Consider the following 56,236-nt stretch of genomic DNA (forward strand, 5'->3'; position numbering starts at 1 on the left):
TGACTTAAGATGGCTATTGTTTCAGGTAATGAAGTTGAAAGACCCTAGTTTAATCCCTGGTCACAATAGACTGAAGTTTGTTGCTGATAAAGAAAGTACAAGAGAGCGCCTATATCAATAAAAATTTTATGCCACCTAGTGGGTTCGTTTCATTCGCCCGTGGTCGTAAAAGTGAGACATGTGCACATAATTAAATGAACTCTTGCATGTGGACATGTTCCTGGTGACCGTGGGATGGATATTGCTTCTGATAATGGAAACGTTTCGGATCTACTAAACCACTTGGTTTACTACTAAGCATTTGGGACAAGATCCTCAAATCGCTAGCCCGCAGCACTTTAAAAAAGGACTAAGAGACGTTGTTAACTACTTACAAACCAATCGCTCCGGTTGGCAATATACTAGGGTGGAGCGAAAAAAATTTTTTTTTGCTTAACCTGAGGATAAAATTTGTAGATTATAGAAAAGAAAATTTTTGGATAAAAAAAAATTATTTTTGGTTGAAACTCTTTACATTTATATAAAAATTACCGACGGTTTTTGACTCAAAATTGATTTAACGCTTAAGGAAAGCATGTTGTCTTTTAAGACTTTTTTTTTAAAACTCCAAATTTTTTTTAAGTTGATAACTTTTAATCGGCAGAAAGAGGACTCTCCACAGCTTGTAGAACACTTATCAAAATTTTTTTACGAAATAAAAATTTTAACTCGAAAATTTACTTTAAAACTGAGCCTCTAGATGTTAAAAAATGCATTGCTTTTTGTCAAAAAATTCTCAGGCTAAGCAAAAAAAAAATGTTTTTTTCCCTCCATCCTAGTATATACAACACTGCCCCAATATGTTCGTTGTCGAAGCAATGCAATCTGCACAATTCCAGGATGCCATTGATGTCTCCGGCTGAACACAGAGCCTTGCATACTCCCAGTAAAGTGCTGTTTGTGCGTAAGCCGGCTTCCAGCAATATCAACACGACTTAACACAGATCAGACTTCGGAAGCGACTCATTTCCGACAGGCCCTAAAAGGAATTTACAAATCAGCCCCTAATGCGGTGAATAGCGTCATTGTAGTCAAACTGCCTCCAATATTGTTCTGAGTATTGTAGAAGACTAAATAACTACTTATCTAATTTAGACCCTGACACACCCAACATATGTCCTTCATGTAATTCGTTCCGCATGACCCTAATCATCTCTTTGCATGCACCACTTTTATAACACCCCTTTCAATATGACTCGATCTCGTCAAAACAGTTCGTTTCCTGCATCTACTTTTAAATTAACTCAAAGATAACTAGCTTATCTTTCCCCTAAAGATGGCTTAGATAACCGCTAAAGCAAAATCAAAATCTTTCCTCCCAAACAATATTTAAGGAATGCTGTCGAGTTGCCAGTTCTTGTTCAGATAAAAATTAGTGTCCGCCCTGGTTTACCCTTCATCTACGTACGTGCCTAATTATACTTTGAACAGAGTATTTTTAGTTTGTGACGAAGTTTGTAACAGGTAACCAGGAAGTGTAGTGAACTTTTGCACACGTCCTGTTCTCCCCAACAAGCTGCTCATTTGTCGGAATCGCCGTTATCGGACCATTACAGCATATAGCTGCCATGCAAACTGAACGATCAAAATCAAGTCTTTGTATGTAAACCTTTTTTATTTGACAAGATATTTGTACGAAATTTAGGATGAATTATACTACTATAGCATATAGTTACCATATCAACTGAATGATCAAAATCAAGTCTTTGTATGTAAACCTAAAGTAAAGGTCTAACCTTTAGTGCTAAAATCCTGTAGATCAAATTTTGAACTAAACGAGCCATTCCGCCGTATATGTCATGATTTTAATTCTCATTCCAGCACATTTGACTTATCTGACTCACTTTTTAAAATTAAAAAGACTTTATTGTTTTCTCTTAATAAATGAAAATGTAACAATTTATTATATTGTAACTTTAGATCTTAGCTGTTGAAATTTTTGTTTCTGTAGCTGAGCAGTTTTAGATCTCAACACTTAAAAAACTCTCTTGCCTTTTCTGACTCGGCTAATTCAGCACGTATGCGGATTGCGCCCCTCGCGTCGGTTGGGCGGGAGGAGGGTAATCGTTGGGTTATTATTAATTGAAACGATATTTTCTCGAAATTTAGCATGAATTATTATCCAAAGCAGTTGTTCAGAACGCACCACTATATCATATTGCTGTCATAAAACCTGACCGATCAAAATCAACACAAAGATCTTTTAATACTCTTTGATGCTATAAGAAATGTACGTATGAAGGCTGTTATAGCTTCGGCGCAGTCGAAGTTTACGTTTTTTTATTACTCTTTGTTTGTGTTTTCTTTTTTCTTGAAGCCTTCAGTCTTATATTATTATTATTATTTTTTTAACAGGGTTGGATCGCCGAAATAATAGGCCTTGGCCGCATAAAAAAAAGCCTGGTCAATGCCGGTAACGTAGAGCCGGCTGTTGTGGGAATTGCTATATTATTTGTCGCACCATGCGCTTATCCTTAGCTTGATAAAAACTGATGTCTGTTGCTTTACAACTTAATTCAGACCATTTCTTTTATATTTTTCTTAATAGCATATAAATAAAAGAGCTTCTTTTAAAAATAGTTACAATTTATTTACAAATTTTTCGATTTCATTTCTTAAAATGTTTATCAAATGTCTAATTTTAAAATAATTAAAACAATAAAATAATAAAAGGCTGCTGACATATTACATATTACAGATTGAAAGTAACACAAATGCGGCTGCTTTTATATTTAAACAATACAATACATATGTACATTTATTAATATATATATATGTATAAAGTACATGCAGTTGATGGTGTGCGTACATATTTCGCACGCACACAATTATACAAATATAAGATCAGATCAGTATTGATAAAATAGAATCGGAAAATATAAAATATATAGAACCAAAGATGTCAAAATTTTCGCACTTTCTGTAATTAGTGTGTGTGTTTATCCCAATATAACCGTTAACCATGGATATTTTTCGCATATAAGATGGATCAGCTGTAATGTTTGCTGTTTTTGTTGTTGTTGTTGTTATTGTTGTGCAGAAAAGAAACGATAATGTCATTGACATTTTTTGGCGTTTAGCTGCTTCCGGTTGCACAGACGGAGTGACGGGCATATGTACATACATATAGAGACTTCAAAGCGAGTGTGGGATTGGCACTTCTAACCTTATTACTTTATCAACGACCGAAAGCAGCAGCAATCACAGGCTGAATGTTTAAACGGAACGCGGCTGAACAACTGCGTCATGCGAAGGAGAGAAAAAACACATATTAATAAATATATAAATTTTTATGTAATGCTTAGTATAAGAATAAACTTACAATGCGGCCTCTCCGACTCGACGGAAGAGCCGATCTCGCCCTCGTTATGTGGCTGTAGAATTGGTACCGGTATGCGGACGGGCTGTGCCAGACTGCGGCCGAAGTTGGCGCGTCCGTATTGCATCATTTGTGGCTGATCGGGCATGGGTGGGGTCATGGTGTCGCGTGGCTGTTCAGGCAAGGGTTGCAGGATCAGACGCTGTGGTGGCGCTTGTTGCATGCGCATCGCTTCCTCGGGCGCAATGGCGGGCTGTTGGGGATGCGCCAATTGTGGAAGCTGTTGTTGTTGTTGTTGTCGCTGCTGTTGCTGTTGTTGTTGTTGTTGTTGCTGGCGAATAATGTGCTCCTGCTCGCTGGACATTTGCACGTCGGACGATGAGTCATCAGCTTCCTCACTATCCCTGTTGTTGCTGCTGTTGTTGTTGTTGCTCTCAGCTGACTCAGCGGCTTCTTCGGCAGCAAGGCGACGCAACTCATCGGTGATGCGATCCTCGGCCATGCGTTGAATGTTGCGCAAATCCTCAGCAGTTATGCCGGCACGTTGCAGAGCAACACCAAGTGGCAAACGTTGGATTTGCAAATGTGGCAATTCCTGTTGTTGTGATGGTATCTGCACTGGCATATCATCGGCCATGTGAATTTCGCGTATGGGTATTTGTTGCACATGAATGCGTACGGTTTGTGGCACATACATATTCTGTTGTGATTGCTGTGAATCGGGATGTGGTGCTTGCATCACTTGTGGTGGCATTGGTGGACGCATTGGCAAGTGCTGGAATGGTGGAGGCATTTGACGGATGTAAGCCTGTTGTGGTGGTGCTTGAGATTCCTGCGACATGGCGGACATTGGTGGCATTGGTGGCATCATGCGTTGTGGCATGTGTGTGAGGGGGAAACGTTGTGGGATCTGACCGAATGGTATGGGTATGCGTTGGTATGGAATGAACATGGGACGATTCGATTCGATCTCATCATCGTTATCATCATCCTCCTCGCGATTGTTGTTGCGCGATGATTCGGCATTTTCGTGCTCCTTATTCTCATTGCCACCCTCGCAGTAAATTGAGATGCGTTCGCCGGTGATGCGCGCCTTCTTGGGATCGGTGGTGAGATTGACGCCGAAAGGTAGTGCGACAGTCTTGGAAGGTGAGTCCACAATCTCTTCGGCATGCTTACGTTCAACGACACAGTTCATGCGCGATCTATGTGATGTGAGTTCCAATATGTAGGGTAGTACATAATATATTTTTATTTACTTGTATGTATGTTTCTACTTACTTTTTGTTGTTTTGCAATAAGGCGGCAGCCAAATCGCTCAGATCCAATTCCAGTGGTACTTTACTGGGATATTTGATTTCCTCGGCATCATCGACATCCGAGTAGGAGTTGTCACTATCGCTAGAGTCACTGTCATCTGAGCCAGTGGCGGCGACTTGGTTGGGCGTGGCATGTTGTTTCTTAATTTCCACCTTCTTCACGGTAACATCCTTGTCCAGATTTTGCAGATCAGCTTCCTCGTTGTTTTCCCTGCCTAAAAGTGCCTCGGCGCGTGGAAGTTCCTGAAAATATTAAAAAAATGTATTTCTTTAAAAATGCTAACTGTGTTTATTTCAATATAACGGTATTAATTTAAGTATACATTTTTATTTAAGGTAATTTTTTATGGAAAGAAAAGCATTCTAAGTGCAGAAGTTAAGCCCATGAAAAAAACATTATCTAGTTCGATCATTGAGTCGATTTAGTCATGTCCGTCTGTCTCTCGCTGTCTCTCGCGAACTAGTCCCTCAGTTTGTGAGATATGGATGTGAATGATTGCACACGTTACTTTCTCCCTGAGAAGCTGCTTAATTGTCGGTATTTTTTCTTCTTTTTGTGAAAAAAAGAGTTATTATTTCCAACAACAGTAGTTTCTACGCACCGGAATCACCCTATTTTAAGTCGGATAAACGTAGCCTGGATAAAATTTAATATGAAAGAACATTATTTTCTATAGACATGTTCAAATGTCAAAGTTTCTACTGTAAACATCAAAAAGTTTCCAAAAGTGGTTTAAAACTAGTTTTGTCGAAAAGCATCAAAAACATAAATCCGAAGCTAGAGAAGCTCGACCAAACAACTAGTTAAGGGAAAGGCCATAATTATATACAAAATTATTGGTTTTATTCTCTTCTTCTAATTTACTTTGCTTCAATAATTTAATTTAGTTTCTTTTACTTTTTTATTCTTAAATTTTATTTTTTCGCTGAAAGCCACTTCTTAAATGAATATGTAAAGCCAAGAAGGAAAGCTCCTATTTATGGAAAATCACAACCGGCAACATCTTCAACGATTTGCCCTATTGTTAGAGATATTACGTCACAACACCGTTACCGTTACTTTTACAAAATTTCATTGAAGATCCACCCACAAACATCTGAAGCATTGCATAAGCATGTTGCCATAACATTATCAAACATACATATGTACATATGGAAGAGTATATGTATATGTGTATGTCTTCCAAGTGTGCTTGCACAAATCTGCTTTGGCGCTGTTATTTAACAACATTTCTTTTTCTTCATTCAAGCTTCAATGATTTTCATCGTTATTTTCTTGCTTGCTTTTCTCCCTGCATTTTTCCGCTATGTATTGCCCATATGATAAGCCACGAGTTTATTGACTTCTGTCGTGAACCGTCCACCTAAGCATGCCACCATTTTTGGCCCCGCTATTCGCGTTCGTATCCGTGTTTACTCATTACGTGTATCCGTAGTCATAACAGCGCTGTAAAAGGCTTTCGCTGCCATTTCAAATTTTATTTTTATTTGCATTACTACTGTAAATTAACTCCCAATGTAATTCCCTTCCTTGTGTTGCGTGCCCAAATATTGAATTAGCAGCTAATATTTGTGTTTACTTCTTTCATTTTTGGTACTTGCTGTTATGTAATTGCATTGTAACTTTCTTATAAGTGTGAGGTAATAACCAATGTGTTATTTTAAAAAATATTTAAGTACTGCAGGAAAAAAAGTTATTTAAAATATTACATTGACTTCATAACATGAAGTATCAAAAAAAAACAAAAGAAAGACGAAAGCAGGTAATTTAAATTTTGGCCTTAAAACACAGATACTTTCCATATATGGTGTAGGTGTTTCTTATTAGTTTTATTGGTAAAATATTTTTGCTGCTATTTTGAGTAACGCATAAAAGGTAATCACAAGGAAGTAAAAGAAATCTTTAATTCAAGTAATTACCCAATTAAGCATCTAATACATATTCATGCCCTGAAAAGCGAAAACAACTGTCAAAGCAGCGCATATATGTATGTATTATTTAGTGTAAATTTAGTTTTAATTAAATTGTCAGTTTTGACGTACTTTAAGAGATGTATTGCTATGACCAGGACATGGTAATGTTGAAAATACGAACATTTGTTATATTGGATCCGAAACTTTATTTTAATTTTATATACAAGAATCACGGATGAAAACTGAAGATTTTCTTTCTTCTGTGAAGCTAATTGTAAAACAAATTACATAGAGATTCATATTTCACTAAAGTACTTTTGATGTTTTTTTTAAACCGATATTGGAATACGGTACTGTAGCACAAATCACTACTTATCGAGTTCATAACGACATAACAATTTCCACTTTTCGCTTTGAGGGTCACACCTAGTGTGTATTTAAAAAAAAAAAAATCGATTTTTTCCAAAAAAGACCAAACTTTTGGTTAAAATTCACCTATTTGTTAAAAAAAACGCCGTAATTTTGTAAATATTGTGAATTTTTGATTTTTATTTTCGACCGTAGCTCATTGTCCGGACTCTATCTTTTATTAGAGAATTTTTTTTTTAGGTTTCATCCACGGAGAAGGTCTAAATCACTGCAGCAGTGGTGAATCTTGTTTTTTTTGGCGTCGTGGTAGATTTCTCAGCACTTTACTCGAATAATATTCAATTTTTTCTTCAAAAAACTTATTGTATAAATACATATAACCTTAAAATCTCAAAACAGTTAATAAAGTAGTGTTTTTTTAATTCGCAAAAATCTCTTCTTTTTTTTTGGCTGCCGCAATAGGTCTGCCGCTTAAGATCTTATGTGATTCTAAGTTAAATTTTTCTCCGCACACCAGTCATTTAGAACTCTCATTCTACCCATACTCACTAGAGATATATTGTACTAGACCTAATATTTTTAGTAAACCTACTAAAATAATCAATTTGGAGCTCATTTTTCTTGGCTAAGTTAAAATTTAATATTCTATCTCGTTTATAAAGGCTTTTGAAACCTCTAATTTGTAATTTTATAAAATCAAATTTTAATCTACTTGTATGTAAGTGCAACATTTTGTCTGGTACGTTGTGATTTCAAATCTATTGTAGCATATCTGGTTTTGCAAATTCACTTTTTTAGCCTGAGAAACACTATACTAACAACTAATGATCAACTCTTCCAAGCAACAAATACGTATATATAATATTTTTTCTTAAAAATATACAAATGAGTTAAAAATTAGAATTTTTCTGCAGCTGAGCTGTTTTAGCTCACAACTCCATAGAAATGCCAAAATTATACACTAGAATTACGTTCAGAGATCTTTGCAATGCCAAAACAATTTGTTTCTTATATAACTAATGATTAGAATAAAGAACACTAACAATATGCCATCAAGAAAAACCTTTAAATTAGTAGAAAAAACATTCGAATATAAAATTTTTTTTTTCTAATTATTTCTAATTATATACAATACTTCCATTTGTATTAATATGTACATATATGTTTAACATACAGATGTATGTTGAACACCCACGACATTGCTAAAAAGTTAAAACTACGCTTCGCTGACTGTTACGTGTGGTTAAATTTTCTTTGTGTCATGGACATGTGGACATCAAAATCGCTGACCTAATTAAGTGGTGGAAAAAAATTGTTTCCTCAAGCAGAAAACTTGCAACGCGAATTACAAAGCGTGGCTACATGCACCAACTCATATATACACTGCAGTGAAATATTAAAAAAAAGTAAAAATATTAGTTTAAATCAAACTGAAATGGCGCTATTTAAAAAACGACAAATTTGCAACTAAACTTAATGGAATAAAAATAAACTAGCATGAAATGGCCATATTTTTGATCGAGTTCTGACTACAGGATAATAATTGTCAGCTAGTATAATATTGCTAAAAATACTCTTTAATTTTTGCTGAAAAGATAATCGATTACTCGTTTCAGCTTTGTTCGCTTGTCAAAAGATTTACATACGAAAGCAGCAACAAATTCAAAGGGTTGAATTGAGTTTATCAAGGCTATTTCTTCGATTCACAAGTGTCCAAGTAGTCACGAAACGATAGCAGCTAGTGTCAGGCATTAGCAAGCGAATGGAATATTCTAGTAGAACAAATAAGAGCCGCTGCGCAATTCACGATTTATGGCCGCACAAACACATAAAAAACAAAAACAAGATAAATTTATTTAATACCGAGAAAATTGTTCTCATTCATTGACAAAGTGCATTATCGAACATTTATTTATAGCCTATAAATATGTATGGAGTAAGTATTTAATTTATTCATCTTACCCGCAAATTAAAGACTTAATTAAATCAATGTATACGAATGAATAGAATAGAAATATTTAGCATTGTGTAAATACATACATACGAATTTTGCCAAAGCAAAACTAATCATAAACTTTTTGCGTTGTAAGCAGCAACAAAAATGATTTTAGTTAGACAAAATGAAGAGGCAATAAGAAAGCTATAAACACAAAGTTGTTTATGGAGTTAAGTAATAAAATAGAAGAAGGAATTTATGTAATTCATTGAGCGTATAAAAAAAAAAGCAATCAGGAAATGTCATAATAATATGCAATGCCAGACATACTTATATTCATATAAATATTTTTATTATGAAAAGAGAAAGGTCGCTACGCAATATACATATTACACAATATTTGGACTTTATTGACTTTGAATAACTCACTCAAAAGAGGTTAGTAAAACAACCGCATTGAGAAGGAGGGAATCGAATTTTAACATATATATTTTTACATACATACATATATATGTATAGCTGAAAATGAAACAGTTTTATTTTTCAATCCGGAGTTTGGGATTAAAAAAATAGTTTTAATTTTATTTTAATTCGGTATTTGGTATGATAAATTCAAGTGTTATTTTAAAGTAAGATTTTCCGAAAAACAAAATAAAAAAAATTTAATTTAGGTACATGTTAATACAATTATTTTTTTAATACACTATTTGCAACCCTGGTGGCAACGCAAGAATAACTGCCATTGCAAAATTTTTTGGTGATATATCTTTCATTTATAAAGAGAAAATTATATTTAAATATTAATTTTTGAAATTAGATAACTTATGTGAAACACATATTTAGCCACACACATACAGCCACAATATTTACTTACTGGAGATTTTTAATATATGCTGAAAAATATCAAAATTACTCATGTGATCACACGCATGTCTTATATAAAACAATTATATATTATATATTGTATATATATATATGTAAATAGAGTAAGCTCGAATGAAAATAGTAGAAAATCAACAAGGCAAAATTGCTCAGTTGTCATAGTCGGACTGTCTACTCTATCGAAACAAAAGACTAAAGCAAAGAACTTCATCCGCTAATGGCAACGAAACCAGTTAATCAGCTGTGAGTAAAAAAAAAGGAACAAGAAAAAATAACAAAACTAGTTTAAAAATATATTTAACCCTTGAACGAACAACAAAAAAGATGACGAAGAAGACAATCAAGCTATTAAAACTAAACTAAAGTGCTACATTTTGCCTTCGGGCACAAATGACTGTAGAAAAAAAAAATAAAATAAAAAATTAAAAGAAAAAAACTTTAACGGAACTCGCACGTAGAAATAAACGCGAGAACTCGATGGCAGATTAACCCTAACCCACTTAACTACTCATTGCAGTTAAAGAAGCACAACAACAACAAGAAATTAAAAAAAAAAACGTGATTGTAATCAACGATAACAAAAGGAAACAAAGAGCAGGTTAATGTGCAAGTCAATTATAAAACTGACCAAAACAAAAATAAAAGCAATAAAAATAAGGCAAGAAAGTAAACTTAAAAATAAAAAAAACAACAGCAAGCAACTGTCAGCTGATATCTAGATAAGTACTCAAAAGACCACTTACATTTTTCTAGAATCATGTTAGAGTTTTTTGCCGCTTTCGAGTCACTTTACTATCGAGAAAAAAAATCGAAATCGATTTGCGCTTAAAAATAAACGACAACGGTTATTAAGAACAGACGTTTTGTAGACGTGTGCTCTTCACCGTTTAAACACATATATTTATATAAACGCACACACAAAGCGTATATAAGTATTTCCGAAAATTTTTTACGTGTGCTTTTATAAAAGTGCAATTATTCTTAATTACAAAATTACTGACGGCCATTAAAAGTTGTCGGTAATTACGGCAGCAACGACACGCAGGCCATTATAAGCAAATTTGACAAATAAATTATATAGTTTTTTTTATATTATTTTTTGTAAATGGTTTTGTAAAACAATAGTTTTTTTTTTAATTGTTAACTAAATTTTTTTTTTCGGAAATATTATAAAAATAGAATTTTTAGAAATAAAATTTAATAAAGCACACTTTTTGGTTCTATTTATTTTGGGTTAATCATGTTTTTTGTTAGCAAAAAAAAATATTTATGTTTTTTTGGAAAAATTATATTTAAAAACAAAATTGTGCACAAAAATAAAATTTATGTAATTTTCGCAAAAAAAATTCAATTGTACACACTTTATGTTTAGATTTATTTTAGGTTAAACATGTATTTGGTGCATTACAAGCTAGGACTCGTACGCATTATGGCGAACATTGGCCAAGCCGCTGCGCTAATGATATCAGCTCAAAGATCGTGTTGCAGCTAATAGTTGTTGCAGTAGTTTTTAATTTTTATTTGCGAAGCACCACTGCGATTAGCTCATAGATTTACAGTTTAGTAATGCGTGTTTTGCAAGTTGTTTAAACATATGAATGCATGTATGTATGTACGTATATGTATGCCTTTCGTTTACATATGTTGTAAGCGCGCTCAATTGAGCTTGCTGAAATGGAGTTAAGTGCTGACCTGCTTGTTACTGGAGAGTTCAAGATCACTGCAAATTGATGTGTAGTGATTAAAACTAAGCAGTAAGGAGGAAAGAAATAATAGTAGTAATTAAAAAAGTAATGCTAGCCAAATGGAGAGAGATAGTTAGGCGGTTTACTGTTAGACTGAACTACGCGCTTTAAAATATTAACCACAATAAGCTTCGACTGTAACACATTATACCTTGAAAATGAGAAAGATTAGCGGTATAATACTGAAAATAAAAGATATACACTCGTATTGAATACTTTCTAGAAAAAAGTTAGATTTTGCAATACATTTAGCCGATCTAACTCCAGTCTCCCAAGTTTTTACTTTGAGGCTTTTGAGCCCCGAACGCCTAAACCTCTTTACCAATTCTATCTAGCCATAAAAACTTCTCTAAGATTGCATTTATAGTAGGCTTCTACGGATTTTTTGGTGCAGTTTAGTCTTTTGCACTTAAAAAGCTTTTAAAAATGAAAGCTATATAAAGCGGTAAAAGCTTAATGGTGTAAAAAAACATGGTATAGCGATCAAATATAAGTAATTTGATGACGCGTTGTTGTATAGATATGTATTTTAAAAAAAGATATATTAAATTTTTACGTTAACTGTAAATTGAAAAACGTCAGAAAGCTTGTCGTTTTCATTTACGTAAAACTCAGCTTCACATTTAGCCTTAGTCATTATACCAGAGTCGCTTTTGCATAATGCTCACCTCAGATAAAAAATAACAATAATAGTATGTCACCTCATTTACCAACTTTTGCACTCATTTTTTGCGACATTTTCTCTTCCTCAAAAGCAGCTTTATTGAAAATATTTTGTTTTCAGCATACAAAGTATGCAAATACAGATTTTGTTATTAACTATGTGGTTCATTTCACAATTCCGGGAAGGCAAACACAAAAGCAAAAAAAAAAAAGAAATTGAGGGGAAAAATAAGCCACAAGAGTTAAACAAGTATGTAAATAAGTCAAAGCCACAAAGCAACAGACATTTTCGCTCCTTCGACTTTAAAATGCCAGCATCTTCCGAGTTCACTTGGCCGCATAAATTATATTCGAGTGATATGTACACACATTTCTACATGTGTAACCGCTTTCAGCTGAGTGCAATTTTTTCGCCGAACTGTTTAATTAGTGTATGACTGTTAATGTATTCGAACTGATACATTTTATTTGTGTTTTTTAAGCTTCATGATTGAAATTGCAAATATTATAATATTGCTGAACTGATATTTTGTTGTATAAAAAAAAATTAAAATTTAAGGATATTGCTCTAAGTAACGCTAAGCTTATGTGGGTGGATAAGAACACTCCGTTTGTAATTGGGGTTTGTTATGGTTGAAAATTTCGAATTTATTAATCCACTTCTGTGTAAAAAAGGATTTCCGAACCGAAAACCTGAATTTAGAAAAATATTCTTTTGGTAGAGGGCGCTAAGAAATAAGGCTCCGAATGTTTTTCCTATAATAAAAATCTGTTCATAACACTTTTAAATTTTTATGGAAGTGTCTTAAAACTAAAAACTAAAGAAAAAATGTTTTTCTTATACTCAAGTGAGATTTGAAGGTTACATATAAAGAGGCATACAAGTTTTAAGACACTTCGAAAAAAATTTAAAAGTTTTATGAAGAGTTTTTCATATCAGAAGTATATTTGGAGCCTTATTTACTTGTATTATCCCAAAATATTTTATAATTGATATGACATTATTTCTTTTTTTGTTATTAATTATATTATACATATACATTTATTATTTACATTTGTTTTTTCTTTTACTTTTCTAAGTTTCGTTACTTTTCAGTTAATTTTTTTTTTAAATTTATTTTTATGATTTTTAACAAAAAAAATTCATAAATGGGACAGAAAATAATTTTCTAGCGTTTCATATTTCGCTTAAAATAAACAAAACATTAAAAATCATATTTAACCAAAAGATCTATACTCGTCGTACATATGTGATTTTAGCGAGAATTACGTCCAGTAAATACGGAAATATTTTTTTTACACGAAATAATAAATAATGTTTTTCATTGTTATTTGTTTGCAGACACTGATTATTGTTCGTACACAATGCTCAAAGATAGACAAATATTTGGCTATATATGTATGGTAATATATTATATATAGGAACAAGAACGTGAGTACATATGTAGATAGCTTGAGTAGAGAGCTAATAAAGTGGTATTCAGTGAAGCATTCAACCTTGAATAATTTTGTTTCAAGGACAAATAATTGATGGATAATCATATACAAATTATTATAGTTATTTTTTGTTTTTGAAAGTAGAATTAGAAAACTATGCGAGTATGATGGAAAAGTTAAGTCAATTTTTTCACGTTATTTTTGTTCGAAATTTTTAATTTGAATATATAGTTTTTAATATAATATAATGAAATATGTATAGATATCAACACAAAATACATATAAATCGCATTAATATTTCAGTTGTGTTAAAAAGTTTAAAAAAGGTAACAAAAGTTAATTAAAAATAGTTATAATTTAAAATGTTTTGCGATATTGAAGAAAATAACCAGAATATAACCGATATATAATATATATACATATTTATATTGTATCTTATGTATGCATAATTATTATCATCAATATATAATCTGTTATATAAGTTCAGAGCTAGCCAGCGCGGCGCGCTTCCCACATACCTATAACAGATTTATATAAAGGCATTTGCGTCATATGCACATATAAGTACAAGCAAATATACATATGCGCATGCGCAGCTGGTTTATGGACACACGTAGGCCCATATGTGCTAAAATCTGTATGCTAGACACAAGAGACATGCGAAATTTTGCGAAATTACTTTATCATTGTTGTGCATCAAAAATGTATAATTATTATGGCAAATGTAGTCTAATAAAAAACGGCTGCATAAACAAGTACTCATTAGTGGCAGGCAGTTAAAAAACGATCAACATTTGAATAACGTTCATATACACGTGATCATTAAAAATTCTAGTGATGCGTGAAATTTGCAAGCGGAATTTGAAAATTCGTATAATCAAAAATCAGCATTAATAATATACAAATATTTACATAAATGTGTTTTTGCGTGCTTATGTGTATGAAGCTACTGGGTTTTTTTTTCTTTGTTTTTTTGTTTTTAAGCACGAGCTTAATTTTCCTTTCTACAGATGGATGTTGGCAACCATACGAAACTTGCATAACATCAACAGAGTAGCAAAAGAGCACAAGCGGTAAAATTATAAAAGTGTATATATACACACAAGTATATATAACACTTATTATATACGGTAATATTAAATATGTACACAAACCACATTTTGCGCTACGTTTTGTTGCGATTTTTGCCTCATACAAGCATAACAGTAGCATACGAGTATATATGTATTTCTATGCATACACAATCAAAAGACTTAAGCTAGCAACTCGCAACACTTTGGCAAGCAAACAGCTGTTTGAGCAACAATTTCAATACAAAAATTGCTACATATGTATACTTTTGTCGTTATACACATTTCTACACATATTTTTATGTAAAATAACACATGCTTTTTTATCTTGCATCAGTTATTATTAGCTTGGAGTAGTTTGGTAGCCATACATACAAATGCATTTTGCATCGCAAATATAAGCATGTATTTGTGTATGTATGTATGTGTGAATTCATATATATATATATATATATATATATATATATATATATATATGTATGTATGTATGTATTTATGTATATATGATATGTATGTATGTATTATTGCACATATCCACAAGCTGTGGTTCAGCGTAGCGGACAGACTGCCTCGCAAGCTTCCATTACGCTGATCTCTGGCATTTGCGGTTGTTGCTTTGGCATTTACGCACGGATTGGCAACCATATGCATACACTCATGTACATTAGGGTATCTTTTATTTGCCAAGTTACTAAATGCATACAATACCATATCGTATGAGCAACACAGAATTCGTAAGGCACCTGTATGGAGGCTGAGTATACTTAAGGTATAACTTCAACTGCGTATAACTTTTAAAGAAGTGGTTTTATTGACAAAATTATTAAAACATTTTTTGTAGAGCAGACAATATTGTATTAGAATATCATTTCGTCAAACTTGTAAGTTTACGTTTTTAATACAAAATATCAAAAAATCCCATATTATATACATGTGAAAAGAAAATTGATTTGAAAAACAAAGAGCTTGTTTACACTGGCTAATTTTTTTACGGCAAAAACTGAGACTTCAGGAAGCGTCTGCAAAGAAACAATTCGGGAAATCACGGAAATGTTCTCATGTGAATATAATACATATATGTGTACACTATGTATATTGCAAATATGTTCGAATGAGTGAAGTGCATTTCTGCATTTACAAAAGCTCTGTGCCGTCGTTTCGCCATCATAAACACATAAGCACACATATGTCACATAGCATAACACAGCACCACACAGCATAGCATCGTACAGCACAGCATAGCATAGCTGTACCATTTTGTACACAGCACCTAACATATCTTATTTCCAATTGCAATTGCGTAGTTGCCTGCACGGTTGCTTTGATTTTTGCTCTCTACCATTTTTGGTGGCGTTTGCATTATTGCAACATTTCACTTTAAATTGCTTTCACTGCAACATGCCACGAACTCCGTTGACAGCATTGCATTTGTGTTTATTTTAAGCCAAACATTTAAGACTCGCCATGTCTGTCTAATTTTACTCAATTCGAAATGTATTCATAGTACGTGTGGACATGTGGAAATTGCTGTCACAAAGGTGCATCAATGCCGTTAGTTACAATTTACCCACACATACACGTACGCTATTATCGTCATCATCAACTTAATAGGCTGTCATATCTGCTCGCTACAACAAAAAATAACAACAACAACGTACTGTGTGGCTTGCGTGTGCGAGTATTTACCTGTTGGGAGCTTTGGTGGCCGGTGCCTGGTGCCGGGTGCCACTTGCACTGTTATTTAAACGAAATTATGGGAATTTTTCCACTGATTGCAATTATTTCGCTTTCGTTTTCATCTTTTCTATTATTTTTCATTTTCCACTTAAAACGCGTTGCATTGCATTACATAGCTTAGCAGCTTGAAAAGTTGGAAGTTTGCAAATTATATAAATAAATGCATACAAATAGCTATATATGTATTTACATACAGAGTTATGTATAAATATATATATTTTCATACACACGTATACGTATTCTAGTTTAACTAGCTGTTAGCTGCTATATACTAGTTTTGTGGTTTAGTTCACTTTGTTGTTGTTTTTTGGTATTATTGCGCAGCAGATTTCAGCAGATTTGAGTGGGCACATTTCAGAAAGCTGTATGACTTATTAAATAGATTGTTTTTGGTTTCTAATTTAGTGGATTTGATTTAATGAAATTATATAGCGCCTTTCGAAATCTAACATTTAAAATGTATTTTTACAAAATCTTTCTTCTGAGAAAAATCTGATGAAGTTGTACTGACCTTTTGTTGCAACTAAGGATTTCTAATTTTCACAATTGGGTCATTCAACTGTTACATTAGTGTTTACGCTAAAGATCACTATCAACGACTATTTCTTCTTGGCACTTACTTGCAAAAAAAAACTTTATTGGATCGGTATATAGTGGTCCAATCGGAACAATTTGTTCGGAGATCAAAGCAATGCCTTGGATAATAAACTATGCTAAATTTCATGAAGATATCTTCTCAAAAAAAAAAAAATTAAAAAAAAAAGAATAAAAAGGTTTAGACAGCCAATAATCTTTAACATAATTCCAACGTCAATGTTCAAAATAACTTGAATGGAACTTCACTTCAAGGTTTATGATTATGTCTATAGACTATATACAAATCCTAAAAAATTCAACTAAAGTTTCACTGATATTTTCACAAGTATTTTTTATGTTATACTTTTTATAACTCAAGAATGCATAGGTGTTTTTGCTTTAAAATATTAGAACTATTAAATTGTTGACTGCAAATTATTTCACTATATCCAATACAATAGCTTTAAGTCCCATTGGTAATTTATTTTTAAATAAAAGCGCAAAACAGTTATTTCACCAAAACAATTTTAAATATTCATTGAATTTTCATAAGTAAATTGTCTTTGTATTTTTTTGTGGAAAATGAATTTTTATTTTTTTTTACTAAATTCATTTTACTTTCCATTATTTAAAAATATTTCATTCGTGTCAAATAGTTTTCTGTTCAATAGTTATTTAGTTAATTTAAATTTTTATGCATAACTGTAACTTATGAATATTGAAGGTGGTGGAAAAGAATAATAAGTGAAACTTTTCTCATTCCAGCAGCGCAGAATAATTGATTTTAATAGCTGTGGAAATTAAATTAAGCTGTATAAGCCTAATTGCGAAGCCAGAGAAAGGTAGTAGTAAATTTCTAATTCGTGGAACTATTATATTTGCATAAATAATGAGCGATAATTGAACTAAATTGCCCTACTGCACATAATACTAAACGAGTTATTAAGTTTAAGTAAAACTCTCTATTCATTTATACTAATATTTAGTTTGGATCACGAACTAATATTATAAATATAGCATATTGCTATTATATTATTATAACTCTTTATAATCCAATAGAAAGATTAACTTAAAAGTTGCAATTTATTACTGGTTTAATATTCAGTGTTGCCATATATGATTTTAGACTAATGTTTTAATCGATAATGAAGAAAAAAAAAACAAAAATTAATCTATATGTGATTCAGGAGAAATCTGCATTTGCAAAAAATGGCTAAATATTTTTCGATATTTACAGCACGTGTAATCGTTTTTTTTTATCAAATAAATTATCGATAACCCGCATGTACTTCAAGAGTTTACTTTACAAAAAAATGGCTAAAATATATATCGCTATTTAAAGGACGATTTATTGTTATCGATAAAATTATTCATTATCAAATATTAAAATTCTAAACTAAATTAAAACAATATACTCACTTTGTTCACTTGTTGCAACGTCTCCAACATCAATTCCTTCTCCAGCACAGAGTCAAGAGCCTGGACTTGATCGCACGAGGCCTTGGCTTGCAGATATGAAGAGGCCAAAATGAAGGTGCCCAAAATGAATGAGGACACAATAATTGTGAATGCAGTGATTTTGGCGATTTTCACCGAATTCGATTGGCGCTTGTAAGCCTGCAAAAAGAAAAATAAAAAAAGTTGCCTTTTTAGAACTACAAAGTGACAGAGTAGCATGGTAGCTTTATATTGTATTATAATAGCATATGAGGTGGGTGCTGACATATAGAATAATGAAGTTTTGAATAGATGAAATATAATTAAAATATGAATATATATAATAATAATATAATGAAGAGCGAAAAAGCAAAAGGAATCATGTATTGACAAAATCGCAGAAGAATAAGAGAAAGCCATTAAAAATGAGCTACAAAGATGAAGAAAGTAATTTAAAAAAATTTGTTTCAATTAATGTATTAACTTTAAAATTGAAAAAAAAAATTTAATAAGCATTTAACCCTCACTGGAGTGCCACATACTCGTGGGCTAAGTGTGTGAATATGTAACATATGTTTGTAGTGCAATGTTAACATTTATTTCAAGATCAACTTTTCACAACTTTTTAAAGTGCAAATTTTTTGTGTGAGTCTGTGCTTTCTCAATTTATTTGCCACTTACGACGTCACGCTGGCGTCTGTATGCAACTTGAAACTGTAATATTGCGACCGGCGAATAAAAAACAATAAAACAAAAGCAGAGAAAACCGTGTCAAAAGCCAAACAAAGCAGAAGACGTGAAACAAAAGCGATGACAAGCGCAAAATAAGTGCAAAAATATGAGTTAACATAATTAAGTGTAATTATAAAAGACAAAAAAAAATAATAATAAATAAATAAATATCAAAACAATGAAAACTAAATAAATAAACAAAAAGCGTTTCAAATGCAGTCAGTAGGTGCTGCATGTTGAGGGTTTCAAGTTCAAAAGTGAAATTTTTAGAAAGCTCATGTCGCATTTCTTTTTCCAATGACATTGAAGGTGTGACTGAGCTCAGCATGTTTTTTAATGGTTTTGTTTTTGTTGTTGTTTCATTGCAACAGCAATAAATAAAGACAATAAATGTAGTGCAGTTGCCATTGCTTTAGTTGGAGAAATAATTATACTGTTTCATGCGTTATTGTTTGGATTTCGTTCGCAAATCGGCACACTAAGCTTGAAGTGGGGTTAGGTTGAACTATTTGAAATGCGAGATTTTCAAGGTGATAGCTGGCTTAAATTTTTTTTTGCAATTAAAGCAAAAAGATTAAGCACAGCAAAATGAACTTTTTTTTGCATGTTGTAGCGCAATTTTTATTAAAGCTGGGCGTGTCTTCCTACACAGGACATAAAAATTCTTCGCATGATCGATTTAAGTATACAAGTTTTAATGGCTTTTTACAGAGAAGTTGTAATTATATATTTAATAAAAATATGCATTTGGAAGAAAGTAAAATAAAAATTTGTCTTATTTATATATTTTTTTTACCTGAGAAGTCGAAAATTTGCATTTTGAAAAGAATTATCAAACAAATGTTTATTTCTGTATAGTTTTATTTTTATCAAATAAGCCGAAAATTTGTTTTTTAAAAAAATCATAAATTTAAAGTTTTTTATTTATATAATTTCTTATATCTGAGGAAAACATTTGCTAAGGGTTGAAAGTTTTTGGTGAATTTATGTAGAAATACCATCCTTTTTCTTTAAATAAATAAAATAATGACATAGTGATTATTCTTCACTATTAAGATATTCAAATATAAACTCTTTATTTTTATTTATTTTTTTCATTTAAAATTGAATTGTAGTACCTGAGAGTAGAGAAAGTTCTAGAACTTTTAATCAACATTATAAAAGTGTACTACTAACACAAGTTTTGTCGTGAATTTCCTCAGGTAACGCTTTAAGGGATTATATCCCCGTGCAAGTAAGATTTTCGTTATTTTTTTTCGGAGAGGCATTTTCTCCAATAAATATATAAAAATAATGTATATTTACAGACTTTAATGTATTTTAATAAATTTATTTTTCATTTTGAAAAAGTTTGAATGCTCTTGATCCCCCCGCAGTCAATCTCTAGGCGAACCTCCAAAGAAAGGTGTCTTGCGGTGAACAAGATATTTCTGTTAAAACTGTTAACTTAAATCCAAAAACCTAAAAATTTTATCAATATAACATATAAATACAGGTAATGATAGAAAGACTAGTAAAAATTTTAATTTTAGACGATGGCGGCGGTAAAAACGCTAACAGTTCAGAGTGGTTTAAAAGATCGAAATTATTATAAAAATCGTATACTTTCAATCACTGATATACGAGTATACCTATATCTAAGAAAGTGGAGTGAAAATTACAAGAAATCGGTTAAGCCGTTTCGGAGAAATTTTTTCTCATCGACACTGAAAATAGTTTTAAAATAAGCGGGTTTAAAGTTTGGCGAGCCGATTGTACTAAGTAAAAATTCTTACATATACGCTTATAACTCTGAAACTATATTTTCGGAGAATATTTTCTAATATATAATATGTATGTACGAGTACATTCAATATATGTTTAGACAAAACAAAAAATCGATTTTTTGAAATTCACAAGTGGATAGAATCGCTTAAGAGGCGACTATTAAATGAGTCTAAAGTCAGCAGTGGAGTATCCACGCTAAACTTATTAATAGCAGAGAATATTGTATGGTTTTAAAATGCTAAGTAGAAGTGGAGGCAAAGTCCAGTATATTACTACAAGTACATGCAACTTTTCCTTCTAATTTTAGAAAATAAATACTCTCATACTACCTAATAATATACGCAAATGTTTAATTACGAAATCGTGCTGTGGATTTATGAATTATTGCACATAGCGAATGTGAACCTGCTGAGAATTTTTGGCAAAAATTTTTATTTCTCACACGAAAACACCGCAAATATTGCGTCACTAAATATTTATGATTGCGCGCCCAAAAACATATTCAAATAAGTACGTGAATTTTTTTTGTGACCATTTAACCAAAAACAATACTTTTTGCAAGCCTCGCCAGACGGAAGATTGTTCAACAACTTACCAAATCTGCAAACAACAACTTCAATACATTATTGTTATTGTTACTATCATTTCGAAAGCATTTATTAGCCATTGCCTGCCTCTTCGGCATGTTCCTCAATACGAATGTGGCAATCGCTTTTTAAGCACCACTGCGCAATTACCCAACTGAAAATGTAAACAACCTAGTACATTCACACACGTAATCGGTTGCGTTCGCCATTAGCGGCGCCTTTTTCTACGCGCCTGCCACCACAGCCATGCGTTCGATGAGTCGGCTAATGATTATTTCATAACACCTTCTAGGCAGCGCGCCTGCCAATATGCTGGTTTTGGCTAAAAGCATTTTTGTACAAATACATAGTACATGCTTACCTATACAAATGTATGCATATGTGCATGTGTATGTTTATAGAAATTTGTTAAGTTGTTTTTCGCAACTCATTTAAACGCACCTAGAGCACAGCAGCAACAACAACAAGCTTTAAAACTATGTTACTGGTGTTCTACCATTTGCGTCTATCAGCCTAAGCATCAATTTGGCTTTCAAACATACATACATACAAATCTACAAATATGTGTTTACGCAACGCATTTGTCATAGCATCGCATAACAGCTAGTTTGTAGTCTATAGCGGCGCATAAAAGCATGTGTCTGTAATTTTATATCCAATATAAAGTGAATGGCATGCAGCTGTCGGTTGTCGGCTGTCTGGCGCTCGTGCTGGCTGCGCATCCTCTTAACTGCGCGTTTGTGACACCTCAGATGTCACAGCAGCAGGCGCTAAAGCCAAGCAATTACACAACACTCATTGTTGTTGTTGCATTTTTTTCATGTCAGACACTCCTCCGCTGCACTTCTGTGTACCGCACTCGGCAAACAAGCGATAAATTAACATGCCGCACATTAAATAGGCATTTCGTAAAATCACTTATCGCAGCGACTGTGCTTAAATGGGGTGCGGAATGCTAATAATTATCGGAAAATAACTGCAATAATATTTCAACACTATTTTTGTACATATACATTTACAATATAGATACATACAAATTGGTAGTTATTTGTTTCTATTTTTATGAATTGTAATGCAGCAGTTGCATGAAATTACGATAATCAGCGATAAAAATGGTAAGTGCATTAAAATTGTGAATTAGATATAATAAAAATTATGGATTAAGAGGGGAAAAACAGTATAAGCTGTGTACAATGAGGCGAAAGTGAAAAAAATTGATTTGAAAAATGTTCAATCGACATTTTACTATTAATAGCAAGAAATAAAAAAAAAGTAGAAATGTGTTTATATGAGCGATAAATGTTTTTCAATTAAATATTCAAGAAATATAATTTAATCACTTTAATAATAAACTTCATTTAAAATATATTTGAAGCGTAAATTTTATAAATTTATTTACGAAATTATTAACCGTGAAAAGAGTATAACCCAAGTCCAAGTATAATGATGTAATAACTTTTTACAAAAGTATGCAAATTTTGGTGAAAACTTCTTGACGTTTTTTATTTTTTATATAGTTGTAATGGAACAAAAACCAAATCCTTCGTTCAAGACCTTGTAAATTATAGCTCAAAGACCTGTGTAAAATTTCATTAAGATCGCTTGAGTAGTTTGCGAAAGAACTTGACAACCGTTTTTGAAAAAACAGTTACGAGAAAAACACGTTTAAAGTTTTTAGTGATTATATAGCTGACCTCGAGCGCGCAACTTTTCAAAGCTGTATCCCCCAAACTATTGTTTTACTGGAATCAACTTGAGAATTTAGGGCAACGTTCTAGAGATGTTAAAGAATTAAATAAGACAATAAAGCGGAGGCTTATAAAAAGTGTAGGGAAAATTAGATTAATGCTTGGCATGCTTTTATTTGCTTATGAGCCTATTTTGTAGGCAATAATAAAGATTTGTACGTGAAAGTGTAGCTTTTTTTAGGCACTCCGGTTCAAATTTGATCATATGGTAGACGCTGCATTCGGATAAATTGCTAAGGCCTTTCTTTATTTCGCTTACTTGCACATTTACCACACATACTCACAGTATTTAAAAATTACTATTTCATAAGTGGGCTCAGGTTGAATATTTCGAGCAGAAAAATAAAACGGTACAAAACTAACAAATACACAATAAACAACTTAAAAATACAGCTCTGGGCGTTAAACAAATACTCAACATGAATTATTGCATAAATTTCTTTTCTTACGTATTTATAAAAAAAAATAAAAATTTAAAGGTGCCGCCGCAATAATAAATATATATTTACATATGCGAAAATGTTCGCGGTGAAAAAGTGCGAATGTTTGGCATGGATGTGTGAGAATAAACATTGGACTACACTCGGCAAACAATACAAATGGCGAAACAGTGTGTCAACTGCACCTCAATTTCGGTGAAAAGCTTCGCCGCAAAGGAGAGTTATGAGTGCTGGGGCAAAAAGTACAGCGAAACATGTGGCAGAGAAATTAAAGAAATTAAAGAAAGAAAACGGCACGTATTTAGTGCGGCCTGGTAAACATAATATATACAGTGCAAAGCAAAATAAGTGAAGTGTGAGTAAATATGGGTGAGTGAGTGTAAATAATTAGTTGTGCTGTTATGATTTTCTTTTTGCTTTGCTGTTATTGTAGCGAAAGCGAATGGGAAAGGCGGTGTGTCAGTGTGAACAGCTGCTTGTCTGTCCGTTTGTTTGTTTGTTTGTTCATCGAACGGTGCTGAGTGATTTATAGGTGTGGTCGGTGCGTAGCGGTGCAAGATACGTAATGATACGAAAGATTTAAGCAACAAACCTGTGGATTAAAGCTAAACAATCCGAGCTGTTGAATGGCCTCGCGATACAATCGAAATGCGCAACCGCCATGCAGTTTTCAATACAATACAATCAAGGGATTAATTTTCAAGTGATTGCAGTTGTTGTTGTTGTGGTCGGTAATAAACAGCCATAAACAGTACACACACATATATATACACATGTGCATATTTAATATGTATGTATGTATTTTGATTGGGATTTTTCAATTACAATGAAGCGTTGTAGACAATTGACGTTGGTGATTGTGGTGGTGGTGGTGGTTGAGGTGGTTGTAATGGTATTGGTTGGTGGTTTTCATAGTTATTTATGGTTTGTTGGTTTATAAAGTAGTAAAACACACGCACACACACCAGAACACAGGGAAGAGAAAAAACATAATAAACAAAAATTAATTAACAAAATGTAAAAGAAGACATTTACAGTGGAATTTTTTTTTTGTTTTTTTTTTGTACAAAAAGCATTTAATTAGGAAAGCAAGAGATTAGCTTACAAATTATTGTTCATAATTTGATAGTTTTAGATGTTGAGCACAGTTAATATGCATATATGTGTGTGTATAAGTGTGAAAGATAGCTATAAGAAAGTAGTAGTAGTTACAGTTAGGTGCAGCGAAAAATGTGCGGCAAAAGTAAAAGTTCATCGAAATGTTGTATTTGCATGTCATGGTGAAATCAACTAATTTGCGGTGTATACAAAGGTCAAGTAAGTGGTTAATTAGTGGCATGATTAATCTAAAATGACTTAATTACTTGTTTACCAAGCGTAATAATTAGCAGTCACTGTAATTAAGGGTTGCGCGAAAGTTTTTTGCAAATTTAGTAAAAACTGGTTTTTTAAAAAAATAATGTTGTATTAAAAAATCTATACTTTTGCAGCGTTGGATGTTAAATTGAAGGTAATTATTATATAGTTGTTGATGAATTCGGTTATTTTTGTAAAACATTGAGTATTAAACACTTAGTATTTTCTATATGGAAAAATGTATTTTAAGTATTGGAAAAAAAAAAATTAGTTTAAAGCTGAGTAAAACTTGTATATATTTACAAAAAATACTTTTAAATTAACTGCAGCAAAAATTTATCATTTAAGAAATTATATTCACTTGCATGACAGAAAAAAGGTTATTTTGTACATTTTTTTAGTTGGATTTTAGTTAATTAATAATTGAAGCTAATGTAAATTTACATAATTTAATGTACTTAAATAATCGGTGATTCATTTTGAAAAATTTTGGGTTTCCTTGATCTTGAAGCCGATCTCCAGAAGGACCCACAAGAAAAGTTGTCTGGTGACGAGGAAGATTATTTGCTTGAAACTATAACAAATCCAAAAACTAAAAAATGTAATACTAAATAAATACAGGTAATGAATGAAGGACTAGTAAAGTGAGTGAGTGAGGACAAGTTAAAATTTTGATTTTTGCCAAATTGCGGACTCTCAACAAACACTTGTTATTACATTACACCAAATTAAAAGTTCTGACAAAGCATTTACTGGATCAATTTCCAATCTTCGGAGAATATTTTCAAATATATGTACAGTAGATATTTATGCAAAACTAAAATTCCATTTTGAATTTCAAAGTGGATATAACCTCTTATCAAAGCAACTTTCTGCTTAAGTTAGGCTGAAAATAGAGTAATCATAGCTTAACGTTGTCAGAAAGCAACGAGAACAGCACATAAATGTAATTTAATTTATGTCTATAGACGCCAAATTTTATATTTATACATATATATTTGAGTATGATTTTTTTATATTTTCGTTTTGTATGACAACTTTTTCTCACACTTCAGTATGTTTGCAGCCATATATTTTATTCTATGATACATATATAAATTTGCAATTTCTTTCTCCTTGACTATTTATTATATTTTACCCTTCTCAGGTAGCAAAAACGAGTATTAAAAGATCTTTAGATCTTGATTTTGATCGGTCAGTTTGTGTGGCAGTTATATGCTATACAGATCCGATCCGAAACAATATATTCGGAAAATCTCTTGTATAATAATCCATGTTAAATTTCGTGAAGATATCTCGTCAAATAAAAAAGTTTTTCGTGCGAAGACTTGATTTGGATCGGTCATTTTGTAAGGCAGCTATGTGCTATAGTGGTCCGATATCGGGGATTTCGGGGGTGTGCAAAATTTCAGATCGATAACTCAAAAATTAAAGATTAATTTCTGTATACATATACTTTATGGAACTCCTACGGTTACTGCTGGGTGCTATAAACTTTGTAGCAAACTTAATTTAACCTGTTTAGGGTATACAAATTAAAAAATCATACCATCCAGTTGTTAAACACTCATGCATATGCCTTTATTTACATTCCTTCATACACACATATGCATATGTATATATGTAGATATTTAGCACACCTTTTGCGTGGGAGCTTTAAATGTGAAATGATTTTATTTTTCCATTTCAATGAACAACGACATTAAAGTTATCGCTTCCGTCTGAAAAAACGATTTTTGCCGCAAAGTGATTTCTAGCGTTTAACACGCTAGTGGGTTGATATTGCGGATATATGTATACATATGTAAACCTAAATATTATACATAAATGTACATATATTTACTAAATTATTTCATATTTTCCTCGTTATTGGCACACGTTTAATGAGTGAGAAAAAAAAGAAAAGGAATTGCAAACAGAAATTTAGTAAACTAGTGGTATTGTAAATAACGGTGCAAGTCGTGCGAGCGCTTTGCTCTGCTATTTGTAATTATTTATATTTACATATTTATTGCTTGGTACATTCACATCAGCAGCGGCACCAAACGCGTTGCATTCACCAAATTGCAATGGCAAAAAGTTATGCTTTGATTAACAATGGAGTCAGCAAACTGTGTGATTCCAGCAGCCGCCAATGGTGACGGTTAAAGCAAAAAAAAAACAAATATGCTCGCATTTTGCCCACATCACAGCACTAATGCACGAAACATTATTTATATAGAGTGGAAGTCGCGTTTAGAATGGTTTTAGTTAAAGCAAAAAATGCGCCAAACTAGAAATTATTATTTTTTTTTTGTTTTACCATTCTTAAACTAAACAATTAAATATGGAACAGTTTTTTCAACAAATAACAAATTTAGCTTTTACATGACGAAAAAGTGGAGTAAACGTGAAAATGAAATATTGGCATTAAGGCAAACAGCGTGACTCGGGTATTAGCATGCAAACATAAACACCGGCACACATACATAGCATACATAAATACACATATAAGTATATTAGTATGCATATCTAGTTAGCGGTAAATAACACGTTTCGTAAATAGAAGTGTCAAATAAAATAATGTCATAGAAAAACAGACAGAAATATATGTATAATATATATATGTGTACCCATATACATACAAGTATGTATACGCGTATGAATGCACTCATGCTTGTGTGCATGTATTAAAGTGATAAAAAATGCGCCCTGGGCTTAACAAAGGTCCGAAATGTATAGAAACTCTTCTTTATTATATTTACATACGTATCTTTTTACAATATTTGCATGTGTGTGTGTCTGTAGTATAATTTACACTGAGTCGAAAATTGCCGTCTGCTTTTAGAAATCACGTATCAATTAACACGACCGTAATTGGTGACGTATAAATTAAAAAAGATGCATGATTTTTAAATTGACTGTATAAACATTTAATAGTTAATTATTTGATTGCAATGAAATTGTATTAATATTAATTGTAATATGCCAGATGGAAGTGTTAGAATCAATAGAAATGTTGTAGTGTTTTGAATTTTGTAGGTAATTTTTTTTATACACGAACCTTACTTGATTTAATTTCTCCACCTGTTTATAATATGCTTCTTGATGTTGTTATATAAATGGAGAGTTGTAAAATTTTATACGATTTACAATTGGTTGATATTTATACACTGAACAGTATAAATTAAGTATGCTTCAAATCTTGTAACACCCAAAACGAAACGTCGAAGACCCTATCTATAATATGTACATATATTATTTTAAATGAACAGCGTGACGAGCTGACTCGCTTTAACAACGTCCGTCTATTTTTCTGTCTGCTCATTTACGCGTACGCGAACTTTCTCTCAGTGAGATATCTGAAATTTTGCGATTTTGCTCCTTTGTCGAAACCGCCGACATCGGACCACTATAGCATATAGCTGCCATACAAACTGATCGATCAAAATCAAGTCTTCGTACGGAAAACTTTTTTATTTGGCAAGATATCTTCACGAGATACTGAATTCACTACTACTGAATTTACATATAAGTAAAGAGAAAAATGATAATACAAATGTAGGAGATCTTTTTTCAAACTTCGATGCAGAAGCGCAACTTCAGGTGAGTCGAGCTTAAGCAAGTTTTATTTGCGTTAAGTGCAAAAATATGTAAGCTCGCTTCTTAAAAATTAAGTCAGTTTAGTATTTTGATATTATTCGTAATCCTTTTGTTTAAAAAATTGTTTCATCAAAAAATAATAGTGCACAATTCCCACGGCCCCTTTATGCTAAGATTTCCAACACGAATTCAACATTCAACAATTTATTTATATTTGTTATTTTTTCTAAGCGATCTGACAATCTTGGCGCTTAATTAAATAGGTACACACAAACATATTTCATAAATTCAAATAAATGAATGAATGCGCGCCAACGCATGGTTACTCAATGTTTATTTGCGCGCACGCCCTCATCCAACAAACTCCGTACATACGCATTGAGATTGTGCATATTTACAAACAATTAATGTACATATGTACATACATATACTATATGTATGCCATATATGTACATATAACTACATAACAGGCACATATTACGTTTGATTCTAATTTGTATAATTTATGCACATTTGACAGCCATTCTGTCTGTATTCGGGCGTCGGGTGATTTGCATAGCACTTGTGTCGGCACTTGAGGCTCCCAGTAATAAATTACACACTCACAACCTTACATACATACCGATTCTATTTTTACGTACTTACGTATTTACGTACGTATGTCCCCAGTACGGGTGTAGGGGCAAAAATTGCTTGTATGTGTGTCCGAATGTGTTGAGCGCTTCGTTGATCAATCGTATGCAATAGAATGTTATTGTTGTATTTGCGTTATTGCAATTCTGTGCCTTTAAAGTGGTACATTAATTTGCATGTCATGTCAGCGGTCATAAACTAAATTGCGCTGAGTGACAGGTTGCCTGCTCGTCTATTAAATTCGGTTGCCCCGTCTACCTATACGGTAGCCAGTCAGTTACATTGAGGCTTTAATTCGCAAATCACGCGTTTCCAAAGCTACGGGTGCCCGCCTATTCTTCGGCATTACATTTTTTCATTAACGCCTTTTTTGTCGTTTACTCCGCTTTTGTTTTGTCTGCAATTTCTTTTTGTGTTTAACTTAAAATATTTTCTCATTCGGTGCGCTACTGTGTGTCGAATGCGCATTAGTTCCGGCTTGGAATGGAAAATAAACACAAAAGACACTGGATATATATTCAGCAAGTTTAGCTTACTGTTTTTACTGTTATTATTTGAAGCGTCACTGTTTTTGCCATTGTAAATATAATTGAGTTTTTGAAGAAATTATTGCGACGAAAGTATACTTACATATAATCTGAAGAAATTCATATGTAATATATTTTCGTAAAATCATAATAGGTCTCCTTCAAAGTAGCATTGACGAAATCATCTAATATAGCTAAATTAATATCTTTGCTAAATTAATATCGTCTAAGAATCGATACGATAATTATCAATCAAGTAAATTGAAGTTTCTGAACCTTCTTCTTCTTGAAGTGTCAACTTTTTGTTTTTTAAATAAAAAATTCAACTTCGGCTGCACTGAAACCACAATATCCCTCACAGACCCATTTCTTAACCCTATAAAAAGGTATAAAATGATCTTTATCTTGAGCTCGGTCAGTATTTATTGCATAGATGCAAAAGTGATTCAATTAGAAAAATTTTTACGAAGATTGCAACGTTGTATTGGACAATAATCCATGTGAAATTTAAGATATTTCGACAAATAAAAAATTTTTCTATACAAGAACTTGATTTTGAGCATTCTGTCGAATGTTATCGATAACGACTACCATGGTACCAATTTTGATAAATTAACGTACATTGCACATATAGCAATTTAAAGCTATTATAATTTGTTTTTAATAAGTAATTAAGTAACATAACTGACAAAAAATTATATTTTTTGATAATACAGTTTTTGAAAGGAATGCCTTTTTAGAAAAATAAGTTATTTGCCAAGTATGTTATAGACCTTTAACAGAGGCAAGAAAATTTTGCAAGCACATATTTATAATATAATATAATCTCTCTACAATAAATTTTCGACTATTTCATGTCATTTCAACCAAATAATCGTATGTGATTCATTCAAAAAATGAGCAACAATGCTGCTCCAGATTATTACTTTTCGGTTATTTAACACGCGACGAGTACAAAACAATGCGGTAACAAAACAAATAAAGTAATTTATTAATTCGAATTCTTGACTTCCAGCCAACTGCATTCCATCTGTCAGCTGTTTTCTATTTATGACACTTACAGATGTGCAAATCAACGCATTTACATATCTATTGTAGAAAATTTATAAACATATGCTCATAAATTAAATTTCTTTTTGTACACTTGTTGATTGATCGTACGATGAATCGTAAATTAATGCCACTAGTTGGGCATCCGCTTCTGATGACGCACACTTTTTACATTCACAAGTAAGCTTGCATGTAGAACTGTCAATATCAAAAAGATCTAAGCAATTGCTAGTGCAACGCACGTTCGACAAAAAGTCGCTTCACCATTCACTTAAGTACGAGTATATGCCAATATAATTTTTTATCGCTAATACAACACAATATGCATTTTAATTCTAGCTTTTGTATGCAATGCGGCCAATTTCTGCAGGCATACACGGTTTAGAGTTACTGCAATTACTATTTGCATGCAATGCATTTTTAGTCTGTTGGCAGAAATGCTTTAGAGCGGGCTTAAGTGCTGTTGCGCATGCTTAAATGTTGGCCCAAATGGCAGTTTACGTGCGTTTTTACTGTTTGAGGTCTGACAATCGGCGGTTTTTTAGGCACTGCTGTTGCAAAGCGCACCGTTTTTGAGAGTACTTGTATATATAGATGTATATTGGTATATGTATACTGATGTAACAGTACAAATATATGCTCAAGCAGATAATTAAGATATTAGTTAAATGTACATATTCCTCGGACAGCTTTTTAGTATAAATACAGAATTTTATGCTTCGGTTAGCCTCCATTATCAGAAGCAATGACCATCTTGGTGTCACCATGTATGTACGAGCATATGTATGTCTTAGTATGCCAGACCTCGAATGTGAATAAATATAGAACAAATTAGACTGTGAAGATTGATAATTTAACTCGCTCCATTGCGTGAAAATAAATCACTTCGCAAGCAATTCGATGTCAAAAAGCATACTTCGGCGCTGATGATAAACAATAATGTATTTATAATAAAACGATAACTTATTGGAGTTGATTTGGACCAAATTGACATACAAGTATATGTACAATTAATAAATCACAAATACTCGACGAGTAGAATTTAACGAGTACATGTCCATGTTTTTATACTACGTAACTGTATTTTTAAATAATAACAATTCACAACACTTATTTTGTGTCTGACACGAACTAGACAACCATGAATCATTTTTCAAATAACACCTTTTCTGATAAAAAAAAAAAATAAATATTTAATTAAGACCAAGCATTATTTCTTAATTTTCATTATCTTCAAGTTTCAATAAAAATTGGTGAAAAACTCAATTTGAAGTATTTTTTAAGTATTAAACACTAGCAAATAAAATAGGATCAGCCAAAGAAGCTCTCAGTATCGTCTTCAAAATCACAAGTAGGTATTTTTATTTCAAAAACATAATTACTGTGTTGTTGTACAAATTTCAGTACCGAAGCGCTTCAATAGCAATAGCCTTGTGCCGCTAAACAACATTCAGATGTGCTATCTGCTTGACTGAATAGCCTATAACTAACCATCGTTACCTTGAGCATTCGTTTTCCAAATGAATGACATATCTTCAAATATGGACAAAACCGAGACGAGCATTCGCTCTCTAGTATTTGAGCGAAACAAAAGCTTTTTGCCATTCGAATGCAGTGTCAACTCGATTATATTTTAATAAATATTGATTACTAGTATAAGTAGTTGACACACATACATATACATATGCAAATGCAAGCGCATAAAAGTCCACTTCCAGTGAATAGGCGAGTTGTCTTCGATTCGCAACAAGTTTGTTCGTAGCGCATAACAAAAGATGTGATATGCAACACCACATTTCCGACGCTGTTGCAATATGGAAATGAATTAAGACATGACATGACCATGGCATTTTCGAAATAGTCTTTGAAGTTTTTTTTTTATTTTAAGAAAATATATTTTCAGCGTGAGTATAAAAAGCTTTGGGTAGTGGCATGCAAATATTGTTACAAACTTCTTTGATTATTTACTTGTAACTAACGACTCTTTGAACACTCCGTTCGGCCGTCGACAAGAAGTTTTACGCGCAGTTTATTCTCAATTGCATGGAGATGACTGCAGAAGGCCTTCAACACTGCAAACACGCACACTTACACAATCATATATACATAAGTATGTATGAAGGCAGCGACGATTATTGGGCAAAAAGCAACAATTTGTCGGTTTAAATCAAGTCATGTACTACCTTGAGTATATATTTATTTGTATTTACAAGTGTATGTGTGTGCGGCGTGCAACCAAAAGCCGCCAAGAAGCACAGTAACCCAGATTTATGGGCTCTGGTAGCCATTTAAAAGTTGTTGGTGCGCCAGCGCAGCCCAAGAAATAAAATGAAGCAGTGGCTGCAAGCCAACTTGGCTTGGTAGAATTACGAAAACAATGAGAAATAAGTAAGAAACAAGATTTAATTGCAAAATGTGCGCTTGCACAAACACGCACACATGCAAAGCAATATATGTATATACATATACATATACTTAATTGTTGTATATGCTCGTGTGTGATTGTAAGTAAATGAAGAAACAAACAGATGAGGCTGCATTTGCAATCAGCAGGCCAGGCGGCGATGTCAAACAAATTAATATGCACTTATATATAACTTATATACATACATGTATATAAGTATGTATGTATGGTATTTGATTGTATACAAGTAGAATGATGCTGTTAGCAATAAAAGTAAGCTGATTACTTAGCTGTTGGACTTTATTGCGCAGCTGCAGAGAATTTAATGTGAATATAAATTTGTATGTATGTGTAGCAGAAATTATAAAAAGAAGTTTAGTATAAATGCACATAAGCACCCTGTAGGAAATGTTTAGCGCCACAACAAAAAGCTTGCGACCTTTGCTCAGAGGTTTAATAAAAAAATAAACAAAATTGCTTAGAAAGAAAATAAATTTCAATGTTCAATTTTAGTTGTATGCAGCCTTGCGATAAGAGATAACGTTGATTTTAAATTTTTTAATTTTTTATAAATGTAGGTGCTAAAAAGATATTATTTATTGTATACAAGTAGTTATTTCTATAGGTCGGATTTTTGACCGAAGAGCCTCCGGGTGCATTTTCGGGATTAACAAGTTTCTCATACAAATCGATATAAAATACGCAGAGAACAATAGATGGAGCCCTCGTTAGCTATGAGGAATTATTTTCCTAATTTCTTGCAGCGCTACTGGACTAACTGCATACATATACATATGTATATACACAGACTACAGTATTAATGTGAAAATGGTAACCTGGAGGCTGTGACTGTTGCACGTTGGACAACTGTCAATGATTGACTGCTTTGGAATCGGTGCCACTAGACTAATAACTGACCGTCTAGCTGACTGCTTGATCTTTAAGACTTTATGACAGTCGACAAGTGCAGGGGTGAGTGGGGCGCGCAGTTAAAATCAAAGTGAGCAACGATTTAATTACGTATATGTCTAAATGTAAACACTTAAATCCATATAAGCTCATAAAAAGTGTAAGCTAAGGACCGAAGCCTGCACTGGCAAAAGACGACATAAATAAATACACCAACAAACACACACACCTGCATAGGTGGTAAAGTCAGGCTTTGAGACAATTCAGAAAAACTAGTTGACCGACTTGTTTCCATTAAACACGCGCAGGTGCAGCTGAATTGCCTCTGTTTTTGTCCGTTTGTCTGGCACAGAAAGTGTTAAACTACTGTTAAGAGTTCAAAAAAAAGTGAACGTTTCTATATGTCTGATAGATAGATAGAGAAAATGTGTGACTAAAGAAGTGTTAATAGGAAAAGCTGCATTTAAATTGTTCGCTTTCATGGGGTTAGTAAGATTTGCTAAATAGTTGTGTAAGTGTGAGTGTGTGAGTATTTATGAGTGGTTATAACTGAAAGTCATATTTACCGGTGGCGCCTCGCTAGCCGTGCTGTAGACTTCGCTGGCCGCATAGTCGGGCTTGATTTGCACAGTCGCCATTGAGTCCGTATCCTTGCCGGTCATCTACGCTAAGCAAAAATTAATCCACAAGGTAAATGAGAGAGTTGATTGTGCTAATTAACTGTGGAAGAGAGAAAGAGAAGAGGAGGATTTTGATTTAAAATTTGTGGTTTTTTATTTCAAATTTAATAATTATTACTAGTAGAAATGTTAAATTAATTAATTAATTTCATCACAGACATATATATAAATATTTGTACAATCATTAAACTGTACAACAAACAGTTTTAAACTTAAAGTTGTTTAAATAAAGAAGAATAACAAAAATTTCTGAGAAAAAATTTTCAATCCAGTAAAAAAAAATTATAATTAATTTATTTTAAAAATAGTTATAATAGTTATTAATTAAATAAATGTATTAAAAGCAATAAAATAAATAAAATAAATTTATTTCGTTTGAGCAAAAAAATGTTTAGATAATATAAGTGATTACAAAAAAAAAATTTCTCTTTCATTCTTACGAATTTTTTCTCATTATGTTTTTTTTAATACGCCTTTCCATAGTGTAATAATACTATATTTATTATTATCTCACATAAATATTTAATTTATTCATGCATTTTTATCGAAATCTAGCAAATTTTTTTAATTTTTTTCGTAAGTTTTTTACAATTTATAAGTATCTAACAGTACATGCTCGATACATTTTTGAATAATTGTAAATTTTTAAATAATTTTAAAAATTGTAAAATGCTAAATTTATTTCACTACAGAAAAATGTACAATTTTTGTTATATAAATATATTTCAAGATATGCATTTCTAAAAGGTCTCCATTTTCGAGCTTAAAAACAGAAAGAAAAGTATCAGCTTTGAAAAATCGTTTACAGGTCAATGGATAACTGATGTTTCAGTTTACGAAACAGTTTTATATTAATATATTTTGAATTAGCTTTTTAAAAAATTACATTTCTCATTCAGAAATAACTGCACAAGGCACTAGGTGGCTGCTTAACTAGCATTGTTAAAGAATTAGCTTCATGAAAGTGAGGTTTTCAGTCGTCACGAAAATTTTTACTGATATTATATGGAAATATAGCAAAAGCATAAAGCAAATTTTCAAACTTGAAATAATTTTCAGATAAAATTGTGTTTTTTTTATGATATTTAAGTGAATATTAATATCTATGGTTTTAAAACAAAACAAAAAATTTTAATATTAAAATGCATGAAAAGCTGTCAGATATTTTAGTATCAGTCCGGGTCGAATTTAATGAGATAGTGAATATTTTTTTTATAAAATATTGCAAAAAAAAAAAAATTAAATTTATTTCGTTTGATCACAAAATATAAATAACTCTTTATTACTTTCAAAAATAAACACTTTATAACAGAATTTTCATACTAGATTACATAAATTATATGAAAATATTTCTTTTTAAGCAACAAGTCCTTAATGTTGACTCTGATATTTTATTTAATTAATACAATGAACTCCATTAGTCATAGTTAATACAAAGCTAAACACTTTTTAAAAGCCAAAAATGTTTTGCAGGCATTAATATACTAATTGTTTATTGAATATTTAAATAAAAAATCACTTTTCTCTTGCACAACTAAATTTTCATTCTTTCTTTCCAAAATATAAATTTTAATTGTTACACTTTTAAGCAAATTATTTCAAGAATATAAAATAAAATATATTCCCAGGATTTATTGATAAATTCTTTTTTCATAGAAATTCCTTGCTTTTAATATCCTTTGATACAAATGTACATGTTTTCTATAAGCAAAAACTTTACAACAACTTTTCTTTATTAAAATAATAACTATTATTAGTTTTATTTAATTTATGGAACACTTGTTTGTGCCTTGTCGAGAACACACTTACAGCAATTACTTGCTCGAGCGCTGTTGCAGCCGTTATTTGAGAAAAAGGAGTAAAATCACTTTTCACTTATCCGTACGCACACGCACATACACAGACACAATTTGTAGTTGAAATGTGAAAATCTAGTTGTTAAACAGTTTTGTAGAAGTAACGTCAGAAATTTGTAAAGCTTTATACGGTTTGAGCCAAAAGCACGTCTTAACAGATCGACTGCCACTCGAGGTCTGAAGTTCGGTTAGCGTTGGCTTTGAGATTTTTCTACCAGATTTGAAATGAGTTTTTTTCCAATTCGCTTTTTTATTTTTCCATTCTATTTATTTTCTTTTCTGGTTTCGCAGTGTGTTAATTTTTTCAGTTACACCAACACAAGCGCAAGCTTAAAAGCACACTTTAAAGCGCGTTTCAAGCGAGTGTGTGTATGTGCGAGCGTATACGAGTATTTAAGCGTCGTAAAAAAGTGAAAAAGCACACATAAAAAGGTAAATACAAAATAAGTAAAAAACAAAAAAATACAAAAACAACTAAAAGGAAATAGGCAAAAATTCATACAAAACTAAAAACAAACACTGTTGTAAAACCACTTTTACGAAAATTGTGCACAAAACATAGCGTATAAATGGAGAAAAATGCACAAAAAGGTGTAATAATTGTTTGTTTGTAAGCTGATATTTATGTAAGTACTATGTATGAGCGGCGTATATTTCTGCGAATGTGTGGAACAAAACATATCGACGATCGCAACAATACACGCAAAGAGACAAATATTATAAATGTATATATGTATGTATATGTGCACATATTGTAAATGTAGCAGTGTGCATCGGTTTATTTGTACTTAGGTACGAGCGCCCGATAGACATGAAGCCGCATGGAACCGCTTTGAGCGGCGACTTTGGCATTTTGCCGATCTCATCGAATCGCGGCGGCGTCAGTGTTGCGTTTTCATATTGCAATGCTTGGCTAGCTGGCTGGATTTTGTACACTCACAATCACAAACACACACATTTATACATATAATATATTCATTATTATTATTATTATCATTATTGTTGTGCTGAATGGTTGGATGGCTGGTTTGTTAGTTCGCTTGGATATCTGCTTGATTGGGCGGCTTAGTAGTTTCGCATACAAACGCATATACATATTAGTAATACACACACATATATACATATATACATGTTTGGTAAGTGTATTTGTGGCGACTGGTGGCGACGATTTTTGTTGCCCCCAGCTCATCCGCTTTTGCCATTAATACCTCATATTTGTGCGAGTATACCATATTAAATTTGCTTTTCTTGTTTTATTTATATATATATTTTTTTTTTTAATTTTTTCTAATTTGCAGGTATTGTATTGTATTTACGTTTTGTTTTGTCTCACGTTGTGTTTGTAGGCGGCTGTAAAATCAGCCAAATTTATATTTATTCGTTTACAGCAACAAATATCTGATTTAAGTGCTATTAGTGAACTTGTTGTTATTGTATTGCTGTTATTTAATAAAGAAACTTTTACATAAGCTTATATTATTGTATTTAAAATATTATTATTATTAAAATAAATAAGTTTATTTTAGTTTTGTTTGAAGTTTTAGAATTATTATTATTGAAATGTTCACGTAGAAATTCTCCGGTTAGGTCTATTAATTGCAATTATTTAATTAAAAAATATTTTTTCTGCTTTTTACCTCAAATATTGGAAACAATAATAACAGATAAACTAATTTTTATAAATAATCAATACTATTATATTTTAATTTCATTTATCGACTACATCTGATTCTGAAATAATATCAAAATCAAAATATCAAAAATAAATCAAGTGATGTCAGGTGTGTATAACGTAAGTACCGTCTGCGTGACACTTATTGGCTAAAAATCTACTTAACCCATCTAACGATGGGTCTAGACACAATAATTATCTTTCGATAGAGAGATTTTCAAGGTTATACCTCATTTGTTTCCTACATCTAAATATTTTCATTGAAGCTAAGTAATAATAACTTATTGACCAACAACAAGGCGAGGAAAAAATAATACTACGGAAAATATTTGATATTCATCTGACTTTAGAAGCCTGTAACTCAAAAGTTTTGGATATATGAATTTAAAATTTAAGTATGTTATTTTTAAAGTTATGGACTATCGAAATATGCAAACAAACAATATGCAAAAAAATTGATTTTTCAGAAATTTCACACAGGGTATGCCCCCAAATATATTAAAATTTATTTGCCATGGAGTAAAGTTAAAAAAAGTATATCATAGAATGCGAGTTAAGCTTAAAAAAGAATTTAAGAATAGATAATTCGAAAATTTCTTGAGTTGTTTCCAAAAGTTACAACAGATAATTATATTTATTTATACGACAAATTGCTCTAGCTAATATAAATGAAAAATCTCATTAATTACTTTAAGTGTGTGGCATCGTATGGTCAAATTGAGGTAGGACAAGGCAATACTATTCATAACAGAGTATTCAAAACCATCGCGGGTGGAAACCTAATGGGCAATAAAGTCGAAATAAAAAGTTGTTGTTGGCAAAGAAAATACAATATTTAGAGAAATTTTCAATTCAATTTGTATTCTTGTATGTTTTCTCTGAAAACTTATGGTATAACACTTAAATTACTAAAAAAAAAATTTTAATTTTTAAAAAAAATAATTATTAATAATTTACATATTTTATGAGCTGAAAATTTTAATTACTTTTTCCCCTAAACAAGCATATTTATGTAATGTCCAAACAGTGGAAATGCAATTTTTTTCTTTTCCTTTTGCACGCCCATTATGTTATCATATATCCAATGTTTGCCTGCTTTTACTGGTATTTCCATAATCAATTTGCTGCAAGTGATGAAGCGCGATTTTCCGTATATCTTTTTATAGTCTGCAGCGTCTCATTAAATCCTCAGCTTTTTAAAGAGATTCACCGTTTATTTGGTGTGAAAAAATATATTTTTACGTATGCATAGACAGGCAAATATGCATTTTGGTAAGTTCATGTTTATTAAAATAAAAAAAAAACCTTAAAAAAATTAAATTTAATTTGCATCTCTGTTATGCTCGTAAACATGAAAGTTGAATGGCTTTCAGAAATCGATTATGCATTCAAGTGTAAACGCCAGAAGCTACCCATTTTTTGATGGTAGTCATCAGTACCATTGTATTTATGTCTAATGATCGGCTTTTAGTGGCAATGGCCGGTAATAAAATAGGAAAAAAATTTTTTTAATAAACTGTTGCTTATATTCGAATGAAATGCTATTCACTTCCAGGATTACCAACATGCTGCGACCGCACTTTTTTTTTTATTTTAGCCCGATAGAAACGAAACCACATTTTTAACATAATGTTGTTTTTTTTTGATGATCTGGTTTTGACTTTTTATAGCAGCCGTCGTATCAGCTTGACCTAAAAATGTTATACACAACTGAAATAAGTGGAAAACGTGAATGGTATATATATTTTTACTTTTTTGGAAACTAACACACAGTAATATTTTCAATAAATTCAATTTCCAACTTCAAAAGAAACTATTTTGGTTTTGGAGGCTAACTTTGAAAAACGGAGAAAATATTTTTTTTTTTTACGTAGAACCCAATTTCTCGAAAATAATTGGTTTGGTTCTGAACTTAGAAAAAGTTCATAGTTACCCTAGATAGGAAAGTTCATTACAGTAAAGTATGATTATTGTCCGTAGTAACAGGATATTCACTAATAAATAACATTATTTTTATATATAGACCCAGCGTTATCATAATGGAAAATTATTCCCTCGTGTCTAATCGCAATTTCCGGGCGTTTTTCGCCAAATGCTCGCTTCAATTTGATGAATTGTAGTCGGTAGCGTTCCCCATTTAAGGTATTAACCGGTTTAAGCAGCTCATAATACAGCTGGAATCAGTGACGGCCCGGCCATATAGTCAAGTTAGGCAATTACCCAAGGCACATGAATTTTAAGGCGCCATTTTGGTTAATTTTTATACTCTCGCAACCTGTTGCTACAGAGTATAATAGTTTTGTTCACCTAACGGTTGTTTGTATCACCTAAAATTAATCGAGTTAGATATAGGGTTATATATATATAAATGATCAGGATGAAGAGACGAGTTGAAATCCGGGTGACTGTCTGTCCGTCCGTCCGTCTGTCCGTCCGTCCGTGCAAGCTCTAACTTGAGTAAAAATTAAGATATCTTTATGAAACTTGGTAGACATGTTTCTTGGTATCGTGAGACGGTTGGTATTGCAGATGGGCGTAATCGGACCGCTGCCACGCCCACAAAACGCCATTAATCAAAAACAAATAAATTTCCATAACTAAGCTCCACAATAAGATACAAGACTGTTATTTGGTACAAAAGATCACATTAGGGAGGCATCTGCAGTTAATTTTTTTTTAAGTGGGCGTGGTCCCGCCTCTAATAGGTTTAATGTGCATATCTCCTAAACCGCTAATGCTATAATAACAAAATTCACTGGAAGCAAATGTTTTTAGCACTTCTATTGACGGTGTGAAAATAGTTGAAATCGGGTGGCAACTCCGCCCACTCCCCATATAACGGTACTGTTAATAACTACTAAAATCGCGATAAATCAAGCACTAAACACGCCAGAGACATTAAATTTTATCTCTGGGATGGTATGAGATGACTTTATAGGAACCGCGTTTAAAATTAGACAGTAGGCGTGGCACAGCCCACTTTTAGGTGAAAACCCATATCTTGAGATCTGCTTAACCAATTTCAACCAAATTCGGTTCTTTTCATGTTTCTATGTTATAGTGCGAAAATGGGCGAAATCGGACTACAACCACGCCTACTTTCCATATAGCACCATTTTAAATTTCATCTGATTCTTTCACTTTCCACTATGCAAATCAGGCAACAATGACTGTATCGGGATAAACTTTGCGTGAATAATGCGATTAAAGTATGCCACCTTGTGGCCAAAAATTGTCTAAATCGAACCAAAACTGTTTAAGCCCCTAAGTACTAAATATGTGGACCCCAGTGCCTATAGTTGACCTTCTACCGAAAATATCAGCCAATCCACAAAGAAATCTCAAACGAGTATACCATTTGACTTTGCGAGGGTATAAAATGTTCGGTTACATCCGAACTTAGCCCTTCCTTACTTGTTTTTACAAATTTTGTTTATTTGTTTACTTATTTATCTTATTTTATTTAAATCCCAAAATTGATAGTTATAAAAATGTACTTGTGCTCTCAATATGTCAAGGAAGACTGGCAGGCTTGGCAACATTATCGATCGAAAATGAAGTGGCACAAATTCTTGACATTAAAACTGTTATATCTAATTTTTAATTAAAAGCACGAAATTTTTTTTTTAATTAACTTTTTTTATTATACTACAAATTATTATATTTTTTAATGATATTAATTATATTAAACCTTTGGAATATAATTTTTTTTGTATAAAATAAACTGAATAATTTTAAAAAATAAAAAATTGTGTTATTGAGTCAATATAAGCTTAGAAAAGGCGGAGAATTTGACATATGCCAGCAAATACAGAACATTGCCTTGTCGTCATGGAAATTGGGCATCCGGCTGCTTTTGATTATTTTCATTCAGATTCTGTGAGCTCTTCTTGTTTATGGTCACAATCTTCATCGAGTAATGCTTACGGTTCTTCATTTTCAAATTTTTTTGGCTGCCCAGGACGTGCTTGGTCTTCCAAGCCAAAATCACCACTTTTAAACCGGTCGTAATTTAAATAATTTCTTTGTTAAAAAAACTCAAAAGATATTAGATAAATAACATACTATAATTAAGACGCTTTTTTAAAAAACCCTTTTTTGTTTCATTTGGTTAATTAAAATCTTAACTATCTTTTTTAATACACATTTTTTTACTTTATGTTATCTCCCTACTTTTTCTAGCACCCATGCAAAATAGCGTTAAAATTAATTCACCTGGAAATTACCAAAATTCACTTAAAAATATTAATATTAAAGATGCGCCTGCGCACACAAATTGCCGTTTCGATAAGGTACCTGTTTAAACGTGGCACCGGCAGACAACTACAAGCAACTACATGCTTAAAATAAATTCAGGAAAAAAGACACAACTCTTACGTGTTGACTATACATATGTATAAATGAATGTAGACAGATAATCGGGACGGTTATCGCATGTGAACTCTAACGACATGAACGACATGATGTGCGTCGATGATGGAAGTGGCGAGTGTTGCGGGAAATATTGTGGAAACAAATGCATGTGAGTAAGTTAATACATATGTATGTTTGTATGTATGTATTTAAGTATGTTTTTATTGAAATCTGTATGTATTAAGAAACTTGTTAGCGTGTCGCGTATTCAGCGCATGGATGGCACGAATAATGATTTCAGACTCGTTCAGAAAATTAACGCAAATACTGATCTTAAATAGTACAAATGTAAAGAAGAAATAACAACAAAAACTAAAAGGCAAAACTAATAGAAATCAAGGCAGTGGTAGACACACACTCACCCACACTCACAATGCAAATCGACGGAAGAGTAGAGGTAAATAGCAAAAATAGCTTATGTGTTATATTTCGCACTTAAACACAATTATATACATACACACATACATGCATGCACCCACACATGCGTACGGTAAGTGCGACGAAAACAACGGATGCCATAGAAACTGGCAAGATCGCAGCACTTGTAAGCCGAGGTGAGCGCTATGTACAGTTGTGTATACATACATATATAGCTGTGCACTCAAGTAGCGCCCCACTGTTATGGCTAAGGCCGCTGAAGTAGTTTGTTTCCCCCATTTCGTGCGGCAATTATGTAATTATTAACATAATTACTTACCACACACCAAAACTCTAAGTGAACGCAACAAATAGCGCACAAATTATTATTTATATACAAATAAATATATATATTATACATATATAAGTATGTATATAGTGTCAGTAAATGTTCCCAGTCAGATAAAAGCCGCATTGTTTTCATGTTTTTTTTATGCTTTGCAATTTGTCGCAACAAAGTTGCCAATGTTGCCATACGTCACGCAATAGTCTTGAAACTGCTCTTTTGTCTGGCCAAACCGCCTTTTGCAATGTGCTTGCAATTTCAATTTTCACGAAAAGCAGAAAATCCGCTTGCAATTGCCAATTGCTGGCACATCATCCACATCGGCTAGAAACCGTGCGCGCCGCTATCAGCCCGTACACATCTCCGCAGCGCACAGTTAGCAACAGCTGCTTGCCAGCGGCCGGCGCATTTGCTGCCACATAGCTTATAATTGCAGCTTTTTGTAGTTGCAGACAAAAATAGCAAAACGTAGCAAAATTTTGCACAACTTGCTTATCATTTGCAAATAACAATAGCATCTCGGCGCTGGTTGCTTGTAGCAAAATCGAAGAGACTGCATTGTTTTAGTTGCGCTACAATTTGAATACGTATACGCCCCGGTGTCCGCCACCTACAAATCGCTTGCACTGGCGTTCGTTTGTTGCTTTCATAAATTAATTGCCATTGCTGTTTTCGATGTCGAGTAATAATTCACATGTACACACACATGTCTATATATGTACATACAGATATACATGCATATATATATATATATATATACATAAATATACATATACCTATATACAAAAGCATCTGGTTACACAAGTGTGTTTGTTGTTATTTCTTTTATATTTTTCTCCATTTTTACTGTTTTGCTTGTAGCTTTGCTTGAATGCTTTGATTGTCTACATTTTATTACCAACTGTTTAATGCATTTATTTACTAGCTCCGTAGTGTTCATCTTCATTTTATTGCCCATTTATATTGAAAAACTTGTGTATATGAATTTGTATAAATATTTTGTAATGAGCATTTGTATGGAGTCGTAATAAAATACTATCGCACAGTTGTATAAAAATATATTATGTATCGGTATGTACTTACATACTATATTATGCATGTATGTATGTAAGTATATATGCAAACATCTGCATATTTAATGACTTCTGTTATTTGTTCAAACAAATTTTAAATGTATACAAATACATCTTTGTAAATATTTATTTATATTATGTGCCCTCACAAAGAAAAAAAAGTTAATGCTTTGAGCTAAAAATATTTGCTTATTTATTTCTACATATATATTTATTTTTTAAAAATAAGTAATATACCCAAGAACACATTTAATTCCAATCGAGGCAAAATTTTAAATTATGATATAGTCGTCTCTCATTAACTAAAGCCTTGCTTGCGAAAGCTAAAACAGTATAACTCGACATGAAATTTGTGTATTCTTACATTTCTGGCCGTTATAATCAAAAGAGCACATCACAAATCGCAGAAAGAAAGACCTCGAACTTATACTGCGTAAAATATAATATATATACCGTGAAACGTCGGAGACTCTACAATACGAGCCGAGTCGATTCAGATTTATACGTCTGTTGGTATATACAAGAACTAGTCCCTCAGTTTTTGAGATATCAACCGAAATTTTACAGACGTGCTTTTCTTCCCAAGAAGCTGTTCATTTGTCGAATACGATATCGGAGCACTATAGCATTTAGCAGTCAAACACACTTACCGATCAGATGCGAGTGCTCTAATGGAAAACGTTTTTAATTGAAAAGATATCTTCACACAAATCGGCACAGATTATTTTCCAAGCCAGCGCTACAATTTCCGAACAAATTGTTCTTACTTTATCAGTCATAATATTTTAGCTTAGAACTAAACTGGTTTAGTTGTTCAATTAGAGTGTGCTCACTTAGAGCATAATGGAAGAAAGGAGGTTCGTTGTTTTACTACAAATAAAGTATCATTAGGTAAGGGTAAGTCTATGAGCAGAGAGTCATAGCGTTTTCTTTTTTCGATGAAAATATTGCCTCATTATATGGCAACATTATATAAATTCTGCATTTTTTACATGACAAAAGAACAAAAAAATGCTACCAACTGATTTTCAATATATATTATGAGCTTAACAAAACTGATTGTTTCATTATAATTAGTAGAAAAACTTCATTTAAAAACATAACTATTAAAAACGAAAAATAAATATCGCCTGGGCAACTCTCAACCCTACGTTTTAAGAAGGGCAGAAAGTGTTGTACTCTTTTCAGGTTAGAATTCAACATTCTGAGAAAAGAACACACAATTTTGACAGCCCGGGCATAGGGCAGAATAAAGGCAACCTTTTTGTGAGAAAAGAAAGTTCCATTAGTCAAGTGAAATAAGAAAGCACTTTTTCAAATCATTATTAGTTGAACATTTTACTTTGCATCGAAAATATTTTGTCACTTAGCCACACTTAACACTTATGTACTTGTATATCGAAGATTTAGCCGACCATAACGAAATTTTTTTTTGTAAGATTGGTCTCATTGAGGAATACAAAAACAGTCGATTGTTGTCAGCTGTGAAGATCTTATACACGTACAAAGCTTTGAACCCTACGTGCATAGAATTTTTAGTATTTTTTTACAGCAATAAATATTAGTTTTTTTTCAATGGTTTTTAAATGGGACAAACTTATGCCAAAATTTACAATGACGTATTAGGTGTTGTCGTATAACACTAAAAGAGTACAAGAAGAAAATATTAAATTGAAACCTTGACAAAAAGTATGAAAAGCGAATAAAATCAACTGATTAAATCTAATCATGATAAGCCCATAAGCCACCGTAATCGTATGGATTAACAAATTCATTTAAAAATGCTGAATTTTGTGATGCAAGAAGTTCACGTTGTGAGATAAACTCGAGTTCACGGTTTAATGTTTGTGAGCAACTACTACTCACTGCAGTGTTTAAAACTTTGAGTTTAATTTGAAATTTGTATGTATTTATATGATAATGAACTGCCAAATAAGTTAAAAGTACAAATATTTTTTATAAGGTGTCTTGACGCTAGAAAAATAGTAATATTTAGGATGTTTTAAAAGACAATTTTTTGTATAATATACTTTATATTTATGAGTAGAGTTTAGCCTTAAACACCAAAACATCTTAAACACCCGTAATGTGGTGCAATGTGAATACATCATAAGATCCATCAGAATTGGGAGACACACACACACACAACTTTTTACTTTATCCCTACCAAAGTAATTTCATAACAATAGTTGTATTTGTTAATTTTTTCAAGTCAAGTTCATATTCTATAGAAACAACTAATCTTTTATGCCCTCAATTTTAAATTACTTGAAAACTTAATTAGAACAAGAAATTAAACACATAAGACAGACAATAAAATTAAGTCAGCACAATTAAGAAAGTGAACTACTGGCTTTCGATTACGATTTATCAAATTATGACTTGTGAACTTTAAATTTAGTAGACATTTAGTGAAGACAATTTTTTAATTACTTTTTCTCGGCCATGAAATAAAAAATCAACCTTCTTGCTATTAATAAAAGATTGTGTTACGTAACCATTGTAACCTTAGAAAATATGACTTCATTGCTCTTTCTATATACGAATGAATTGGTTACGGTGATTTACTTAAGTATTACACCTAATCTAGCAGGCGCATTGTGTTTTTCTTTTCCAATTTTGCAGTAAACTCATTGCAGCGTTGAAATTATATTTTTGTGCATTTGTGCATTTGTATTGAAAATTGCGTGACGAATTCAGTAAATTTCAGCTCAATTTAAAAATGTAGGTAATACAGTTAGCATTTAGCACAGACGTTTGTATGCCATTCGTTAGGGTTTCCATTACTTACGCGCTACAGGATGGTGGGTTTTAGAATTATTTTTCAATGCACTTTTATTAGACGTTAACTTTGAATAAGCTTTTCAGATTTTTGTCTCGTACATTCTGTCATTCTGCTTACGCTTATATGTAATTCTAAAATATACTTCCGTAGCTATAATGAATAATAGACAAACTCAAGTCAAGCCAGAAATTAGTTGTATGATATATGAAACATTCAAATACACCACCTTAGCATTTCTTTTAGGTATTGTGGAAATACATCATTTGAAAATCCGAACTGTAAGGAATAATTGGATCTTAAAGTCGCTTAAATTCATACATTTCTCAAAACCAAGTTTTCTAATGGTGACAGATTTTTCACAAATAGTTAGTACTTGTTTTGTACAGTCTAATTGGAAAATTATTGTGGATGTAGGAAAAAATAAACAATCAACTGTACACACATATAAAATATATATATTATATATACGTGTATTAGTATGTGTGTGCAATGCTTACGAAGAAAAAAAATTGAGTGAAATAATTTGCCTGTGACAGTATTTGTCATTGTCAATGACAAAGCCATATTGAATGATGTCTGCTTATTACTCGGTAGGAAAAAGCAAAACAAGTATTGTATTGGCCGAACGTCTAACGCTTTTTTTTACAACTATTTGCCTGTGATTAAAGAAGCGAAAGAGCTTTAGACCTACAAGGTTAGGGATTCCAAACTATAATCTCATGTTAATATTATATAATCCTACTAAATATTCCCACAACCACATTATGACACTTCAGTAAGCCAAAATATGGTATGGTTTCTTTGTTTTTTTTTTAAAGAGACATTTTATTTAATAAATGAATAAAACTTATGAACATTTACACAATTTAATGTACTTTAGTAATGGGTGATTCATTTCGAAAAACTTTCGAATCCTTTGATCTCGTAACCGATCTTCAGCAGGACTTTTGAAAATTATGTGTTTTTAGCGGTGAAAAAGATTTATCTGCTTAAAATTATCTTGAATCCAAAAACGAAAGGAAATAATATTATTTTAATTGATGAGTATAGGCAACGATGAACGGAACAGTCAAATTTTTGATTTTTCACAACATGGCAGAATGGATTCAAAAATCGAAGCTATTATCAACAAGTAAGGAAGGGCTAAGTTCGGATGTAACCGAACATTTTATACTCTCGCAAAGTCAAATGGTATACTCGTTTTAGATTTCTTTGTGGATTGACTGATATTTTCGGTAGAAGGTCAACTATAGGCACTGGGGTCCACATATTTAGTACTTAGGGGTTTGAACAGTTTTTGTTCGATTTAGACAATTTTTGGCCGCAAGGGGGCATACTTTAATTGCATTATTCACGCAAAGTTTTACGCCGATATAATCATTGTTGCTTGATTTGCATAGTGGAAAGTGAAAGAATCAAGTGGTATTTAAAATGGTGTCATATGGAAAATAGGCGTGGTTGTAATCCGATTTCGCCCATTTTCGCACTATAACATAGAAACATGAAAAGAACGTTACGTACCGAATTTGGTTGAAATTGGTTAAGCAGATCTCAAGATATGGGTTTTCACCTAAAAGTGGGCTGTGCCACGCCCACTGTCTAATTTTGAACGCGGTTCCTATAAAGTCATCTTATACCATCTCAGAGATAAAATTTAATGTCTCTGGCGTGTTTAGTACTTGATTTATCGCGCTTTTAGTAGTTTTTAACAGTACCGTTATATGGGGAGTGGGCGGAGTTGCCACCCGATTTCAACTATTTTCACACCGTCAATAGAAGTGCTAAAAACATTTGCTTCCAGTGAATTTTGTTATTATAGCATTAGCGGTTTAGGAGATATGCACATTAAACCTATTAGAGGCGGGACCACGCCCACTTTTTAAAAAAAAATTTTAACTGCAGATGCCCCTCCCTAATGTGATCCTGTGTACCAAATAACAGTCTTGTATCTTATTGCGGAGCTTAGTTATGGCAAGTTATTTGTTTTTGATTAATGGCGTTTTGTGGGCGTGGCAGTGGTCCGATTACGCCCATCTGCAATACCAACCGTCTCACGGTACCATGAAACATGTCTACCAAGTTTCATAAAGATATCTCAATTTTTACTCAAGTTAGAGCTTGCACGGACGGACGGACGGACAGACGGACGGACGGACAGACGGACGGACGGACAGACGGACGGACGGACAGACGGACGGACGGACAGACGGACGGACGGACAGACAGTCACCCGGATTTCAACTCGTCTCTTCATCCTGATCATTTATATATATATAACCCTATATCTAACTCGATTAATTTTAGGTGATACAAACAACCGTTAGGTGAACAAAACTATTATACTCTGTAGCAACAGGTTGCGAGAGTATAAAAATTTATTGCTTTGAGTATTGAAACTTTCAAGTCGATCGGCGCAACCGGCGTTTCGAGAAAAATGCATTTAAAGTTCTCGAAGCCTATTATTATATGTTAAAAATTATAAATACGCTCATGTCTTCGAAATTTCTTATTTGCCGCATCAACTTCAAATATTCGGAGAATATTTTCAATAAGCAAACAAAAAATCGATTTTTCGAAATTTAAGATCGTATTAGTAATCGACATGACAATCTTCTAATGCACACGGTTTGTGATGTTTTCAATGATTATAAGCTAAACCTTGGTAACCCTCTACTACAAAAAGAATTAAAACAAAAAACACGACTATAAAATTTTCCTACAGGGTATCAAAGAAAAGCCAAAATAAAAAGCAAAACTACCCAAAACCATCAACAATCATCAAAATATAATGAAAATAATAATGTTATTAGTATTATATAAGCTTTGACGGATGCCATGATGACAACTCATTAAATTTGATAATCACTCAACTAATTTGGACTGAGTTTTTCTTGATAATTTCGCACGATTGTGCTGTTAAAATTAAAGATGAAGCGGAAGTCAGTAAACCGGTAAACATTGTAAAGTCACCAAAGACGGAAGAAGGAAGAAGGAGGCTTTGCCGCGGTAAACAGTACCTTTTCTTTATAGGTCGTTCGATAACCGATGAAAAACTGGACAAACCGCATAGATGTGTATGAATGTACATATGTATACTTGTATATTCAGCATGAGTCTTTGCCGCGGATAATTCGTATAATGTATATTTAAGTAGCCAGTGGTAATTCGCTGTGTGCGTCGATTGCATAATCGCTGGTAGTTCGAAAACGATGATGCACCGGTGCTCATGGTTACCTTTATTTTTTTTATATTCCCAAATCACAAACCGAACTCGCACACCGAAATGTGGGTGTTCAACGACAATTATGCACCACAATAAAAAGTTGTTTTACATTTTGAGTCAATGCGGAACTCTTGGCTTACATTACCAAAGCCGCTTAAAGTGCGCCTAACGGTGTGAGCGTGTGACAGTTGCATGCATTTTTTTTTGTATTGAAGCTGTCATAGGTGTTTGAAGTATGGTATGTAACAAAGGAAAAGTGAAGTCGATTTTTATAAAAATAAATGCATAATTTATTAAACTATAATCTGGTCAACATGGGTGAAAACACATAAGAATAGATTAGCCTATATACATGCGTTCAACTCTATGTGTTTTAAGTTGAATTTCTGTAGAAATTTTTAATTTGTAGAGCAAATATTTTTTAGCTCAGAACAGATGATTATTTTATGCTTTGAGATTAAAATTTTAATGTCACAATAAGTAGGTAGGTACGATGGTGGCTACATAAAGAGCGCACCTAACCAAAAGTAAGGCGATATTTAGGATTTAAAAAAAATTCTATACTAAAAAATTCTATATCTAATTTAAAATTATAAGAGTATATTTATATTACATATTTTAAGTAAATTAAATTTTTCCCAAAATTTTGGGCGCTTTTAGCCTAACAAAATTCGATTTTTGTTCAGCTGGTAGGTTATGGTTTGGAGAACTATATTATACAGCACTTTCAGAAAAAAAATGTTTATCACTTATCTCCGAGTGATCTCTCAAGCAAATCTCACAAAAATATTCGAAATATTCGTTAAAAACTTTAGGAGTTACTTTTAACAGACTGTCGAAATATAGAGAAAATAATTTTGTTTTGGTTTAATTTTATCCCTTAAGTTAAGGTTAACAAATAAGAGCAGTTTTTTCTTTAACTCGAAATGTTTTCATTATTGCTTTAATCTGATTTTACCCCTTTTAGAGTTTCTTCATTTATGATATATCCAACTCGTACACATTTTTTGACAACAAAATACTTGGGAGTTATGTGAGTCACACTTACGTCATAACATATCACAAGCTCACGGTATCAGTTCAGGCACAACTCTTGTTCTTTGATTACCTTTCATACAATACGTAAACTCGACAAAAAGTACATGGATTGAAATAAGATGAGCCAATAATGATATCTATATATCTTGATGTCTTTTTAAAGCGCTCTGGAGTTGTTAAGTTTCAATTAGAACAAAACTTTTTATTTAAAATAGTTTTATGGAATGAATATATACACATAGATTAGATATTAAACGTCTGGCAGATTGGGACTCATCTTTTTTGTATTTTGTTTTCGACTGTAAATATAGAATCATACCGGCTATTAGCCATCCCCAAATGACTATGAAAAAGTTGAAAGGTTGAAATTTTCTTCTTAGAGAATACTACAGGATGTCAATAAAATCTAACAGTCATTTCCAAATTTTTACTCGTTCAACAAAATAATGTGTATAAATGTTGTCATAATCAGGGACTTGTACTATTTAAAAGGAGAGTAAATTCTTCTACCTTTTGCGATATTTTCCAAATTTGATCTCTTTCTATTTTTACTCAAAATTCAGCTTCCGAGTAGTTCAAAGTAGCACTTATCAGATATTTCTTGAATTTTAAAGTATATTGTTGTTGTAATTGCCACATAATATAAGGAGCCAAAACTTTTTACCCTAGAACACCTTCTCCCACGACACAACAGATAAGAAGAGAGAAATTAAGACAGAATAAATTTATTTGAGAGCCAAACCGCAAATGCGCCGACTATTTTTTTAATGACAACAGATAATTTGTTCCATTTCATACACCGCGAGACACATTTACCTAGATTCTTTATGCAGCAATATGTCTGTCAACGCAAAATTAGCGTTGCAAGAAAATTAAATATTTTTTTAATACTACAAATATTTCAGCATTATGTCACGTATATGTATTTACATAAGAGATCATAAATAAATTTTTACTGCACAACCTCGAACAAAAGTCTTAAATTAAATAAATATTGGCATACCTGCATATACTTGTATACTATACAAATGTACGCATATATACAGGTGTATTACACAGCATTTGCAATATTTAAAACTGTTTGAGGTGCCAATATATTATTGGCATTGAAACAATTTGCATAAAATATTTCAGTATTAGCTATTAAAACTTCAAAAGTCACACAGATTTTGCGTTCAACAAATCGACACACAATAACTTAACGCCAAAGAGCCGCTGTGTCAATGCCTTTTCGTCCAGCACAGCAGAATCCGTTGTCCGACGGACAATAAAGTCAATAATGATTACTTCATTCGTACATGAAGAATTGCTGACGTGCGAAAAGCTTGTAAGGGAAAAATCGCTATGATCAGAGATGTATATAAATATATATATATATATGTATATATTTTCCAGCATTCACAGACATGTAGACATAAGATTGTATGTATTTAAATAATAAATTTATAAAGGCAGGCAAAAGAGAGGCGCTGCAAATAGCCTTTGCAATAAGTAAAGACGTGCTAAATGCAATAGCAAGCAAATGACGCACAACCATTGTGTGGCAGATATAGTGTTCACACGTCAGCACTTCATTGATGAACCTGTAAAAAGTGCACAAATTGCTTATGAGCGCGGATAAACAAAAACAACAACATAAACATAAATTAATTTTTTGAATGCTCACATGAGCCATATTTGAAATTGCGAAATATTTGAAAGAAGTTATAATTATTTTTTCATTGATTATTATGAATAAATAGTCGACGCATAAAAGACTCAAGCTACGAACTTGCAGTGGAGAGTCCCAATTTCGCCCAATTATTTGGCAATTTCATATCATATATACGCACTTCATATAAACTGATGTGTTAAAAAGACACCACCCATACACACATTTTACTTTTATGTATATGAGCGTGTAAAATGTAATATACAATATATGTTTTTCTATTTATATATAATATATGTATATGCATAGAGTAGTAATACAACATAGCTTTTTGGCAATTAGTGGCATATTTTTCTATTTTAGAATATGTAAATAATATCATAAGACACAAATATTTAGCCGACGAGCTCTGCTAGTTAAGTGTGACATGTTGCAAGATGGCACCAGTAGTGTAAATTTAACTCAAGCATCCATAATATAGAGTTTTTGGTTAAGTGAAAAGCGAACTTCAAACAGGTACGTAAGCTTTTTACGAGTATATGTAAAAGGTCTTGCCTAAAATGAAAGATTTATATAAAAATATTTTTTGAAAATGATATATTTATATCTGATCAAATATGATCCAGGAGCCATTTAAATAGCGTGCTCAAATCGAATCGATAACAAAAATTGTCTCCTAGATTAGTACAGCCTTTTTATGTTCGTATGAAATTTGGTCTTCATCTGTCAATTAGTGTGTCTTTGGCAGCAGTTTGTTTATGAAGTGAAAAGCATCATTATTGTTGACTCATAGGTTCGTCGACAATATCCAACAGTCTAGTGAATGCGCTCCAAAAAGGAGCCGAAAACGAAAAAACCAAAATCCGCTGAAGGCACTGAAGGCCATTCCAGCCAATGCATATAATATGTTGAATGTATTATTTTGAAGGTGTTAATAAAGATTGGAATTAAAATACATGAAAATGTATTTTTTTTGTCAGTCGAAGTTTTGATCAGATGTATACATTTACAAAACAAAGTATATGAGACCCTCCAAAGTACATACCTCAAAGGCTATCATATGCCAGAGGACAGAGCTGTAGAAAAAATAGTGCAAAAGAGAAAATTAGCTTCGGAGGTCACGAACCTGACAAGTTTCTATGATTGTAGTGTGTAGTGATTAAAGTTGAATTATGGTAGAATGTGGTAGAGGAAGAATATACGAGATATAACTCTAAATATACATTATATAACACTAACTGAGAGTTTGAAGGAGGCTCTCAGTGGTCGTTGCTCTAATAATTAGACTACTCATGTTTATTTAATATTTTCGAAAAATGAAAAAACCAGCAGCAATTCAAGGAATCTGCTTTTTTCATACTCTGGCAATATGTTGTAGAGAGTATTCACCAAACGATTGTTTGCAATACCTACAACTAAAAATCCTACACTTACCGTGTGAAAACTAAGCAATTCGTCCATACTTTATCATCACCGAGAATCTTTGTTCTTCCGGTTGACTTTATACTATATACAATAACTCTTAATTTTTTTTAACTTTTATAGGAACATTGTACGCACATAAATCAGGCATTAACTAAAATACAACCAAATTTAGTCAACAAAATCTTAGAAAACTAATAGAAATATAATAAACTAATAGAAATATAAGTCCTTATATGTATAATATAAGGACTAGTTGAACAACCCTTATTTATTGTTATGTTCAAATATCTTTCGTTTGTATACCGCTTTCGTTGCTTTATACTATCTCTTTCTTCTATCATTATTCACGCACACACAGTTCTGTCTTAATAGTTCTTTTTTTTTCATTTGCTAAAGGGGTTTCCCTATACAGAGAGGGTATTAAAAACACAAAAAATTAATAAACAAGAAAATATAAAAAAGCGACAAAAAAACTTGAAACAGGTTCTTTCTAGTCTTTTGCGCAGCATTTTTAAGTTTTTTATGATACTAGCTAGAAGTGCGATCATCACAAAAATTGTTTACTTTCGGGAATGATTTGTAAGAGTTGTAGTTATTAAATTTAATGGACTAAAAAATTACATGTTCGAAATTTTTTTGAATTTTAAAATTTGTTTTTATATAACTCTATGAAAATTAGAATCAAGCGCATAAGAACAAAACTCGACAGTAGCGCTTAACCTTTAATATTCGCGCAAACAGAAATTATATTATTTGCAATTGGGTTGTTGTTATTGTTATAGTAGCAGAAACCATGCCCCAAATAATTTGTAGAAATGCTGTTGAAAGCCTTTGGCCGGATACAAATTCTAATTCATTTCGATGACATAGTAGGTCTATTGTCGGGAACTATGCTTCAATTCCAATATCAAGCTTCTCGACTTTTGTAACGTTTTTCAAGAAAAGGTTGCTGCCATTAAGGTAGCAATTGATCTACTGCTCCGAATTGCAGCCTGCTTTGGGTAAGTGACTCCGACAGTAGAGCGGCAGTACTACCTTGAACCAAGTGACCACTGCGCTCGAGGCTGGTTGAGGCCTAACCTCACTATCAACATCATCGAGTTACATCGGGATAAGACTAATTTGGATACCATCCCATATCGCATATAACTGTAAAGATGATGAGTTGTCAAGGAAGTGCAAGCAGTCTCGCTGTAGTTTTAGTGTGAAGGGGCCGTTGCTACGCTATCCCCTATAGGCTTCTATTGCATAGCTGGGCCTGGCATGCGCTTAATGAGAGCTGCGCATTATTAAGATCCTTCTGATGCCCTCAGCAAGGTTATTGATGCACACGCTATAAGGTTAAAAATCTTACCGGATGACAGTTGCAGGAGCTGTTTGGAAGAAGACCGGATGTCAGTTGCAGAAGCTGCTTGAAACAAGACGAGGTAGAAACATCTCAACACTTTCGCATTTGCGAGTTTAAGTCTAAAAACCCCGGATCTAACGCCTTTAGATATCCAGCTGACCTGACAGGTAGAGATATTAAACACCCGAGCA

The 56,236-nt window shown here is 32.4% G+C and overlaps 1 protein-coding gene across 2 annotated transcripts; it reads right to left on the reverse strand.

Moving 5' to 3' along the window:
- Positions 1 to 2,604: 2,604 nt before the first annotated feature.
- Positions 2,605 to 36,908, reverse strand: Msr-110. 2 transcript variants are annotated; one of them, XM_014247584.3, is made up of 7 exons: positions 36,668 to 36,908; positions 34,745 to 34,898; positions 24,310 to 24,336; positions 18,426 to 18,623; positions 4,640 to 4,920; positions 3,362 to 4,563; positions 2,605 to 3,278 (listed from the first exon to the last, which is right to left on the reverse strand). In XM_014247584.3, the coding sequence occupies exons 2-7, from the start codon at positions 34,838 to 34,840 to the stop codon at positions 3,256 to 3,258; spliced, it is 1,827 nt and encodes a 608-aa protein (XP_014103059.1). In that variant the 5' UTR covers positions 34,841 to 34,898; positions 36,668 to 36,908; the 3' UTR covers positions 2,605 to 3,255. The 2 variants fall into 2 exon arrangements, with proteins under 2 accessions (XP_014103059.1, XP_014103060.1); XM_014247585.3 differs by lacking the exon at positions 24,310 to 24,336.
- Between the last annotated feature and the right edge of the window lie 19,328 nt (positions 36,909 to 56,236).

The sequence above is a fragment of the Bactrocera oleae genome, chromosome 6 (genome assembly GCF_042242935.1).
Source record: "Bactrocera oleae isolate idBacOlea1 chromosome 6, idBacOlea1, whole genome shotgun sequence".
Classification (NCBI taxonomy): Eukaryota; Metazoa; Arthropoda; class Insecta; order Diptera; family Tephritidae; genus Bactrocera; species Bactrocera oleae.

Coding starts and splice junctions, on each gene's coding strand:
- Msr-110 (XM_014247584.3), bottom strand. CDS start 34,840: ATGACCGGCAAGGATACGGACTCAATGGCGACTGTGCAAATCAAGCCC. Junction 18,624..24,309: donor TGTTTAGCTTTAATCCACAG/GTTTGTTGCTTA, acceptor TTCTTTTTGCAG/GCTTACAAGCGCCAATCGAA. Junction 4,921..18,425: donor CGTTGCAACAAGTGAACAAA/GTGAGTATATTG, acceptor TAATATTTTCAG/GAACTTCCACGCGCCGAGGC.